The sequence below is a fragment of the Telopea speciosissima genome, chromosome 9 (genome assembly GCF_018873765.1).
Source record: "Telopea speciosissima isolate NSW1024214 ecotype Mountain lineage chromosome 9, Tspe_v1, whole genome shotgun sequence".
NCBI classification, from domain to species: Eukaryota; Viridiplantae; Streptophyta; class Magnoliopsida; order Proteales; family Proteaceae; genus Telopea; species Telopea speciosissima.
In genome coordinates this window covers 29,145,452-29,217,540 of record NC_057924.1, presented here as the reverse complement: position 1 = coordinate 29,217,540, position 72,089 = coordinate 29,145,452, and the positions used below count along the sequence as shown (strand labels likewise).

At 40.4% G+C, this 72,089-nt stretch overlaps 1 protein-coding gene across 1 annotated transcript; it reads left to right on the top strand.

Moving 5' to 3' along the window:
• Window positions 1–52,153: 52,153 nt before the first annotated feature.
• Window positions 52,154–56,633, top strand: LOC122638812. Its single transcript, XM_043831660.1, has 6 exons — window positions 52,154–52,777; window positions 52,871–53,754; window positions 53,847–54,001; window positions 54,382–54,869; window positions 54,957–55,257; window positions 56,503–56,633. Exons 1-6 carry the CDS (start codon window positions 52,154–52,156, stop codon window positions 56,631–56,633), a joined length of 2,583 nt encoding a protein of 860 aa, XP_043687595.1.
• The last annotated feature ends 15,456 nt before the right edge of the window (window positions 56,634–72,089 follow it).

The window sequence follows — 72,089 nt, the reverse complement described above, 5'->3', positions numbered from 1 at the left end:
ATACCTATTTTGGCATATGTTCATTTTCGATTTAAACCAGACCGGGTTTGTGGTTTAGGGTTATTTGGGGGCATTTCTGTACTTTTTTGGGCTTGGGATTTTCTAAAATGTGTCCTTATTTTCTTATAAGACGTGTGGATACGATGTTGAGGGTCATCACCTTCGAATCAATACCTATTTTGGCATATGTTCATTTTCAGTTATATGGGGGCATTTCTGTACTGTTTTGGGTTTGGTATTTTCTAAAAAGGGTCCTTATCACTTATTAGACATGTGGACGCAATGTTGAGGGTCGTTACATTCTAATCGATACCAATTTTGACATATGTTCATTTTCGATTTTAACCAGACCGGGTGGTTCATTTGGGATTATTTGGGGGCATTTCTGTACTTTTTTGGGTTTGGTATTTTCTAAAAAGTGTCCTTATCTCTTATTAGACGTGTGGATGCGATGTTGAGGGTCATGACATTTGAATCAATACCTATTTTGGCATTTATTCATTTTCTCTTTAAACCAGACCAGGTGGGTCGTTTGGGGTTATTTGGGAGCATTTCTGCATTTTTTTGGGCTTGGGATTTTCTAAAAAGTGTCCTTATTTCTTATTAGACGTGTGGAAGTGATGTTTAGGGTCATGACCTTCGAATCGATACCTATTTTGACATATGTTCATTTGCGGTTAAAACCAGACCGGGTGGGTCGTTTGGGGTTATTTGGGGGCCTTTATGTTCTTTATTTGGTTTGGTATTTTCTAAAACGTGTCATGATCTCTTGTTAGACGTTTGGATGCGATGTTGACGGTAGTGATCTACTAATCAATACCAATTTTCACATATGTTATGTTTCGGTTTAAACCAGACCAGGTGGGTTGTTTGGGGTTATTTGGGAGTATTTCGGTATTTTTTTGGGCTTGGGGTTTTCTAAAAAGTGTCCCTATCTCTAATTTGACGTGTGGAAGCGATGTTGAGGGTCGTGACCTTCTAATCGATACCTATTTCGACATATGTTCGTTTTCAGTTTAAACCAGACCGGGAGGGTCCTTTTGGGTTATTTGGGGGCATTTCTATACTTTTTTGGGTTTGGTATTTTCTATAAAGTGTCCATATCTCTTATTAGATGTGTGGATGCGATGTTGAGGGTCGTGACATTCGAATCGATACCTATTTTGGCATATGTTCATTTTTGGTTTTAACAAGACCGGGTGGGTCATTTTGGGTTATTTGGGGCTATTTTTGTACATTTTTGGGTTTGGTATTTTTTAAAAAGTGTCCCTATCTCTTTTTAGATGTGTGGATGCTATGTTGACAGTCGTGACCTTCGAATCGATACCTATTTCGGCATATGTTCATTTTAAGTTTAAACCAGATCGGGTGGGTCGTTTGGGGTTATTTGGGGGCATTTTTGTACTTTTTTGGGTTTGGTACTTTCTAAAAAGTGTCCTTATCTCTTATTAGACGTGTGGATGCGATGTTGAGGGTCGTGACCTTCGAATGGATACCTGTTTTGGCATATGTTCATTTTCGATTTAAACCAAACCGAGTGGGACATTTGGGATTACTTGGGGGGCATTTCTGTACTTTTTTACCTATGGTATTTTCTAAAAAGTGTCCATATCTCTTATTAGACGTGTGGATGCGATGTTGAGGGTCGTGACCTTCGAATCGATATTTATTTCGACATATGTTCATTTACGGTTTAATCCGGATCGGGTGGGTCATTTGGGGTTATTTGGAGGCATTTCTATAATTTTTTGGGTCTGGGATTCTCTAAAAAGTGTCGTTATCTCTTATTAGACGTGTAGATGCGAGGTTGGGGGTTGTGACCTGCGAATATATACATATTTTGACATATGTTCATTTCCGGTCCGAACAAGACCAGGTGGGTCTGTATGAGATATTTTGGGTCATTTCTGTACTTTTTTGGGTTTGGAATATTGTAAAAAGTGTTCTTATCTCTTATTAGACGTGTGGATGCGATGTTGAGGGTCGTGACCTTCGAATCGATACCTATTTTGGCATATGTTCATTTTCGTTTTAAACCAGACCAGGTGGGTCGTGTGGGGTTATTTGGGGGAATTTTTGTACTTTTTTGGTTTTGGAATTCTCTAAAAACTGTCATTATCTCTTATTAGACGTGTGGATACGATGTTGAGGGTCGTGACCTTCAAATCGATACGTATTTTGACATATGTTCGTTTTCGGACCGAACCAGACCGGGTGGATCTTTTAGAGTTATTTGGGGCCATTTCTGTACTTTTTTGGGTTTGGTATTTTCTAAAAAGTGTCCTTATCTCTTATTATACGTGTGGATGCGATGTTGAGGGTCGTGACCTTCGAATGGATACCTGTTTTGGCATATGTTCATTTTCGATTTAAACCAGACCGGGTGGGTCATTTGGGATTACTTGGGGGCATTTCTGTACTTTTTTGGGTTTTGTATATTCTAAAAATTATCCTTATCTCTTATTAGACGTGTGGATGCGATGTTGAGGGTCATGACCTTTGAATCGATACCTCTTTTGGCATATGTTTATTTTCGTTTTAAACCCGACCGGGTGGATCGTTTGGGGTTATTTGGGGGAATTTCTGTACTTTTTTTGTTTTGGAATTCTCTAAAAAGTGTCCTTATTTCTTATTAGACGTGTGGATACGATGTTGAGGGTCGTGACCTTCGAATCGATACGTATTTCGACATATGTTCGTTTTCGGTCCGAACCAGACCGGGTGGATCTTTTAGAGTTATTCCGGGCCATTTCTATACTTTTTTGGGTTTGGTATTTTCTAAAAAGTGTCCTTATCTCTTATTATACGTGTGGATGCGATGTTGAAGGTTGTGACCTTCAATGGATACCTGTTTTGACATATGTTCATTTTTTATTTAAACAAGACCGGGTGGGTCGTTTGGGATTACTTGGGGGCATTTCTGTACTTTTTTGGGCTTGGTATTTTCTAAAAAATGTCCATATCTCTTATTAGATGTGTGGTTGCGATGTTGAGAGTCGTGACATTCGAATCGATACCTATTTCGGCATATGTTCATTTTCGGTTTAAACCAGACCGAGTGGGTCATTTGGGGTTATTTGGGGGAATTTCTGTATTTTTGTGGGTTTCGTATATTCTAAAAAGTGTTCTTATCTCTTATTAGACGTGTGGATGCGATGTTGAGGGTCGTGGCCTTCGAATCGATACCTATTTTGGCGTATGTTGATTTTCATTTTAAACCACACCAGGTGGGTCCTTTGGGGTTATTTGGGGTAATTTCTGTACTTTTATGGTTTTGGAATTCTCTAAAAAGTGTCCTTAACTCTTATTAGACGTATGGATGCGATGTTGAGGGTTGTGACCTTCGAATCGATACGTATTTCGACATATGTTCATTTCCGGTCCGAACAAGACCAGGTGAGTCTGTCCGAGATATTTGGGGACATTTCTGTTCATTTTTGGGTTTGGAATATTGTAAAAATTGTTCTTATCTCTTATTAGACGTGTGGATGCGATGTTGAGGGTCGTGACCTTCGAATCGATACCTATTTTGGCATATGCTCATTTTCGTTTTAAACCAGACCAGGTGGGTCGTTTGGGGTTATTTGGGGGAATTCTTGTACTTTTTGGTTTTGGAATTCTCTAAAAACTGTCATTATCTCTTATTAGACGTGTGGATACGATGTTGAGGGTCGTGACCTTCGAATCGATACGTATTTCGACATATGTTCGTTTCCGGTCCGAACTAGACCCGGTGGATCTTTTAGAGTTATTTGGGGCCATTTCTGTACTTTTTTGGGTTTGGTATTTTCTAAAAAGTGTCCTTATCTCTTATTATACGTGTGGATGCGATGTTGAGGGTCGTGACCTTCGAATGGATACCTGTTTTGGCATATGTTCATTTTCGATTTAAACCAGAACGGGTGGGTCATTTGGGTACTTGGGGGCATTTCTGTACTTTTTTGGGTTTTGTATATTCTAAACATTGTCCTTATCTCTTATTAGACATGTGGATGCGATGTTAAGGGTCATGACCTTTGAATCGATACCCATTTTGGCATATGTTCATTTTCATTTTAAACCCGACCGGGTGGATCGTTTGGGGTTATTTGGGGGAATTTCTATACTTTTTTTGTTTTGGAATTCTATAAAATGTGTCCTTATTTCCTATTAGTCGTGTGGATACGATGTTGAGGGTCGTGACCTTCGAATCGATATGTATTTTGACATATGTTCATTTTCGGTCCGAACCAGACCGGGTGGATCTTTTAGAGTTATTCCGGGCCATTTCTATACTTTTTTGGGTTTGGTATTTTTTAAAAAGTGTCCTTATCTCTTATTATATGTGTGGATGCGATGTTGAGGGTCGTGACATTCAAATGGATACCTGTTTTGGCATATGTCCATTTTCGATTTAAACCAGACCGGGTGGGTCGTTTGGGATTACTTGGGGGCATTTCTGTAGTTTTTTGGGTTTGGTATTTTCTAAAAAGTGTACATATCTCTTATTAGATGTGTGGATGCGATGTTGAGGGTCGTGACATTCGAATCGATAACTGTTTCGGCATATGCTCATTTTCGGTTTAAACCAGACCGGGTGGGTTGTTTGGGGTTATTTGGGGGAATTCTTGTACTTTTTTGGTTTTGGAATTCTCTAAAATGTGTCATTATCTCTGATTACACGTGTGGATACGATGTTGAGGGTCATGACCTTCGAATCGATACGTATTTCGACATATGTTCGTTTCCGGTCCGAACCAGACCGGGTGGGTCTTTTAGAGTTATTTGGGGCCAGTTCTGTACTTTTTTGGGTTTGGTATTTTCTAAAAAGTGTCCTTATCTCTTATTAGACATGTGGATGCGATGTTTAGGGTCGTGACCTTCGAATCGATATTTATTTCGACATAAGTTCGTTTACGATTTAAACCAGATCGGGTGGGTCGTTTTGGGTTATTTGGAGGCATTTCTGTACTTTTTTGGGTTTGGAATTCTCTAAAAAGTGTCGTTATCTCTTATTAGACGTGTGGATACGAGGTTGGGGGTCGTGACCTGCGAATCGATACGTATTTTGACGTATGTTCATTTCCGATCCGAACCAGACCAGGTGGGTCCTTTGGGGTTATTTGGGGGAATTTCTGTACTTTTATGGTTTTGGAATTCTCTAGAAAGTGTCCTTATCTCTTATTAGACTTGTGGATGCGATGTTGAGGGTTGTGACCTTCAAATCGATACGTATTTCGACATATGTTCATTTTCGGTCCGAACAAGACCAGGTGGGTCTGTCGGAGATATTTGGGGGCATTTCTGTACTTTTTTGGGTTTGGAATATTATAAAAAGTGTTCTTATCTATTATGAGACGTGTGGATGCGATGTTGAGGGTCGTGACCTTTGAATCGATCCCTATTTTGGCATATGTTCATTTTTGTTTTAAAGCAGACCAGGTGGATCGTTTGGGGTTATTTGTGGGAATTCTTGTACTTTTTATGTTTTGGAATTCTCTAAAAAGTGTCCTTATCTCTTATTATACGTGTGGATATGATGTTGAGGGTCGTGATCTTCGAATCGATACATATTTCGACATATGTTCGTTTCCAGTCCGAACCAGACCGGGTGGATCTTTTTGAGTTATTTGGGGCCATTTCTGCACTTTTTTGGGTTTGGTATTTTCTAAAAAGTGTCCTTATCTCTTATTAGACGTGTGGATGTGATGTTGAGGGTCATGACCTTCGAATCGATACCTATTTTGGCATATGTTCATTTTCGATTTAAACCAGACCGGGTGGGTCATTTGGGGTTATTTGGGGGCATTTCTATACTTTTTTGGGTTTGGTATTTTCTAAAAAGTGTCCTTATCTCTTATTAGACGTGTGGATGCGATGTTGAGGGTCGTGACCTTCGAATGGATACCTATTTTGGCATATGTTCATTTTCTATTTAAACCAGACCGGGTGGGTCGTTTGGGATTATTTGGGGGCATTTCTATACTTTTTTGGGTTTGGTATTTTCTAAAAAGTGTCCTTATCTCTTATTAGACGTGTGGATGCGATGTTGAGGGTCGTGACATTCGAATCGATACCTATTTTGGCATATGTTCATTTTTTATTTAAACCAGACCGGGTGGGTCATTTGGGGTTATTTGGGGGAATTTCTGTATTTTTTTGGGTTTCGTATATTCTAAATAGTGTTCTTATCTCTTATTAGACGTGTGGATGCGATGTTGAGGGTCGTGGCCTTCGAATCGATACCTATTTTGGCGTATGTTCATTTTCATTTTAAACCAGACCAGGTGGGTCCTTTGGGGTTATTTGGGGTAATTTCTGTACTTTTATGGTTTTGGAATTCTCTAAAAAGTGTCCTTATCTCTTATTAGACGTGTGGATACGATGTTGAGGGTCGTGACCTTCGAATCGATACGTATTTCAACATATGTTCATTTTCGGTTCGAACCAGACGGGGTGGATCTTTTTGAGTTATTTAGGGCCATTTCTGTACTTTTTTGGGTTTGACATTTTCTAAAAAGTGTCCTTATCTCTTATTATACGTGTGGATTCGATGTTGAAGGACGTGACCTTCGAATGGATACCTGTTTTGGCATATGTTTATTTTTTATTTAAACCAAACCAGGTGGGTCGTTTGGGATTACTTGGGGGCATTTCTGTACTTTTTTGGGTTTGGTATATTCTAAAAAGTGTCCTTATCTCTTATTAGACGTGTGGATGCGATGTTGAGGGTCATGACCTTCGAACCGATACCTATTTTGGCATATGTTCATTTTCGTTTTAAACCCGACCGAGTGGGTCGTTTGGGGTTATTTGGGGGAATTCTTGTACTTTTTTGGTTTTCGAATTCTCTAAAAAGTGTCCTTATCTCTTATTAGACGTGTGGATACGATGTTGAGGGTCGTGACCTTCGAATCGATACGTATTTCGACATATGTTTGTTTTCGGTCCGAACCAGACCGGGTGGGTCTTTTAGAGTTATTTGGGGCCATTTCTGTACTTTTTTGGGTTTGGTATTTTCTAAAAAGTGTCCTTATCTCTTATTATACATGTGGATGCGATGTTGAGGGTCGTGACCTTCGAATGGATACCTATTTTGGCATATGTTCATTTTCAATTTAAAACAGACCGGGTGGGTCGTTTGGGATTACTTGGGGGTATTTCTGCACTTTTTGGGTTTGGTATTTTCTTAAAAGTGTCCATATCTCTTATTAGATGTGTGGATGTGATGTTGAGGGTCGTGACATTCGAGTCGATACCTATTTCGCCATATGTTCATTTTTTATTTAAACCACACCGGGTGGGTCATTTGGGGTTATTTGGGGGAATTTCTGTATTTTTGTGGGTTTCGTATATTCTAAAAAGTGTTCTTATCTCTTATTAGACGTGTGGATTCGATGTTGAGGGTCGTGGCCTTCGAATCGATACCTATTTTGGCATATGTTCATTTTCGATTAAACCAGACCAGGTGGGTCCTTTGGGGTTATTTTGGGTAATTTTTGTACTTTTATGGTTTTGGAATTCTCTGAAAAGTGTCCTTATCTCTTATTAGACGTGTGGATACGACGTTGAGGGTCGTGACCTTCGAATCGATACGTATTTCAACATATGTTCGTTGTCGGTTCGAACCAGACCGGGTGGATCTTTTTGAGTTATTTAGGGCCATTTCTGTACTTTTTTGGGTTTGGTATTTTCTAAAAAGTGTCCTTATCTCTTATTATACGTGTGGATTCGATGTTGAAGGACGTGACCTTCGAATGGATACCTGTTTTGGCATATGTTTATTTTTTATTTAAACCAAACCAGGTGGGTCGTTTGGGATTACTTGGGGGCATTTCTGTACTTTTTTGGGTTTGGTATATTCTAAAAAGTGTCCTTATCTCTTATTAGACGTGTGGATGCGATGTTGAGGGTCATGACCTTCGAATCGATACCTATTTTGGCATATGTTCATTTTCATTTTAAACCCGACCGAGTGGGTCGTTTGGGGTTATTTGGGGGAATTCTTGTACTTTTTTGGTTTTCGAATTCTCTAAAAAGTGTCCTTATCTCTTATTAGACGTGTGGATACGATGTTGAGGGTCGTGACCTTCGAATCGATACGTATTTCGACATATGTTTATTTCCGGTCCGAACCATACCGGGTGGATCGTTTAGAGTTATTTGGGGCCATTTCTGTACTTTTTTGGGTTTGGTATTTTCTAAAAAGTGTCCTTATCTCTTATTATACGTGTGGATGCGATGTTGAGGGTCGTGACCTTCGAATGGATACCTGTTTTGGCATATGTTCATTTTCGATTTAAAACAGACCGGGTGGGTCGTTTGGGATTACTTGGGGCTATTTCTGCACTTTTTTGGGCTTGGTATTTTCTAAAAAGTTTCCATATCTCTTATTAGATGTGTGGATGTGATGTTGAGGGTCGTGACATTCGAATCGATACCTATTTCGGCATATGTTCATTTTTGATTTAAACCACACCGGGTGGGTCATTTGGGGTTATTTGGGGGAATTTCTGTATTTTTGTGGGTTTCGTATATTCTAAAAAGTGTTCTTATCTCTTATTAGACGTGTGGATGCGATGTTGAGGGTCGTGGCCTTCGAATCGATACCTATTTCGGCATATGTTCATTTTCGATTTAAACCAGACCAGGTGGGTCCTTTGGGGTTATTTGGGGTAATTTCTGTACTTTTATGGTTTTGGAATTCTCTAAAAAGTGTCCTTATCTCTTATTAGACGTGTGGATACGATGTTGAGGGTCGTGACCTTCGAATCGATACGTATTTCGACATATGTTTGTTTTCGGTTCGAACCAGACCGGGTGGATCTTTTTGAGTTATTTAGGGCAATTTCTGTACTTTTTTGGGTTTGGTATTTTCTAAAAAGTGTCCTTATCTCTTATTATACGTGTGGATTCGATGTTGAAGGACGTGAACTTCGAATGGATACCTGTTTTGGCATATGTTCATTTTCGATTTAAACCAGACCGGGTGGGTCATTTGGGATTACTTGGGGGCATTTTTGTACTTTTTTGGGTTTGGTATTTTCTAAAAAGTGTCCATATCTCTTATTAGATGTGTGGATGCGATGTTGAGGGTCGTGACATTCGAATCGATACCTATTTCAGCATATGTTCATTTTCGGTTTAAACCAGATCGGGTGGGTCATTTGGGGTTATTTGGGGGAATTTCTATATTTTTTTGGGTTTCATATATTCTAAAAAGTGTTGTTATCTTTTATTAGACGTGTGGATGCGATGTTGAGGGTCGTGGCTTTCGAATAGATACCTATTTTGGCGTATGTTGATTTTCATTTTAAACCAGACCAGGTGGGTCCTTTGGGGTTATTTGGGGTAATTTCTGTACTTTTATGGTTTTGGAATTCTCTAAAAAGTGTCCTTATCTCTTATTAGACGTGTGGATGCCATATTGAGGGTCGTGATCTTCGAATGGATACCTGTTTTGGCATATGTTCATTTTCGATTTAAACCAGACCGGGTGGGTCATCTGGGATTACTTGGGGGCATTTTATATTTTTTCGGGTTTCGAATTTTCTAAAAAGTGTCCATATCTCTTATTTGATGTGGGATGCGATGTTGAGGGTCGTGACATTCGAATCAATACCTATTTCAGCATATGTTCATTTTCGGTTTAAACCAGACTGGGTGGGTCATTTGGGGTTATTTCGGGGAATTTCTGTATTTTTTTGGGTTTCGTATATTCTAAAAAGTGTTGATATCTTTTATTAGACGTGTGGATGCGATGTTGAGGGTCGTGGCCTTCGAATAGATACCTATTTTGGCGTATGTTGATTTTCATTTTAAACCAGACCAGGTGGGTCCTTTGGGGTTATTTGGGGTCATTTCTGTACTTTTATGGTTCTGGAATTCTCTAACAAGTGTCCTTATCTCTTATTAGACGTGTGGATGCTATATTGAGGGTCGTGATCTTCGAATGGATACCTGTTTTGGCATATGTTCATTTTCGATTTAAACCAGACCGGGTGGATCTTTTAGAGTCATTCCGAGCCATTTCTATACTTTTTTGTGTTTGGTATTTTCTAAAAAGTGTCCTTATCTCTTATTATACGTGTGGATGCGATGTTGAGGGTCATGATCTTCGAATGGATACCTGTTTTGGCATATGTTCATTTTTTATTTAAACTAGACCGGGTGGGTCGTTTGAGATTACTTTGGGGCTTTTCTGTACTTGTTTGGGTTTGGTAATTTCTAAAATGTGTCCTTATCTCTTATTAGACGTTTGGATGCGATGTTGAGGGTCGTGACCTTCGAATCGATATTTATTTCTACATATGTTCATTTACGGTTTAAACCAGATCGGGTGGGTCGTTTGGGGTTTATTTGGAGGCATTTCTATACTTTTTTGGGTCTGGGATTCTCTAAAAAGTGTCGTTATCTCTTCTTAGACATGTGGATGCGAGGTTGGGGGTTGTGACCTTCGAATATATAGGTATTTTGACATATGTTCATTTCCGGTCCGAACAAAACCCGGTGGGTCTGTATGAGATATTTTGGGTCATTTCTGTACTTTTTTGGGTTTGGAATATTGTAAAAGGTGTTCTAATCTCTTATTAGACGTGTGGATACGATGTTGAGGGTCGTGACCTTTGAATCGATACCTATTTTGGCATATGTTCATTTTCGTTTTAAACCAGACCAGGTGGGTCGTTTGGGGTTATTTGGGGGAATTCTTGTACTTTTTTGGTTTTGGAGTTCTCTAAAAAGTGTCCTTATCTCTTATTAGACGTGTGGATACGATGTTGAGGGTTGCGACCGTCGAATCGATACATATTTCGACATATGTTCGTTTTCGGTCTGAACCAGACCGAGTGGATCTTTTTGAGTTATTTGGGGCCATTTCTGTACTTTTTTGGGTTTAATATTTTCTAAAAAGTGTCCTTATCTCTTATTATACGTGTGGATGCGATGTTGAGGGCCGTGACCTTCGAATGGATACCTATTTTGGCATATGTTCATTTTTGATTAAAACCAGACCGGGTGGGTCGTTTGGGATTACTTGGGGGCATTTCTATACTTTTTGGGGTTTGGTATATTCTAAAAGGTGTCCTTATCTGTTATTAGGAGTGTGGAAGCGATGTTGAGGGTCATGACCTTCGAATCGATACCTATTTTGGCATATGTTCATTTTCGTTTTAAACCCGACCGGGTGGGTCGTTTGGGGTTATTTAGGGGAATTTCTGTACTTTTTTGGTTTTGGAATTCTCTAAAAAGTGTCCTTATTTCTTATTAGATGGGTGGATACAATGTTGAGGGTCGTGACCTTCGAATCGATACGTATTTCGACATATGTTCGTTTCCAGTCCGAACCAGACCGGGTGGATCTTTTAGAGTTATTCTGGGCCATTTCTATATTTTTTTGGGTTTGGTATTTTTTAAAAAGTGTCCTTATCTCTTATTATACGTGTGGATGCGATGTTGAGGGTTGTGACCTTCGAATGGATACCTATTTTGGCATATGTTCATTTTCGGTTTAAACCAGATCGGGTGGGTCATTTGGGGTTATTTGGGGGAATTTCTATATTTTTTTGGGTTTCGTATATTCTAAAAAGTGTTGTTATCTTTTATTAGACGTGTGGATGCGATGTTGAGGGTCGTGGCCTTCGAATAGATACCTATTTTGGCGTATGTTGATTTTCATTTTAAACCAGACCAGGTGGGTCCTTTGGGGTTATTTGGGGTAATTTCTGTACTTTTATGGTTTTGGATTTTTCTAAAAAGTGTCCTTGTCTCTTATTAGACGTGTGGATGCTATATTGAGGGTCGTGATCTTCGAATGGATACCTATTTTGGCATATGTTCATTTTCGATTTAAACCAGACCGGGTGGGTCATCTGGGATTACTTGGGGGCATTTTATACTTTTTTGGGTTTGGTATTTTCTAAAAAGTGTCCATATCTCTTATTTGATGTGTGGATGCGATGTTGAGGGTCGTGACATTCGAATCAATACCTATTTCAGCATATGTTCATTTTCTGTTTAAACCAGATCGGGTGGGTCATTTGGGGTTATTTGGGGGAATTTCTATATTTTTTTGGGTTTCGTATATTCTAAAAAGTGTTGATATCTTTTATTAGACGTGTGGATGCGATGTTGAGGGTCGTGGCCTTCGAATAGATACCTATTTTAGTGTATGTTTGTCACACCCCCATCCCCGAACCACGGGACATGCAAGCTGAGCCAACTAATACTCTCTAACCACCAATCAACGATGCAAAGACCCAAGACTAACTCATTCACAACGACAAATAATAGGTAAAAGGAAAGGATTAATATTAATAACATCAGAGTTAGCAGAAGCTAGGTGATAGCATATAAAATATTGTCTATTCAAATTTACCCCTTCATATCAATGGGTTCTAATCAGGATCTATGTATTATCACTGTATAATAAATACACTTATCAAGAAAGGAATAAAAGAATACACCTTTGAATCAGAAAATAGTTTATCAAAGTGTAACAAAAGATGGCCACCAGCCAAGAATCACTGTTCCCTCGTGGAACACATCTCACAGTAGCACTCCGGTCCATGATCCTCATACTCCAAAGTCCACCACTCTTCATGACCTTCATCAGGAGTCTTGAACTCCGTGCCGTCATGCTCGAATGTACCTGCATCAACTAAAAAATATGTTTCCTCGAGGAGTGAGCTCCAACTGAGCCCAATGAGTGGCTAAGCCACACAAGCATACACAATAATAATAATGAATGGGGTTGATCGCAAACCATACATGATGGACGGATACCAAGGTGTCCCATACCACCAAGGTAGACCGTACATCACATACAATTTACAATCATGCTACATGAATGAATGATGATGTATAGTTTTATTGTTATCCACCTAACACACAACTAAGTCGGGTATAGTACTATAGCAACACCTTAGGTAGCATCCCCGACATCGGTACCATAAACGGATGGTATACCGGCGATGACAAACCCGAGTCGCTGGAAGCTCTTGCAGTCTCTCCACCAAGAGATATACGCAAACCCCGACTCAAATCCCGTCCCGGCGTTCGGCCCAAAATACGGTTGGCGCCCGAACTTCCCGGGTGGGTATACCCGAATAACGGTCGGAACCCACGGATTTGACCGACACCTAACCCCCCGTCGGTAAGGGTCATAGTCTGGGTAAACATTTATCCTAGCCAGCATTCACCTATTGTATGAGTGAGGTACGCATGTGCATAGGCCGAGGCCGAGTCCATAGATACCGAAATACGGTCGGCCGGCTATCCTCTCGCCCCTCTAGCCCATACGTACGTATACAAGTACGAGATGTGAATACTAAGGCGATCGGTCGGTCACCATCCCGTTTCCACCTAATGCAATGGACAACTCTAATGCAATTTCAAGTACGGCAATCTCAAGCCCAAGACCCACCGGCACTTGGATCCCGCTCCGAAGCCCTAGATCTACATGCCATGAGTGAGTCCATATTATGGAATCCTCGGGTCCAGCACCAACCGGCACCCGAGTCCCATAACTAAATCCAACACCATTCGCACCATAGTGCAAAAATAAATAATATCGCAAGACAAGAATGTAAAGTCCTATCAACATCTAAACATTTATATCGTCCTATATCTTACTAATAATTATATATTATAGCACACATGCATGAATGACATTCGCAAGACACGACACACAAACATTCCATAAATTAAGATGTTTGCTTAACTCACTCACCTTGATTCTCGGTCAATCGTCGAGCAGAGCTCTTCAAATCGACGTTCGATGCCAAGTACACTTGTCCCACGTACTAATACGCCCCGAGCCGGTCGGTCCAACCTAAAGAGAGTGTACAACGTTGGGAGAGATTAGTGCCTTAGGGTTAGAAGAGTTGGGCCCCATAAGTTATCAAACAAGGCTAAAATAGGGGACCGGCACATACAGCAAGGCTATATCATGTGCCTGTCCATGTGCCTGTCCCTCTCGGACTTTCCCACCGGCAGATCTAGGTTCTCAGGGACTGGCACTTGCATGTGCCTGTCCATGTGCCTATCCCTCTCGGACCTCCCACCGCAGATCTTTCCGGGAGTGGCACTTGCATGTGCCTGTCCATGTGCTGTCCCTCTCGGAAGATCTAGTTTCTCGGGGCGGCACTTGCATGTGCCTGTCCGTGCGGCGCTTCTTGCTTCATGCCATTCCGAGAATGGTTTTGCAGCCCCAAAGTCTTGGGCTAAAATGGGGTATTCTTAGGGGTTTTTAGGGGTCTCTTTGGCCATGAGAACAACTCCAACCAAGGTGCCATAGCACACACCCAACATGGGTTTGTAAACCCCATGATCGATTAGGTTTTTCTCCATTAAAATACATATGGAAAGAAAACTCATGGGTTTGGGTATTGGGGTTTTAAAAGGGGCTTTAATCAATGTTATTTAACAACCCACAAACCACACCTCTATGGTCTTCCATGAGGGTTGGTGAAACCCATAAATGGAGGTGAATCCCCAACTTAGGGTTCATAAATGGAGAAAGGGTGAAAGGGGGTTCAAGGTAGGATTAGGTGTCTTTATAACTAAGCTTCAAAGATTAGCCATTAATGGCCTTTCCATTAGGGTAGATGAAGCACTCATGGCTCATAAGTCCAAACCCTAGGTCTATAAATTAGGAAGTGAGAGAGAGAGAGAGAGAGAGATGCTCACCAATGTAGGAGAGTAAGCTTGGGTTCCACCTCTCTTCCTTCTTCTTCTTCTTCTTTCGTTCCTTCTTCCTTCTTCTTCTTCTTCTTTTTTCTTCTTCTTCTTTCTTTCCTTCTCTCCTTTCCTCTCCACGATTTAGGTTTTCTATTGTGAGGTGAATAGTAGATTGACCCCTATTTACCTCACTTTAGTCTTAAGTCATGTTTGGTTGTCTTAGGTCTTTAGGTCCATTTTAAGTTATTGGGCCCATTATACTACTAGGCCCATAATATAATTAGAAGGAACATCAGGTCCTAAGCCCATTCTAGTATTTATACTCATGAGTTATTAGGATATTAACTTACTCCCAATCATCTATAAATGGGAACGGGTACACCAGGCGAGGGCCGGGCGGATCCTCAAAATAAGGAAATGCTAGGAATGCACCCTCGAAGACAAACTTTCCCCTATCTCTGTCGATGTACCTGTCCTCGACGACTTCTCTAGAGTCACGGTCAACAATCTTGTGGGATGGCTTGAGTATCATGGTCCACAGTTCACGAGCGTACTCCGCTCCCGGTTCTACATAAAAGGTTCAAACTAGACCGGTGGTCAGACCGAGTTTTAAACCGGGTTTTGGGCACGGATTTAACATCCTCCCCACCTTACAAGAATTTTGTCCTCAAAATTAAAACGTACCTGTCATGTTGAATAGATGGGGATGCGTTGCTCGAATCTCGCTCTCGCGCTCCCAAGATGCCTCCTCGTCAGAATGGTTCGAAATTAAAACGTACCTGTCATGTTGAATAGATGGGGATGCGTTGCTCGAATCTCGCTCTCGCGCTCCCAAGATGCCTCCTCGTTAGAATGGTTTCTCCATCGTACCTTAACATAAGAGACTACACGATTTCGAAGATTATGCTCATTCCTCTCAAGAATCTTCACAGGCTCCTCGACGTAAGTCAGGTCCTCGGAGAGTTCAGGTAATTCTTGGGTCAACACGTGGACCGAATCCGCAATGTACTTCCTCAACATAAGTTTGTAAAATACATCATGAACACCGACTAAAGATGGGGGCGGTGCCGACAATGCCACTGGTCCAATCCCTTGCCAGGATTTCATATGGTCCGATGTACCTAGGGCTCAGTTTCCCCTTCTTATCGAATCGTAGCACGCCTTTCGTTGGTGATACCTGAAGGAACACCTTATCACCTATAGTGAACTCAAGGTCCTTTCTCTTCAAGTCAGCATAGCTTTTCTGCCTTGACTGCGCCGCCTTGATTCGATCTCTAATCAAATCTACCTTTTCACATGTGGCTTGTATCAATTCGGGCCCCAAAATTCTTCGCTCACCAACCTCGTCCTAGTACAGTGGTGTCCTACACCTTCGCCATACGTGCTTCGTGCGAGTGCCATACCAATGGTAGCTTGGTAATCGTTGTTGTAAGTAAATTCAATAAGTGAGATATGTTCATCCCAACTACCCTTCAAATCAATGGCACAAGCCCCGAGCATGTCTTCCAAGTGTCCGTATGGTCCTCTCGACGCCCATCGATGCATGGGTGGAAGGCCGTGCTAAAGTTCAACAGTGTGCCCATAGCCTTCTCGAAACCATCCCAAAATCTGGATGTGAACCTGGGATCACGATCGGAGATGATGCTTCTCGGAACCCCATGCGGGCGAACAATATTGTCCATGTACAGCTTTGCTAGCTTTTCCATTGGGTAAGTTACCTTAATCGGAATGAAGTGTGAGGTCTTGGTGAGCCAATCCACAATCACCCATATGGCATCAACACCCCTAATCGTAAGGGTAACCCGTGACAAAGTCCATGGTGATGTGCTCCCACTTCCACTGGGATGGGAAGTGACTGTAGTAATCCGTAGGGTCGATGTCTCTCGGCCTTTACCTTCTGACAGGTGAGGCATTTCGATACAAATGTTGCCACATCAGCTTTCATGCCTATCCACCAAAAGTGTAACTTCAAATCCTTGTACATCTTGGTGCTGCCGGGATGTACTGAGTATGGAGAACAATGGGCTTCACTCATAATTTCTTCCCTCAACTTCTCATCATTGAGTACATACAACCTACCCCTGAATCGAAGGATGCCATTTTTGGATAAAGTAAAATTCGATTCCTCCTGCGTCTCTTTCTGAATGCCATCCATCACTTTTTAAAATTCTGCATCAGTAGGTTGGGCTACTTTGATCTTCTCTATTAATGAGAGTTGTATTGTCAGGGCGGCGAATAACATAGTAGCATCACCAACTAACACTTCCAACTCCATTCTTCTAGCCTCCTCTATGAGCTGCCCATTGACTGTTAAGGCTGCCAAGGAAGGGTTTGTGATTTCCTACTAAGTGCATCTGCCACCACATTGGCTTTGCTTAAATGGTATTGGATAGTGCCGGATAGAGGGGTTAAACGTGCTCGCTTCCGCTCCGGGATTGCTTAGTTATTTAGCTTAAACTAAGTTGTATTGATTTGTCCTCTAATAGTATCCACCTTACACAATGGTACAAATCAATTCCGGTTTAGTTAATATAAAGTCCAGTGTATATCAGGACCCAGTGAAAATCAAACTCTGAGCTTATACTTCTAGAAATAGAGAGACGCAACTATTTCCGTATACTTCGTCCAGTATTTGTACTCCTAAAATTTTGGGTTGAATGACACAAGGCTGTACTACTTTGCTTACCTGGCTTTTCCTATGAGGACTTTCACTTCCGATCCTCCAATACCTAACTCAGCTTTAGAATGAATTGGAATATTGATGGAATCCCTACTGTTCACTCCCAATAACGGAGGGGACATTCAGGGACCCATTACTCCACTTATATCTATTGTTGAGCAAAGTTTTGTCGAATCCTTCAGTTCCAGTTCCTTTTTGTTCTTGACTGCACTTGGCTACACTAACACCCGATATAATACTGTTCATCAACTTAAATTGCTAGATCTATCATTCTCTTCCAACTACATGATATAATCCATACCTCCTAGCATTCGTCCTAAATTATCCTTTCTAGATATCCATCGGTTCGTGGGTGTATAGACATATCGAGATTCAACTACGTGCCTATATATATATATATATTTTCACCGTCCTTCGAAATCTAGACACAAATCTAGGGTTTCCTACTGGACAAGGTCCCTGAACGTACCAGGCCCATACACCAAGCCAATCCCAGCATTCCCGGTAGATTTACCAACAAGTCCAAAAAAATGGCTCTCCTGAGAGACATGTGGGGCCATAGGCTTAACCAAGGGTACTTAGGACCAATACTCAAAATTTCTAGGTGGTTCCCAAAGAAAGCCCGGGCCAGTCACTGAGGCTACGAGAAAAATGAAAGATAATTTCCCCCTAATCATTAGCCTACGTAACAAGTCCTGCGGAGAGTCTCTCACCGATAGCTAGCTTTTTATGGTTAGGCTAATCCCAATTATCATTATATTTTACATCATTGTTCATGACTTTACCCTCATAAACCTTAGTATATATCCTTTTTTTTTTTTTTTTTTTTGTAACTCCTAGGGTTTAATGTGTAGTTTCTCATCTTTTCTTCATTTCTTCATTTCTAAACTGGTTTATGTTCTATGGAAGTCTCCTACCTTTATTTGTATTATCAAAGCATTGTTCTATCAGCAAAATTTATATATTCTCCCTTGTTGTACTGATTCTTGTTTGTGGTTAAGGCTTTTAATATTTAACCCTAATTTAGAGTAAATCGGGTCGTGTGAATACTGAGTTAGTCCATGAGGTAGAGCATCACGCTCTGATACCAAGTTGTCACACCCCCATCCCTGAACCACGGGGAATGCAACTGGAGCGTGCCAATACGCTCTCTAACCACCGAATCACTCGATGCAGACCCAAGACTAACTCATTCACAACGACAAATAATAGGTAAAAGGAAAGGATTAATATTAATAACATCAGAGTTAGCAGAAGCTAGGTGATAGCATATAAAATATTGTCTATTCAAATTTACCCCTTCATATCAATGGGTTCTAATCAGGATCTATGTATTATCACTGTATAATAAATACACTTATCAAGAAAGGAATAAAAGAATACACCTTTGAATCGAAAATAGTTTATCAAAGTGTAACAAAAGATGGCCACACCAAGAATCACTGTCCTCGTGGAACACATCTCACAGATAGCACTCCGGTCCATGATCCTCATACTCAAGTCCACCACTCTTCATGACCTTCATCGAGTCTTGAACTCCGTGCCGTCATGCTCGAATGGGGTGTGACCATGGAGCGTACCAATACGCTCTCTAACCACCGAGAATCACCGATGCGTACCCAAGACTAACTCATTCACAACGACAAATAATAGGTAAAAGGAAAGGATTAATATTAATAACATCAGAGTTAGCAGAAGCTAGGTGATAGCATATAAAATATTGTCTATTCAAATTTACCCCTTCATATCAATGGGTTCTAATCAGGATCTATGTATTATCACTGTATAATAAATACACTTATCAAGAAAGGAATAAAAGAATACACCTTTGAATCAGAAAATAGTTTATCAAAGTGTAACAAAAGATGGCCACCAGCCAAGAATCACTGTTCCCTCGTGGAACACATCTCACTGATAGCACTCCGGTCCATGATCCTCATACTCAAGTCCACCACTCTTCATGACCTTCATCGGAGTCTTGAACTCCGTGCCGTCATGCTCGAATGTACCTGCATCAACTAAAAAATATGTTTCCTCGAGGAGTGAGCTCCAACTGAGCCCAATGAGTGGCTAAGCCACACAAGCATACACAATAATAATAATGAATGGGGTTGACTGCAAACCATACATGATGGACGGATACCAAGGTGTCCCATACCACCAAGGTAGACCGTACATCACATACAATTTACAATCATGCTACATGAATGAATGATGATGTATAGTTTTATTGTTATCCACCTAACACACAACTAAGTCAGGTATAGTACTATAGCAACACCTTAGGTAGCATCCCCGACATCGGTACCATAAACGGATGGTATACCGGCGATGACAAACCCGAGTCGCTACTGAAGCTCTTGCACTCTGTCTCCACCAAGAGATATACGTAAACCCCGACTCAAATCCCGTCCTGGCGTTCGGCCCAAAATACGGTTGGCGCCCGAACTTCCCGGGTGGGTATACCCGAATAACGGTCGGAACCCACGGATTTGACCGACACCTAACCCCCTGTCGGTAAGGGTCATAGTACTGGGTAAACATTTATCCTAGCCAGCATTCACCTATTGTATGAGTGAGGTACGCATGTGCATAGGCCAGAGGCCGAGTCCATAGATACCGAAATACGGTCGGCCGGCTATCCTCTCGCCCCTCTAGCCCATACGTGCGTATACAAGTACGAGATGTGAATATCGAAGGCGTCGGTCGGTCACCATCCCGTTTCCACCTAATGCAATGGACAACTCTAATGCAATTTCAAGTACGGCAATCTCAAGCCCAGCACCCACCGGCACTTGGATCCCGCTTCCGAAGCCCTAGATCTACATGCCATGAGTGAGTCCATATTATGGAATCCTCAGGTCCAGCACCAACCGGCACCCGAGTCCCATAACTAAATCCAACACCATTCGCACCATAGTGCAGTAAAATAAATAATATCGCAAGACAAGAATGTAAAGTCCTATCAACATCTAAACATTTATATCGTCCTATATCTTACTAATAATTATATATTATAGCACACATGCATGAATGACATTCGCAAGACACGACACACAAACATTCCATAAATTAAGATGTTTGCTTAACTCACTCACCTTGATTCTCAGTCAATCGTCAGTACAGAGCTCTTCAAATCGACGTTCGATGCCAAGTACACTGTCCCACGTACTAATACGCCCCCGAGCCGGGTCAGTCAACCTAAAGAGAGTGTACAACGTTGGGAGAGATTAGTGCCTTAGGGTTAGAAGAGTTGGGCCCCATAAGTTATCAAACAAGGCTAAAATAGGGGACCGGCACATACAGCAAGGCTATATCATGTGCCTGTCCATGTGCCTGTCCCTCTCGGACTTTCCCACCGGCAGATCTAGGTTCTCAGGGACTGGCACTTGCATGTGCCTGTCCATGTGCCTGTCCCTCTCGGACCTCCCACCGGCAGATCTTTCTCAGGACTGGCACTTGCATGTGCTGTCCATGTGCCTATCCCTCTCGGACCTCCCACCGGCAGATCTTTCTCAGACTGGCACTTGCATGTGCCTCGTCCATGTGCTGTCCCTCTCGGAAGATCTAGTTTCTCTCAGGGACTGGCACTTGCATGTGCCTGTCCACGTGCCAGTCTTGCTGTTCATGCCATTCCGAGAATGGTTTTGCAGCCCCAAAGTCTTGGGCTAAAATGGGGTATTCTTAGGGGTTTTTAGGGGTCTCTTTGGCCATGAGAACAACTCCAACCAAGGTGCCATAGCACACACCCAACATGGGTTTGTAAACCCCATGATCGATTAGGTTTTTCTCCATTAAAATACATATGGAAAGAAAACTCATGGGTTTGGGTATTGGGGTTTTGAAAGGGGCTTTAATCAATGTTATTTAACAACCCACAAACCACACCTCTATGGTCTTCCATGAGGGTTGGTGAAACCCATAAATGGAGATGAATCCCCAACTTAGGGTTCATAAATGGAGAAAGGGTGAAAGGGGGTTCAAGGTAGGATTAGGTGTCTTTATAACTAAGCTTCAAAGATTAGCCATTAATGGCCTTTCCATTAGGGTAGATGAAGCACTCATGGCTCATAAGTCCAAACCCTAGGTCTATAAATTAGGAAGTGAGAGAGAGAGAGAGAGAGAATGCTCACCAATGTAGGAGAGTAAGCTTGGGTTCCACCTCTCTTCCTTCTTCTTCTTCTTCTTTCGTTCCTTCTTCCTTCTTCTTCTTCTTCTTTTTCTTCTTCTTCTTTCTTTCCTTCTCTCCTTTCCTCTCCACGATTTAGGTTTTCTATTGTGAGGTGAATAGTAGATTGACCCCTATTTACCTCACTTTAGTCTTAAGTCATGTTTGGTTGTCTTAGGTCTTTAGGTCCATTTTAAGTTATTGGGCCCATTATACTACTAGGCCCATAATATAATTAGAAGGAACATCAGGTCCTAAGCCCATTCTAGTATTTATACTCATGAGTTATTAGGATATTAACTTACTCCCAATCATCTATAAATGGGAACGGGTACACCAGGCGAGGGCCGGGCGGATCCTCAAAATAAGGAAATGCTAGGAATGCACCCTCGAAGACAAACTTTCCCCTATCTCTGTCGATGTACCTATCCTCGACGACTTCTCTAGAGTCACGGTCAACAATCTTGTGGGATGGCTTGAGTATCATGGTCCACAGTTCACGAGCGTACTCCGCTCCCGGTTCTACATAAAGGTTCAAACTAGACCGGTGGTCGGACCGAGTTTTAAACCGGGTTTTGGGCACGGATTTAACAATGTTGATTTTCATTTTAAACCGGACTGTGGGTCCTTTGGGGTTATTTGGGGTCATTTCTGTACTTTTATGGTTCTGAATTCTCTAACAAGTGTCATTATCTCTTATTAGACGTGTGGATGCTATATTGAGGGTCGTGATCTTCGAATGGATACCTGTTTTGGCATATGTTCATTTTCGATTTAAACCAGACCGAGTGGATCTTTTAGAGTTATTCCGGGCCATTTCTATACTTTTTTGTGTTTGGTATTTTCTAAAAAGTGTCCTTATCTCTTATTATACGTGTGGATGCGATGTTGAGGGTCGTGATCTTCGAATGGATACCTGTTTTGGCATATGTTCATTTTTTATTTAAACTAGACCGGGTGGGTCGTTTGAGATTACTTTGGGGCTTTTCTGTACTTTTTTGGGTTTGGTAATTTCTAAAATGTGTCCTTATCTCTTATTAGACGTTTGGATGCGATGTTGAGGGTCGTGACCTTCGAATCGATATTTATTTCTACATATGTTCATTTACGGTTTAAACCAGATTGGGTGGGTCGTTTGGGGTTTATTTGGAGGCATTTCTATACTTTTTTGGGTCTGGGATTCTCTAAAAAGTGTCGTTATCTCTTATTAGACATGTGGATGCGAGGTTGGGGGTTGTGACCTTCGACTATATAGGTATTTCGACATATGTTCATTTCCGGTCCTAACAAAACCCGGTGGGTCTGTATGAGATATTTTGGGTCATTTCTGTACTTTTTTGGGTTTGGAATATTGTAAAAGGTGTTCTAATCTCTTATTAGACGTGTGGATGCGATGTTGAGGGTCGTGACCTTTGAATCGATACCTATTTTGGCATATGTTCATTTTCGTTTTAAACCCGACCGGGTGGGTCGTTTGGGGTTATTTAGGGGAATTTCTGTACTTTTTTGGTTTTGGAATTCTCTAAAAAGTGTCCTTATTTCTTATTAGATGGGTGGATACAATGTTGAGGGTCGTGACCTTCGAATCGATACGTATTTCGACATATGTTGGTTTCCAGTCCGAACCAGACCGGGTGGATCTTTTAGAGTTATTCTGGGCCATTTCTATATTTTTTTGGGTTTGGTATTTTTTAAAAAGTGTCCTTATCTCTTATTATACGTGTGGATGCGATGTTGAGGGTTGTGACCTTCGAATGGATACCTATTTTGGCATATGTTCATTTTTGATTAAAACCAGACCGGGTGGGTCGTTTGGGATTACTTGGGGGCATTTCTATACTTTTTGGGGTTTGGTATATTCTAAAAGGTGTCCTTATCTGTTATTAGGCGTGTGGAAGCGATGTTGAGGGTCATGACCTTCGAATCGATACCTATTTTGGCATATGTTCATTTTCGTTTTAAACCCGACCGGGTGGGTCGTTTGCGGTTATTTAGGGGAATTTCTGTACTTTTTTGGTTTTGGAATTCTCTAAAAAGTGTCCTTATTTCTTATTAGATGTGTGGATACAATGTTGAGGGTCGTGACCTTCGAATCGATACGTATTTCGACATATGTTCGTTTCCGGTCCGAACCAGACCGGGTGGATCTTTTAGAGTTATTCTGGGCCATTTCTATACTTTTTTGGGTTTGGTATTTTTTAAAAAGTGTCCTTATCTCTTATTATACGTGTGGATGCGATGTTGAGGGTTGTGACCTTCGAATGGATACCTATTTTGGCATATGTTCATTTTCGATTTAAACTAGATCGGGTGGGTCGTTTTGGATTACTTGGGGGCATTACTGTACTTTTTTTGGGTTTGGTATTTTTAAAAAGTGTCCATATCTCTTATTAGATGTGTGGATGCGATGTTGAGGGTCGTGACATTCGAATCGATACCTATTTTGGCATATGTTCATTTTCGATTTAAACTAGACCGGGTGGGTCATTTGGGGTTATTTGGGGGAATTTCTGTATTTTTTTGGGTTTCGTATATTCTAAAAAGTGTTCTTATCTCTTATTAGACGTGTGGATGCGATGTTGAGGGCTGTGAGCTTCGAATTGATACGTATTTTGACATATGCTCATTTCCGGTATGAACAAGACCAGGTGGGTCTGTCGGAGATATTTGGGGGCATTTCTGTACTTTTTTGGGTTTGGAATATTGTAAAAAGTGTTCTTATCTCTTATTAGACGTGTGGATGCGATGTTGAGGGTCGTGACCTTCGAATCGATACCTATTTTGGCATATGTTCATTTTCGTTTTAAACCAGACCAGGTTGGTCGTTTGGGGTTATTTGGGGGAATTCTTGTACATTTTGGTTTTGGAATTCTCTAAAAAGTGTCTTTATCTCTTATTAGACATGTGGATACGATGTTGAGGGTCGTGACCTTCGAATTGATACTTATTTCGGCATACGTTCGTTTCCGGTCCGAACCAGACCGAGTGGATGTTTTGGAGTTATTTGGGGCCATTTCTGTACTTTTTTGGATTTGGTATTTTCTAAAAAGTGTCCATATCTCTTATTATACGTGTGGATGCGATGTTGAGGGTCGTCACCTTCGATTAGATACCTGTTTTGGCATATGTTAATTTTTTATTTAAACCAAACCGGGTGGGTCGTTTGGGATTACTTGGGGGCATTTTTGTAATTTTTTGAGTTTGGTATATTCTAAAATGTGTCCTTATCTCTTATTAGACATGTGGATGTGATGTTGAGGGTTATGACCTTCGAATCGATACCTATTTTGGCATATGTTCATTTTCGTTTTAAACCCGACCGGGTGGGTTGTTTGGGGTTATTTTGGGGAATTTCGGTAAATTTTTGGTTTTGGAATTCTCTAAAAAGTGTCCTTATCTCTTATTAGACGTGTAGATATGATGTTGAGGGTCGTGACCTTCGAATCGATACGTATTTCGACATATGTTCGTTTCGATCCAAACCAGACGGTGGATCTTTTAGAGTTATTCCGGGCCATTTCTATAAATTTTTGGGTTTGGTATTTTCTAAAAAGTGTTCTTATCTCTTATTATACGTGTGGATACGATGTTGAGGGTCGTGACCTTCGAATGGATACTGCTTTGGCATATGTTCATTTTCGATTTAAACCAGACGGGTGGGTCGTTTGGGATTACTTGGGGGCATTTCTGCACTTTTTTGGGTTTGGTATTTTCTAAAAAGTGTCCATATCTCTTATTAGATGTGTGGATGCGATGTTGAGGGTCGTGACATTCGAATCGATACCTATTTTGGCATATGTTCATTTTCGGTTTAAACCAGACCAGGTTCGTCATTTAGGGTTATTTGGGGGAATTTCTGTATTTTTTTGGGTTTCGTTTATTCTAAAAAGTGTTCTTATCTCTTACTAGACGTGTGGATGCGATGTTCAGCGTCGTGGCCTTCGAATCGATAACTATTCTGGCGTATGTTGATTTTCATTTTAAACCAGACCTGGTGGGTCCTTTGGGGTTATTTGGGGTAATTTCTGTACTATTATGGTTTTGGAATTCTCTAAAAAGTGTCCTTATCTCTTATTGGACGTATGGATACAATGTTGAGGGCTGTGACCTTTGAATCGATACGTATTTTGACATATGTTCATTTTCGTTCCGAACAAGACCAGGTGGGTCTGTCGGAGATATTTGGGGGCATTTCTGTACTTTTTTGTGTTTGAAATATTGTACAAAGTGTTCTTAGCTCTTATTAGACGTGTGGATACGATGTTGAGGGTCGTGACCTTCTAATCGATGCCTATTTTGGCATATGTTCATTTTCGTTTTAAACCGGACCAGGTGGGTCGTTTGGGGTTATTTGGGGAAATTCTTGTACTTTTTTGGTTCTGGAATTCTCTTAAAAGTGTCCTTATCTCTTATTAGAAGTGTGGATACGATGTTGAGGGTCGTGACCTTCGAATCGATACGTATTTCGACATATGTTCGTTTCCGGTCCGAACCAGACCGGGTGGATCTTTTAGAGTTATTTGGGGCCATTTCTGTACTTTTTTGGGTTTGGTATTTTCTAAAAAGTGTCCTTATCTCTTATTATATGTGTGGATGCGATGTTGAGGGTCGTGACCTTCGAATGGATACCTATTTTGGCATATGTTCATTTTTTATTTAAATCAGAGCGGGTGGGTCGTTTGGGATTACTTGGGGGCATTTTTGTACTTTTTTGGATTTGGTATATTCTAAAAGGTGTCCTTATCTCTTATTTGACGTGTGGATGCGATGTTGAGGGTCATGACCATCGAATCGATTCCTATTTTGGCATATGTTCATTTTCGTTTTAAACCCGACCGGGTGGGTCGTTTGGGTTTATTTGGGGGAATTTATGTACTTTTTTGGTTTTGGAATTCTCTAAAAAGTGTCCTTATTTATTATTAGATGTGTGGATACGATGTTGAGGGTCGTGACCTTCGAATCGATACGTATTTTGACATATGTCCGTTTCCGGTCCGAACCAGACCGGGTGGATCGTTTAGAGTTATTCCGGGCCATTTCTATACTTTTTTGGGTTTGGTATTTTCTAAAAAATGTCCTTATCTCTTATTATACGTGTGGATGCGATGCTGAGGATCGTGACCTTCGAATGGATACCTGTTTTATTTAAACAAAACCGGGTGAGTCGTTTGGGGTTATTTGGAGGCATTTCTGTACTTTTTTGGGTTTGGGATTATTTGGAGGCATTTCTGTACTTTTTTGGGTTTGGGATTATTTGGAGGCATTTCTGTACTTTTTTGGGTTAGGGATTCTCTAAAAGGTGTCCTTATCTCTTATTAGACGTGTGGATGCGAGGTTGGGGGTCGTGACCTGCGAATCGATACATAACGTATGTTCATTTTCGATCCGAACTAGACCAGGTGGGTCGTTTGGAGTTATTTTGGGGAATTTTTGTATTTTTTTGGCTTACGTATATTCTAAAAAGTGTTCTTATCTCTTATTAGACGTGTGAATGCGATGTTGAGGGTCGTGGCCTTCGAATTGATACCTATTTTAGCGTATGTTGGTTTTCATTTTAAAGCAGACCAGGTGGGTCCTTTAGGGTTATTTGGGGGAATTTCTGTATTTTTATGGTTTTAGAATTCTCTAAAAAGTGTCATTATGTCTTATTAGACGTGTGGATGCGATGTTGAGGGTTGTGACCTTCGAATCGATACGTATTTCGAGATATATTCATTTCCGGTCCTAAAAAGACCAGGTGGGTCTGTCGGAGATATTTGGAGGCATTTCTGTACTTTTTTGGGTTTGGAATATTGTAAAAAGTGTTCTTGTCTCTTATTAGACGTGTGGATGTGATGTTGAAGGTCGTGACCTTCGAATCGATACGTATTTTAACATATGTTCGTTTCCAGTACGAATCCGACCGGGTGGATCTTTTAGAGTTATTTGGGACCATTTATGTACTTTTTTTGGTTTGGTATTTTCTAAAAAGTGTCCTTATCTCTTATTATACGTGTGGATGCGATGTTGAGAGTCGTGACCTTCGAATGGATACCTGTTTTGGCATATGTTCATTTTTTATTTAAACCAAACCGGGTGGGTCGTTTGGGATTACTTGGAGGCATTTTTGTACTTTTTGGGTTTGGTATATTCTAAAAAGAGCCCTTATCTCTTATTAGACGCGTGGATACGATGTTGAGGGTCATGAGCTTCGAATCGATACCTATTTTGGCATATGTTCATTTTCGTTTTAAACCCGACCGGGTGGGTCGTTTGGGGTTATTTGGGGGAATTTTTGAACTTTTTAGGTTTTAGAATTCTCTAAAAATCTTCCTTATCTATTATTAGACGTGTGGATGCGAGGTTGTGGGTTGTGACCTTCGAATCGATACGTATTTCGACATATGTTCATTTCCGGTCCGAACAAGACCAGGTGGGTCTTTCGGAGATATTTGGGGGCATTTCTGTACTTTTTTGGGTTTGGAATATTGTAAAAAGTGTTCTTATCTCTTATTAGACGTGTGGGTGCGATGTTGAGGGTCGTGACCTTCGAATCGATACCTATTTTGGCATATGTTCATTTTCGTTTTAAACATGACCAGGTAGGTCGTTTTGGGTTATTTGGGGAAATTTTTGTACTTTTTTGGTTTTGGAATTCTTTCAAAAGTGTCCTTATCTCTTATTAGACGTGTGGATGCGATGTTGAGGGTCGTGACCATGAAATCGATACGTATTTTGACATATGTTCGTTTCCGATCCGAACCAGACCGGGTGGATCGTTTAGAGTTATTTGGGGCCATTTCTGTACTTTTTTGGGTTTGGGATTTTCTAAAAAGTATCCTTATCTCTAATTTGACGTGTGGATGCGATGTTGAGGGTCGTGACCTTCTAATCGATACCCATTTCGACATATGTTTGTTTTCGGTCCGAACCAGACCGAGGGATTGTTTAGAGTTATTTGGGGCCATTTCTAAAATGTATCCTTCTCTTATTATTCGTGTTGATGCGATGTTGAGGGTGATGACGTATGAATCAATACCAATTTTGGCTTATGTTCATTTTCTCTTTAAACCAGACCAAGTGGGTCGTTTGGGGTTATTTGGGGGCATTTCTGTACTTTTTTGGGCTTGGGATTTTCTAAAAAGTGTCCTTATTTCTTATTAGAAGTGTGGATGTGATGTTTAGGGTCATGACCTTCGAATCGATACCAATATTCACATATGTTCATATTCAATTAAAACCAGACCGGGTGGGTCGTTTGGGGTTATTTGGGGGCCGTTCTGTTCTTTCTTTGGTTTGGTATTTTCTAAAACATATCCTCATCTCTGATTAGACGTGTGGATGCAATGTTGACGGTAGTTACCTGCGATTCAATACCAATTTTGACATATGTTCTGTTTTGGTTTAAACCAGACCAGGTGGGTCGTTTGGGGTTATTTGGGGGTATTTCTAAATTTTTTTGGGTTTGGGATTTTCTAAAAAGTTTCCTTATCGCTAATTTGACGTGTGGATGCGATGTTGAGGGTCGTGACCTTCTAATCAATACCTATTTCGACATATGTTCGTTTCCGGTCCGAACCAGACCGGGGGATCGTTTAGAGTTATTTGGGGCCATTTCTGTACTTTTTTGGGTTTGGTATTTTCTAAAAAGTGTCCTTATTTCTTATTGTACGTGTGAATGCGATGTTGAGGGTTGTGACCTTCGAATGGATACCTATTTTTGCGTACATTCATTTTCGATTTAAACCAGACCGGGTGGTTCGTTTGGGATTATTTGGGGGCATTTCTATACTTTACTGGGTTTGGTATATTCTAAAAAGTGTTCTTATCTCTTATTAGACGTGTGGATGCGATGTTGAGGGTCGTGACCTTCAAATCGATACCTATTTTGGCGTATGTTCATTTTCGTTTTAAACCAGACCAGGTGGGTCGTTTGCGGTTATTTGGGGGAATTTCTGCACTTTTTTGGTTTTGGAATTCTCTAAAAATCGTCCTTATCTCTTATTAGACGTGTGGATACGATGTTGAGGGTCGTGACCTTTGTATCGATACGTATTTTGACATATGTTCATTTTTTATCCGAACCAGACTTGGTGGGTCGTTTGGAGATATTTGGGGGCATTTCTATACTTTTTTGCGTTTGGTATATTCTAAAAAGTGTTCTTATCTCTTATTAGATGTGTGGATGCGAGATTGAGGGTCATGACCTTCGAATCGATACCTACTTTGGCATATGTTCATTTTCCTTTTAAACCCGACCAGGTGGATCATTTGGGGTATTTGGGGGAATTTCTGTACTTTTTTGGTTTTGGAATTCTCTAAAAAGTGTCCTTATCTCTTATTAGACGTGTGGATACGATGTTGAGGGTCGTGACCTTCGAATCGATACATATTTCGACATCTGTTCGTTTCCGGTCCATACCAGACCGGGTGGATCTTTTAGAGTTACTTGGGGCCATTTCTGTACTTTTTTGGGTTTGGTATTTTCTAAAAAGTGTCCTTATCTCTTATTATACGTGTGGATGGGATGTTGAGGGTCGTGACCTTCGAATCGATACCTATTTTGACATATGTTCATTTTCGGTTAAAACCAGACCGGGTGGCTCGTTTGGGGTTATTTGGGGGCCATTCTGTTCTTTCTTTGGTTTGGTATTTTCTAAAAGTGTCCATATCTCTTATTAGATGTGTGGATGCAATGTTGAGGTCGTGACATTCGAATCGATACCTATTTTGGCATATGGTCATTTTAGGTTTAAACCTGTCCGGGTGGGTCGTTTTGGGTTATTTGGGGGCATTTTTATACTTTTTTGGTCTTGGAACTCTCTAAAAAGTGTCCTTATCCCTTATTAGACGTGTGGATGCGATGTTGAGGGTCTTGACCTTCGAATCGATACGTATTTCAGCGTATGTTCGTTTCTGGTCCGAACTAGATAGCGTGGATCGTTTAGAGTTATTTGGGGCCATTTCTTTACTTTTTTGGGTTTGGTATTTTCTAAAAAGTGTCCTTATCTCTTATTATACTTGTGGATGTGATGTTGAGGGTCGTGACCTTCGAATGGATACCTATGTTTACATATGTTCATTTTCGATTTAAACCAGACCGGGTGAGTCGTTCGGTGTTATTTTGGGGCATTTCTGGGCTTTTTTTGGTTTTGTAGTTTTTTAAAAAGTGTCCTTATCTCTTATTAGACGTGTTGATACAATGTTGAGGGTCGTGACCTCCGAGTCGATATTTATTTCGACATATGTTCATTTTCGATTTAAACCAGGTCGGGTGGATCGTTTGGGGTTATTTGGAGGCATTTTTGTACTTTTTTGGGTTTGGGATTCTCTAAAAAGTGTTGTTATCTCTTATTAGACGTGTGGATGCGATGTTGGGGGGTTGTGACCTGCGAATCGATACATATTTCAACATATTTTCATTTTCGGTTTGAACTAGACCAGGTGGGTCGTTTGGAGTTATTTGGGGGCATTTCTGTACTTTTTTGGGTTTGGTATATTCTAAAAAGTGTTCTTATCTCTTATTAAATGTGTGGATGCGATGTTGAGGGTCGTGACCTTCGAATCCATACCTATTTTAGCATATGTTCATTTTCGTTTTAAACAAGACCAAGTGGGTCGTTTGGGGTTATTTGGGGGAATTTCTGCACATTTTTGGTTTTTGAATTCTCTAAAAAGCGTCCTGATCTCTTATTAGACGTGTGGATGAGATGTTGAGGGTCGTGACTTTCGAATCAATACGTATTTCGACATATGTTCATTTTTGGTCCGAACCAGACCAGGTGGGTCGTTTGGAGATATTTGGGGGCATTTCTATACTTATTTGGGTTTGGTATATTATAAAAAGTGTCCTTATCTCTTATTAGATGTGTGGATGCGATATTGAGGGTCATGACCTTCGAATCGATACCTATTTTGGCATATGTTCATTTCCGTGTTAAATCCGACCGGGTGGGTCGTTTGGGGTTATTTGGGGGAATTTCGGTACTTTTTTGGTTTTGGAATTCTCTAAAAAGTGTCCTTATCTCTTATTAGACGTGTGGGTAAGATGTTGAGGGTCGTGACCTTCGAATCGATATGTATTTTGACATATGCTCGTTTCCGTTTTAAACCAGATCAGGTGGATCGTTTGGGATTATTTGGGGGCATTTATGCACTTTTTGGGTTTGGTATTTTCTAAAAAGTGTCCTTATCTCTTATTAAACGTGTGGATAAGATGTTGAGGGTCGTGACCTTCGAATCGATATTTATTTCAACATACGAATTTTGATATATGTTCATTTTCGGTCCGAACTAGACCAGGTGGGTCGTTTGGAGTTATTTGGGGGAATTTCTGTATTTTTTTTGGTTTGGTATATTCTAAAAAGTGTTCTTATCTCTTGTTAGATGTGTGGATGCGATGTTGAGGGTCGTGGCCTTCGAATCGATACCTATTTTGGCTTATGTTGATTTTCATTTTAAACCAAACCAGGTGGGTCCTTTGGGGTTATTTGGGGGAATTTCTGTACTTTTTTGGTTTTGGAATTCTCTAAAAAGTGTCTTTATCTCTTATTAGACATGTGGATACGATGTTGAGGATCATGACCGTCGAATCGATACGTATTTCGACATATGTTCATTTCCGATCTGAACCAGATCGGGTGGATCGTTTAGAGTTATTTGGGGTCATTTCTGTACTTTTTTGGGTTTGGTATTTTCTAAAAAGTGTCCTTATCTCTTATTATTCGTGTGGATGCGATGTTGAGGGTCGTGACCTTCGAATGGATACCTATTTTGGCATATGTTCCTTTTTTATTCAAACCAGACCGGGTGGTTCGTTTGGGATTATTTGGGGGCATTTTTGTACTTTTTTGGGTTTGGTATTTTCTAAAAAGTGTCCTTATCTCTTATTATATGTGTGCATGCGAGGTTGAGGGTCGTGACCTTCGAATGCATACCTATTTTTGCATACGTTCATTTTCGATTTAAACCAGACCGAGTGGTTCGTTTGGGATTATTTGGGGGCAATTTTGTACTTTTTTGGGTTTGGAATTTTCTAAAAAGTGTCATTTGCTCTTATTACACATGTGGATGCGATGTTGAGGGTCATGACGTTTGAATCAATACCTATTTTGGCATATGTTCATTTTCTCTTTATACCAAACCGGGTGGGTCGTTCAGGGTTTTTTAGGGGCACTTCTGTACTTTTTTGGGCCTGGGATTTTCTAAAAAGTGTCCTTATTTCTTATTAGACGTGTGGATGTGATGTTTAGGGTCATGACCTTCGAATCGATACCTATTTTGACATATGTTCATTTTCGGTTAAAACCAGACCGGGTGGCTCGTTAGGGGTTATTTGGGGGCCTTTCTGTTCTTTTTTTGGTTTGGTATTTTCTAAAATGTGTCCTTATCTCTTATTAGACGTGTGGATGCGATATTGACGGTAGTGACCTACGAATCAATATGAATTTTGACATATGTTCAGTTCGGTTTAAACCAGACCAGATGGGTCATTTGGGGTTATTTGGGGGTATTTCTGTATTGTTTTGAGTTTGGGATTTTCTAAAAAGTATCCTTATCTCTAATTTGACATGTGGATGCGATGTTGTGGGCCGTGACGTTCTAATCGATACCTATTTCGACCTATGTTCGTTTTCGGTCCGAACCAGACCGGGTGGATCGTTTAGAATTATTTGGGGCCATTTCTAAACTTTTTTGGGTTTGGTATTTTCTACAAAGTGTCATTATCTCTTATTATACATGTGGATGCGATGTTGAGGGTCGTGACTTACGAATGGATACCTATTTTGGCATATGTTCATTTTTTATTTAAACCAGACCGGGTGGTTCGTATGGGATTATTTGGAGCCATTTCTGTACATTTTTGGGTTTGGTATTTTCTAAAAGTGTCCATATCTATTATTAGATGTGTGGATGCAATGTCGAGGGTCGTGACATTCGAATCGATACCTATTTCGGCATATGTTCATTTTCGGCTTAAACCAGACCGGGTGGGTCGTTTGGGGTTATTTGGGGCCATTTCTGTACATTTTTGGGTTTGGTATTTTCTAAAAAGTGTTCGTATCTCTTATTAGATGTGTGGATGCGATGTTGACAGTTGTGACCTTCGAATCGATACCAATTTCGGCATATGTTCATTTTAGGTTTAAACCAGACCGGGTGGGTCGTTTTGGGTTATTTGGGGGCATTTTTGTTCTTTTTTTTGTCTTGGAACTCTCTAAAAAGTGTCTTTATCTCTTATTAGACGTGTGGATGCGATGTTGAGGGTCGTGACCTTCGAATCGATACGTATTTCAACATATGTTCGTTTCTGGTCCGAACCAGACAGGGTGGATCATTTAGAGTTATTTGGGTCGATTTCTTTACTTTTTTGGGTTTGGTATTTTCTAAAAAGTGTCCTTATCTCTTATTATACATGTGGATGCGATGTTGAGGGTCGTGACCTTCGAATGGATACCTATTTTGGCATATGTTCATTTTTTATTTAAACCAGACCAGGTGAGTCGTTAGGGGTTATTTGGAGGCATTTCTGGGCTTTTTTTGGTTTTGTACTTTTTTAAAAAGTGTCCTTAACTCTTATTAGACGTGTTGAGGGTCGTGACCTTCGAGTCGATATTTATTTCGACATATGTTCATTTTTGGTTTAAACTAGGTCGGGTGGGTCGTTTGGGGTTATTTGGAGGCATTTCTGTACTTTTTTGGGTTTGGGATTCTCTAAAAAGTGTTGTTATCTCGTATTAGACATGTGGATTCGATGTTGGGGGTTGGAACCTGCGAATCGATACGTATTTCAACATATGTTCATTTTCGGTCCGAACTAGACCAGGTGGGTCGTTTGGAGTTATTTGGGGGCATTTTTGTGCTTTTTTGGGTTTGGTGCATTCTAAAAAGTGTTCTTATCTCTTATTTGACGTGTGGATGCGATGTTGAGGGTCGTGACCTTCGTATCGATACCTATTTTGGCATATGTTCATTTTCGTTTTAAACAAGACTAGGTGGGTCGTTTGGGGTTATTTGGGGGAATTTCTGCACATTTTTGGTTTTTGAATTCTCTAAAAAGTGTCTTGATCTCTTATTAGACGTGTGGATGCGATGTTGAGGGTCGTGACCTTCGAATCGATACGTATTTCGACATATGTTCATTTTTTGTCCGAACCAGACCAGGTGGGTCATTTGGGGTTATTTGGGGGCATTTTTGTACTTTTTTGGTTTTGGTATATTCTAAAAAGTGTTCTTATCTCTTAGTAAACGTGTGGATGCGATGTTGGGGGTCGTGACCTTCGAATCGATACCTTTTTGGCATATGTTCATTTTCGTTTTAAACCAGACCAGGTGGGTCGTTTGGGGTTATTTGGAGGAATTTCTGTACTTTTTTAGTTTTGGAATTCTCTAAAAATTTTCCTGATCTGTTTTTAGACGTGTGGAAACGATGTTGAAGGTCGTGACCTTCGAATCGATACGTATTTTGACATATGTTCATTTCTGGTCCGAACCAGACCAGGTGGGTTGTTTTGAGTTATTCGGGGTCATTTCTGTACTTTTTTGGGTTTGGTATATTCAAAAAAGTGTCCTTATCTCTTATTATATGTGTGGATGCGATGTTGGGGGTTGTGACCTTTGAATGGATAAATGTTTTGGCATATGTTCATTTTCGATTTAAACGAGACCGGGTGGGTTGTTTGGGATTATTTGGGGGCATTTCTGTACTTATTGGGTTTGGTATTTTCTAAAAAGCTTCCTTATCTCTTATTAGACATGTGGATGCGATGTTAAGGGTCGTGACCTTCGAATCGAAATTTATTTCAACATACGTATTTTGATATATGTTCATTTTCGGTCTGAACTAGACCAGGTGGATCGTTTGGAGTTATTCGGGGGAATTTTTGTATTTTTTTGGGTTTGGTATATTCTAAAAAGTGTTCTTATCTCTTATTAGACGTGTGGATGCGATGTTGAGGGTCGTGGCCTTCGAATCGATACCTATTTTGGCATATGTTCATTTTCATTTTAAACCAGACCAAGTGGGTCCTTTGGGGGGATTTTTGTACTTTTTTTATTTTGGAATTCTCTAAAAAGTGTCATTATCTCTTATTGGTCGTGTGGATGCGATGTTGAGGGTCGTGACCTTCGAATCGATACGTATTTCGACATATGTTCATTTATGGTCCAAACAAGACCAGGTGGGTCTTTCGGAGATATTTTGGGGAATTTCTATACTTTTTTGGGTTTGGTATATTGTAAAAAGTGTTCTTATCTCTTATTAGACGTGTGGATGCGATGTTGAGGGTCGTCACCTTCGAATCGATACCTATTTTGGCATATGTTCATTTTCGTTTCAAACCAGACCGTGTGGGTCGTTTGGGGTTATTTGGGGAAATTTTTGTACTTTTTTGGTTTTGGAATTCTCAAAAAAGTGTCTTTATCTCTTATTAGACGTGTGGATGCGATGTTGAGGGTCATGACCGTCGAATCGATACGTATTTTGACATACGTTCGTTTTCGGTCCGAACTAGACCGGGTGGATCGTTTAGAGTTATTTGGGGCCATTTCTGTACTTTTATGGGTTTGGTATTTTCTAAAAAGTGTCCTTATCTCTTATTATACGTGTGGATGCGATGTTGAGGGTTGTGACCTTCGAATGGATACCTGTTTTTGCATATGTTCATTTTCGATTTAAACCAGACCGGGTGGGTCATTTGGGATTATTTGGGGGCATTTCTGTACTTTTTGGGTTTGGTATTTTCTAAAAAGTGTCCTTATCTCTTATTAGACGTGTGGATGTGATGTTGAGGGTTGTGACCTTCGAATCGATATTTATTTCAACATACGTATTTTGATATATGTTCATTTTCAGTCCGAACTAGACCAGGTGGGTCGTTTGGAGTTATTTGGGGGAATTTCTGTATGTTTTTGGGTTTGGTATATTCTAAAAAGTGTTCTTATCTCTTATTAGTCGTGTGGGTGCAACGTTGAGGGTCGTGGGCTTCGAATCAATACCTATTTTGGCATATGTTGATTTTCATTTTAAACCAGACCAGGTAGGTCCTTCGGGGTTATTCGGGGGAATTTCTGTACTTTTTTTATTTTGAAATTCTCTAAAAAGTATCCTTATCTCTTATTAGACGTGGGGATGCGATGTTGAGGGTCGTGACCTTCGAATCGATACGTATTTCGACATATGTTCATTTCTGGTCCAAACAAGACCATGTGGGTCTTTCGGAGATATTTTGGGGAATATCTATATTTTTTTGGGTTTGGTATATTGTAAAAAGTGTTCTTATCTCTTATTACAGGTGTGGATGCAATGTTGAGGGTCGTGACCTTCGAATCGATACCTATTTTGGCATATGTTCATTTTCTTTTTAAACCAGACCAGGTGGGTCGTTTGGGGTTATTTGGGGGAATTTTTGTACTTTTTTGGTTTTGGAATTCTCTAAAAAGTGTCTTTATCTCTTATTAGACGTGTGGATGCGATGTTGAGGGTCGTGACCTTCGAATCGATACGTATTTCGACATATGTTCGTTTCTGGTCCGAACCAGACCGGGTGGATCGTTTAGAGTTATTTGGGGCCATTTCTGTACTTTTTTGGGTTTGGTATTTTCTAAAAAGTGTCCTTATCTCTTATTATTCGTGTGGATGCGATGTTGAGGGTCGTGACCTTCGAATGGATACCTATTTTGGCATATGTTCATTTTTTATTTAAACCAGACTGGGTGGTTCGTTTGGGATTATTTGGGGGCATTGTTGTACTTTTTTGGGTTTGGTATTTTCTAAAAAGTGTCCTTATCTCTTATTATATGTGTGCATGTGATGTTGAGGGTCGTGACCTTCGAATGGATACCTATTTTTACATACGTTCATTTTCGATTTAAACCAGATCGAGTGGTTCATTTGGGATTTTTTGGGGGCAATTCTGTACTTTTTTGGGTTTGGTATTTTCTAAAAAGTGTTCTTATCTCTTATTAGTCGTGTGGGTGCAACGTTGAGGGTCGTGGGCTTCGAATCAATACCTATTTTGGCATATGTTGATTTTCATTTTAAACCAGACCAGGTAGGTCCTTCGGGGTTATTCGGGGGAATTTCTATACTTTTTTTATTTTGAAATTCTCTAAAAAGTATCCTTATCTCTTATTAGACGTGGGGATGCGATGTTGAGGGTCGTGACCTTCGAATCGATACGTATTTCGACATATGTTCATTTCTGGTCCAAATAAGACCATGTGGGTCTTTCGGAGATATTTTGGGGAATATCTATATTTTTTTGGGTTTGGTATATTGTAAAAAGTGTTCTTATCTCTTATTACACGTGTGGATGCAATGTTGAGGGTCGTGACCTTCGAATCGATACCTATTTTGGCATATGTTCATTTTCTTTTTAAACCAGACCAGGTGGGTCGTTTGGGGTTATTTGGGGGAATTTTTGTACTTTTTTGGTTTTGGAATTCTCTAAAAAGTGTCTTTATCTCTTATTAGACGTGTGGATGCGATGTTGAGGGTCGTGACCTTCGAATCGATACGTATTTCGACATATGTTCGTTTCTGGTCCGAACCAGACCGGGTGGATCGTTTAGAGTTATTTGGGGCCATTTCTGTACTTTTTTGGGTTTGGTATTTTCTAAAAAGTGTCCTTATCCATTATTATACGTGTGGATGCGATGTTGAGGGTCGTGACCTTCGAATGGATACCTATTTTGGCATATGTTCATTTTTTATTTAAACCAGACCGGGTGGGTCGTTTGGGATTATTTGGGGGCATTTCTGTACTTTTTTGGGTTTGGTATTTTCTAAAAAGTGTCCTTATCTCTTATTATATGTGTGCATGCGATGTTGAGGGTCGTGACCTTCGAATGGATACCTATTTTTACATACGTTCATTTTCGATTTAAACCAGATCGAGTGGTTCATTTGGGATTTTTTGGGGGCAATTCTGTACTTTTTTGGGTTTGGTATTTTCTAAAAAGTGTCCTTATCTCTTATTACACGTGTGGATGCGATGTTGAGGGTCATGACGTTTGAATCAATACCTATTTTGGCATATGTTCATTTTCTCTTTATACCAGATCGGGTGGGTCGTTTAGGGTTATTTGGGGGCACTTCTGTATTTTTTTGGGCCGGGAATTTTCTAAAAACTGTCCTTATTTCTTATTAGACGTGTGGATGTGATGTTTAGGGTCATGACCTTCGAATCGATACCTATTTTGACATATGTTCATTTTCGGTTAAAACCAGACCGGGTGGCTAGTTTGGGGTTATTTGGGGGCCTTTCTGTTCTTTCTTTAGTTTGGTATTTTTTAAAATGTGTCCTTATCTCTTATTAGATGTGTGGATGCGATGTTGACGGTAGTGACTTGCGAATCAATACGAATTTTGACATATGTTCAGTTTCGGTTTAAACCAGACCAGGTGGGTGATTTGGGGTTATTTGGGGGAATTTTTGTACTTTTTTGGTTTTGGAATTCTCTAAAAAGTGTCTTTATCTCTTATTAGACGTGTGGATGCGATGTTGAGGGTCATGACCATCGAATCAATACGTATTTCAACATATGTTCGTTTCTGGTCCGAACCAGACCTGGTGGATCGTTTAGAATTATTTAGGGCCATTTCTAAACTTTTTTGGGTTTGGTATTTTCTAAAAAGTGTCATTATCCCTTATTATACATGTGGATGCGATGTTGAGGGTCGTGACCTTCGAATGGATACCTATTTTGGCATATGTTCATTTTCGATTTAAACCAGACCGGGTGATTTGTTTGGGATTATTTGGAGTCATTTCTGTACATTTTTGGGTTTGGTATTTTCTAAAAGTGTCCATATCTCTTATTAGATGTGTGGATACAATGTTGAGGGTCGTGACATTCGAATCGATACCTATTTCGGCATATGTTCATTTTCGGCTTAAACCTGACTGGGTGGGTCGTTTGGGGTTATTTGGGGCCATTTCTGTACATTTTTGGGTTTGGTATTTTTTAAAAAGTGTTCGTACCTCTTATTAGACGTGGATGCGATGTTGACAGTCGTGACCTTCGAATTGATACCTATTTCTGCATATGTTCATTTTAGGTTTAAACCAAACGGGGTGGGTCATTTTGGGTTATTTGGGGGCAGTTTTGTACTTTTTTGGTTTTGGAACTCTCTAAAAAGTGTCTTTATCTCTTATTAGACGTGTGGATGCGATGTTGAGGGTCGTGACCTTCGAATCGATACGTATTTCCACATATGTTCGTTTCTGGTTCGAACCAGACAGCGTGGATCATTTAGAGTTATTTGGGGTCATTTCTTTACTTTTTTGGATTTGGTATTTTCTAAAAAGTGTCCTTATCTCTTATTATACGTGTGGATGCGATGTTGAGGGTCGTGACCTTCGAATGGATACCTAAAGCATATGTTCATTTTCGATTTAAACCAAACCCAAAAAAGTACTGAAATGCCCCCCAAATAACCCCAAACGACCCACCCGGTCAGGTTTAAACCGAAAATGAACATATGCCGAAATAGATATCGATTCGATGGCCACAATCCTCAACATCGCATCCACACGTCTAATAAGAGATAACGACACCTTTTGGAAAATTCCAAGCCAAAACAAGTACAGAAATGCCCCCAAACAACCCCAAACAACCCACCCGGTCTGGTTTAAATAAAAAATGAACATATATCGAAATAGGTATCGATTCGAAGGTCACGACCTTCAATATCGCATCCTCACGTCTAATAACGGATAAGGACACTTTTTAGAGAATCCCAAACCCAAGAAAATGTAGAAATGCCCCTAAATAACCCCTAATGATCCACCCGTCTGGTTTAAATAAAAAATGAACATATGCCGAAATAGGTATCGATTCGAAGGTCACGACCCTCAACATCGCATCCACAGGTCTAATATGAGATAAGGACACTTTTCAAAAAATACCAAACCCAAAAAAATACAGAAATGCCCCCAAATAACCCCAAACGACCCCCCCGGTCTGGTTTAGACCAAAAATGAACATATGCCGATATAGGTATCGATTCGAAGGTCACGACTCTCAACTTCAAATCCACACGTCTAATAAGAGATGAGGACACTTTTTAGAACATCCCAAGCCCAAAAAAGTACAAAAATGCCCCAATATAACCCCAAACAACCCACCCAGTCCGGTTTAAACCGAAAAATGTACATATGTCAAAATGGGTATCGATTCGAAAGTCACGACCCTCAACATCAAATCCAAATGTTTAATATGAGACAAAGACACTTTTTAGAAAATCCCAAGCCCAAAAAAGTATAGAAATGCCCCCAAATAACCCCAAACGACCCTCCCGGTCTGGTTTAAACCGAAAATGAACATATGCCAAAATAGGTATTGATTCGAAGGTCATCACCCTCAACATCGCATCCACACATCAAATAAGAGATAAAGACACTTTTTAGAAAATATATAACCCAAAAAAGTATAGAAATGCCCCCAAAAAACCCCAAACGACCCAATCAGTCTGGTTTAAACCGAAAATGGACATATGCCGAAATAGGTATCGATTCGAAGCTCATCACACTCAACATCGTATCCACACGTCTAATATGAGATAAGGACACTTTTTAAAAAATACCAAACCCTAAAAAGTACAAAAATGCCCCCAAATAACCCCAAATGACCCTCCCGGTCCGGTTTAAACAAAAAATGAACATATATCAAAATAGATATCGATTCGAAGGTCACATCCCTCAACATCGCATCCACATGTCTAATAAGAGATAAGGACACTTTTTAGAAAATCTCAAGACCAAAAAAGTACAGAAATGCCTGAAAATAACCCCAAACAATTCACCCGGTCTGGTTTAAACCAAAAATGAACATATGTCGAAATGAGTATCGATTCGAAAGTCACAACCGTCAACATCAAATCCACACGTCTAATAAGAGATAAAGACACTTTTTAGAAAATACCAAACCCAAAAAAGTACAAAAATGCCTCCAAATAACCCCAAACAGCCCACCCGATCAGGATTAAACCGAAAATGAACATAATTCAAAATAGGTATCGATTCGATGGTCACGACCCACAACATCGCATCCACACATCTAATAAGAAATAAGGAAACTTTTTAGAAAATCACAAGCCCAAAAAAGTACAGAAATGTCCCCAAATAACCCCAAACAACCCACCCGGTCTGGTTTAAACCGAAAATGAATATATGTCGAAATAGCTATCGACTCGAAGGTCACGACCTTCAACATCGCCTCCACACGTCTAATAAGAGATAAGGACACTTGTTAGAGAATCCCAAACCCAAAAAAACACAGAAATGCCCCTAAATATCCCCTAACGACCCACCCGGTCTGGTTTAAACAAAAAGTGAACATATTTCGAAATAGGTATTGATTCGTAGGTCACGATCCTCAACATCAAATCCACATGTCTAATAAGAGATGAGGACACATTTTAGAAAATCCCAAACCCAAAAAAATATAGAAATGCCCCCAAATAACCCCAAACGACAGACCCGATCTGGTTTAAATCGAAAATGAACATATGTCAAAATAGGTATCGATTCGAAGGTCACGACCCTCAACATCACATCCACACATCTAAAAAGGGATAAGGACACTTTTTAGAAAATCCCCAGCCCAAAAAAGTACAGAAATGCCCCCAAATAACCCCTAAGGACCTACCCGGTCTAGTTTAAACCAAAAATGAACATATGCCGAAATAGGTATCGATCCGAAGGTCACGACCCTCAACATCTCACGCAGACATCTAATAAGAGATAAGGACACTTTTTAGAAAATCCCAAATTAACAAAAGTACAGAAATGCCCCCAAATAACCCCAAACGACAGACCCAGTTTGGTTTAAACCAAAAATGAACATATGCCGAATTAGGTATCGATTCGAAGGTCACGACCCTCAACATTGCATCCACACGCCTACTAAGAGATAAGGACACTTTTTGGAAAATTCCAAACCCAAAATAGCACCGAAATGCCCCCAAATACCCCCAAACGACAAACCCAGTCTGGTTTAAACCGAAAATGAACATATGCCAAAATAGGTATCGATTCGAAGGTCACGACCCTCAACATCGCATCCATAGGTCTAATTTGAGATAAGGACACTTTTTAGAAAATACCAAACCCAAAAAAATACAGAAATGCCCCCAAATAACCCCAAACGACCCACCCGGTCTGGTTTAAACCGAAAACCAACATATGCCGAAATAGGTATCGATTCGAAGGTCACGACCCTCAACATCGCATCCACACATCTAATAAGCAATAAGGACACTTTTTAGAAAATCCAAATCTTAAAAAAGTACAGAAATGCCCCAATATAACCCCAAACGACCCACCCGGTCTGGTTTAAATCGAAAATGAACATATGTCGAAATGGGTATCGATTCAAAAGTCACGACCCTCAACATCAAATCCACACGTCTAATAAGAGATAACGACAGTTTTTAGAAAATCCCAAGCTCAAAAAAGTACAGAAATGCCCCCAAATAACGCCAAACGACCCACTCGATCTGGTTTAAACCGAAAATGAACATATACCAAAATAGGTATCGATTCCAAGGTCATGACCCTCAACATCGCATCCACACATCAAATAAGAGATAAGGATACTGTTCAGAAAATACCAAACCCAAAAAAGTACAGAAATGCCCCGAAATAACCCCAAACAACCCACCAAGTCTGGTTTAAATCGAAAATGGACATATGCCAAAATAGGTATCGATTCGAAGGCCATGACACTCAACATCGCATCCACACGTCTAATAAGAGATAAGGACACTTTTTAGAAAATACCAAACCCCAAAAAGTACTGAAATGCCCCCAAATAACCCCAAATGACCCACCCGATCCGGTTTAAACCAAAAATGAACATATGTCGTAATAGGTATCGATTCGAAGGTCACGTCCCTCAACATCGCATCGACACGCCTAATAAGAGATAAGGACACTTTTTAGAAAATCTGAAGACCAAAAAGTACAGAAATGCCCAAAAAATACCCCAAACGATCCACCCGGTCTGGTTTAAACAAAAAATGAACATATGTCGAAATGGGTATCGATTCGAAAGCTACGACCCTCAACATCAAATCCACACATCTAATAAGAGATAAGGACACTTTTTAGAAAATACGAAACCCAAAAAAGTATAGAAATGCCCCCAAATAACCCCAAACAACCCACCCGGTCTGGTTTAAACTGAAAATGAACATATGTCGAATTAGGTATCGATTTGAAGGTCACGACCTTCAACATCGCATCCACACATCTAATAAGAGATTAGGACACTTTTTAGAAAATCTCAAACCCAAACAAATACACAAATGCCCCTAAATAACCCCTAATGATCCGCCCTGGTATGGTTTAAATCGAAAATGAACATATGTCGAAATAGGTATCGATTCGTAGGTCACGACCCTCAACTTCAAATCCACACGTCTAATAAGAGATGAGGACACTTTTTAGGAAATCCCAAGCCCAAAAAATTATAGAAATGCCCCCAAATAACCCCAAACGACCCACCCAGTCTGGTTTAAACCAAAAATGGACATATGCCGAAATAGGTATCGATTCGAAGGTCATGACCCTCAACATCGCATCCACACGTCTAATAAGAGATAAGGACACTTTTTAGAAAATACCAAACCCAAAAAAGTACAGAAATGCCCCCAAATAACCCCAAATGACCCACCCGGTCTGGTTTAAACAAAAAATGAACATATGTCGAAATAGGTATCGATTCGAAGGTCACGACCCTCAACATCGAATCCACACGTCTAATAAGAGATAAGGACACTTTTTAGAAAATACCAAACCCAAAAAAGTATAGAAATGCCCCCAAAAAACCCCCAAACGACCCACTCAGTCTGGTTTAAACCGAAAATGGACATATGCCAAAATAGGTATCGATACGAAGGTCATGACACTTAACATCGCATCCACACGTCTAATATGAGATAAGGACACTTTTTAGAAAATACCAAACCCTAAGAATTACAGAAATGACCCCAAATAACCCCAAATGACCCACCCGGTCCGATTTAAACCAAAAATGAACATATGTCGAAATAGATATCGATTCGAAGGTCACGTCCCTCAACATCGCATCCACACGTCTAATAAGAGATAAGGACACTTTTTAGAAAATCTCAAGACCAAAAAAGTATAGAAATGCCAGAAAATAACCTCATACGATCCACCCGGTCTGGTTTAAACCAAAAATGAACCTATGTCGAAATGGGTATCGATTCGAAAGTCATGACCGTCAACATCAAATCCACACGTCTAATAAGAGAAAAAGACACTTTTTAGAAAATACCAAACCCAAAAAAGTACAGAAATGCCTCCAAATAACCCCAAACAGCCCACCCGATCAGGATTAAACCGGAAATGAACATAAGTCAAAATAGGTATCGATTCGATGGTCATGACCCACAACATCGCATCCACACATCTAATAAGAAATAAGGACACTTTTTAGAAAATCCCGAGCCCAAAAAAGTACAGAAATGCCCCCAAATAACCCCTAAGGACCTACCCGGTCTAGTTTAAATAAAAAATGAACATATGCCGAAATAGGTATCGATCCGAAGGTCATGACCCTCAACATCTCATGCAGACGTCTAATAAGAGATAAGGACACTTTTTAGAAAATCCCAAATTCAAAAAAGTACAGAAATGCCCCCAAATAACCCCAAACGACAGACCCAGTCTGGTTTAAACCAAAAATGAACATATGCCGAATTAGATATCGATTCAAAGGTCACGACCCTCAACATCACATCCACACGCCTAATAAGAGATAAGGACACTTTTTGGAAAAATCCAAACCCAAAATAGCACCGAAATGCCCCCAAATAACCCCAAACGACAAACCCAGTCTGGTTTAAACCGAAAACGAACATAGGCCGAAATAGGTATCGATTCGAAGGTCACGACCCTCAACATCGCATCCACACATCTAATATGAGATAAGGACTATTTTTAGAAAATACCAAACCCCAAAAAATACAGAAATGCTCTCAAATAACCCCAAACGACCCACCCGGTCTAGTTTAAACAGAAAATGAACATATGTCAAAATAGGTATCGATTTGAAGGTCATGAGCTTCAACATCGCATCCACACGTCTAATAAGGGATAGTGACACTTTTTAAAGAATCCCAAACCCAAAAAAATACAGAAATGCCCCTAAATAACCCATAACGATCCACCCGGCCTGGTTTAAATAAAAAATGAACATATGTCGAAACAGGTATCGATTCAAAGGTCAAGACCCTCAACATCAAATCCACCCGTCTAATAAGAGATGAGGACACTTTTTAGGAAATCCCAACACACAAAAAAGTAAAGAAATGCTCCCAAATAACCCCAAACGACACACCTAGTCTGGTTTATACCGAAAATGGACATATGCCGAAATAGGTATCGATTCGAAGGTCATGACCCTTAACATTGCATCCACACGTCTAATAAGAGATAAGGACACTTTTTAGAAAATACCATACCCAAAAAAGTACAGAAATAACCCCAAATAACCCCAAATGACCCACCCGGTCCGGTTTAAACTGAAAATGAACATAAGCCGAAATAGGTATCGATTCGAAGGTCACGACCTTCAACATCGCATCCACAGGTCTAATAAGCGATAAGGACACTTTTTAGAAAATCCAAAGCCCAAAAAAGTACAGAAATGCCCCAATATACCCCCAAACGACCCACCCGGTCTGGTTTAAACCGAAAATGAACATATGTCGAAATCGGTATCGATTCAAAAGTCACGACCCTCAACATCAAATCCACACGTCTAATAAGAGCTAAGGACACTTTTTAGAAAATCCCAAGCCCAAAAAAGTGCAGAAATGCCCCCAAATAACCCCAAACGACCCACCCGGTCTGGTTTAAACCAAAAATGAACATATACACAAATAGGTATCGATTCAAAGGCCACAACCTTCAACATCGTATCCACACATCAAATAAGAGATAAGGACACTTTTTAGAAAATACCAAACCCAAAAAAGCAGAGAAATGCCCCCAAATAACCCCAAACGACCCACCCAGTCTGGTTTAAACCAAAAATGGACATATGCCGAAATAGGTATCGATTCGAAGGTCATGACACCCAACATCGCATCCACACGTCTAATAAGAGATAAGGACACTTTTTAGAAAATACCAAACCCTAAAGAGTACAGAAATGCCCCCAAATAACCCCAAATGACCCACGCGGTCCTGTTTAAACCAAAAATGAACATATGTCGAAATAGGTATCGATTCGAAGGTCACGTCCCTCAACATCACATCCACATGTCTAAAAAGAGATAAGGACACTATTAAGAAAATCTCAAGACCAAAAAAGTACAGAAATGCCCAAAAATAACCCCAAACGATCCACCCGGTCTGGTTTAAACCAAAAATGAACATATGTCGAAATGGGTATCGATTCGAAAGTCACGACCCTCAACATCAAATCCACACGTCTAATAAGAGATAAGGACACTTTTTAGAAAATACCAAACCCAAAAAAGTATAGAAATGCCCCCAAAAAACCCCCAAACGACCCACTCAGTCTGGTTTAAACCAAAAATGGACATATGCCAAAATAGGTATCGATACGAAGGTCATGACACTTAACATCGCATCCACACGTCTAATATGAGATAAGGACACTTTTTAGAAAATACCAAACCCTAAGAAGTACAGAAATGACCCCAAATAACCCCAAATGACCCACCCGGTCCGGTTTAAACCAAAAATGAACATATGTCGAAATAGATATCGATTCGAAGGTCACGTCCCTCAACATCGCATCCACACGTCTAATAAGAGATAAGGACACTTTTTAGAAAATCTCAAGACCAAAAAAGTACAGAAATGCCCAAAAATAACCCCAAACGATCCACCCGGTCTGGTTTAAACCAAAAATGAACATATGTCGAAATGGGTATCGATTCGAAAGTCACGACAGTCAACATCAAATCCACACGTCTAATAAGAGATAAAGACACTTTTTAGAAAATACCAAACCCAAAAAAGTACAGAAATGCCCCCAAATAACCCCAAACAACCCACCCGATCAGGTTTAAACCGAAAATGAACATAAGGCGAAATAGGCATCGATTCGAAGGTCATGACCCACAACATCGCATCCACACGTCTAATAAGAAATAAGGACACTTTTTAGAAAATCCCAACCCCAAAAAAGTACAGAAATGCCCCCAAATAACCCCAAACAACCCACCCGGTCTGGTTTAAACCGAAAATGAATATATGTCAAAAATAGGTATCGACTCGAAGGTCACGACCTTCAACATCGCCTCCACACGTCTAATAAGAGATAAGGACACTTGTTAGAGAATCCCAAACCCAAAAAAATGCAGAAATGCCCCTAAATAACCCCTAACGGTCCACCCGGTCTGGTTTAAACAAAAAATGAACATATGTCGAAATAGGTATCGATTCGTAGGTCACGATCCTCAACATCAAATCCACATGTCTAATAAGAGATGAGGACACTTTTTAGAAAATCCCAAACCCCAAACGACAGACCCGGTCTGGTTTAAACCGAAAATGAACATATGCCGAATTAGGTATCGATTCGAAGGTCAAGACCCTCAACATCGCATCCACACGTCTAATAAGAGATAAGGACACTTTTTAGAAAATCCCTAGCCCAAAAAAGTACAGAAATGCCCCCAAATAACCCCTATGGACCTACCTAGTCTAACTTAAGCCAAAAATGAACTTATGCCGAAATAGGTATCGATCCGAAGGACACGACCCTCAACATCTCATGCACACGTCTAATAAGAGATAAGGACACTTTTTAGAAAATCCCAAATTCAAAAAAGTACAGAAATGCCCCCAAATAACCCCAAACGACAGACCCAGTCTGGTTTAAACCAAAAATGAACATATGCCGAATTAGGTATCGATTCGAAAGTCACGACCCTCAACATCGCATCCACACGTCTAATAAGAGATAAGCACACTTTTTGGAAAATTCCAAACCCAAATTAGTACCGAAATGCCCCCAAATAACCCCAAACGACAAACCCAGTCTGGTTTAAACCGAAAATGAACATAGGCCAAAATAGGTATCGATTCGAAGGTCACGACCCTCAACATCGCATCCACACGTCTAATATGAGATAAGGACTCTTTTTAGAAAATACCAAACCCAAAAAAATACAGAAATGCTCTCAAATAACCCCAAACAACCCACCCGGTCTAGTTTAAACAAAAAATGAACATATGTCAAAATAGGTATCGATTCGAAGGTCACGACCTTCAACATCGCATCCACACGTCTAATAAAGGATAATGACACTTTTTAAATAATCCCAAACCAAAAAAAATACAGAAATGCCCCTAAATAACCCATAACGATCCACCCGGTCTGGTTTAAATAAAAAAAGAACATATGTCGAAATAGGTATCGATTCGAAGGTCACGCCCTCAACATCAAATCCACACCTCTAATAAGAGATGAGGACACTTTTTAGAAAATCCCAAACCCAAAAAAGTACAGAAATGCCCCCAAATAACCCCAAACGACACACCAAGTCTGGTTTATAGCGAAAATGGACATATGCCGAAATAGGTATCGATTCGAAGGTCATTACCCTCAACATCGCATCCACACGTCTAATAAGAGATAAGGACACTTTTTAGAAAATACCATACCCAAAAAAATACAGAAATGCCCCCAAATAACCCCAAATGACCCATCCGATCCGGTTTAAACAAAAAATGAACATATGTCGAAATAGGTATCGATTCGAAGGTCATGACCCACAACATTGCATCCACACATCTAATAAGAGATAAGGACACTTTTTAGAAAATGCCAAACCCAAAAAAGTACAGAAATGCCCCCAAATAACCCCAAAGAACCCACCCGGTCAGGTTTAAACCGAAAATGAACATAAGTCGAAATAGGTATCGATTAGAAGGTCACGACCCACAACATCGCATCCACATGGCTAATAAGAAATAAAGAAACTTTTTAGAAAATACCCAGCCCAAGAAAGTACAAAAATGCCCCCAAATAACCCCAAATGACCCACCCGATCAGGTTTAAACCGAAAATGAACATATGCCGAAATAGATGTCGATTCGATGGTCACAATCCTCAACATCGCATCCACACGTCTAATAAGAGATAAGGACACTTTTTGAAAAATTCCAAGCCCAAAAAAGTACAGTAATGCCCCCAAATAACCCCAAACGAAAAACCCGGTCCGGTTAAAATCGAAAATGAACATATATCGAAATAGGAATCGATTCGAAGGTCACGACCCTCAACATCGCATCCACGAGTCTAATATGAGATAAGGACACTTTTTAAAAATTACCAAATCCAAAAAAATACAGAAATGCCCCCAAATAACCCCAAATGACCCACCCGGTCTAGTTTAAACCAAAAATGAACATAAGCCAAAATAGGTATCGATTCGAAGGTCACGACCCTCAACATCGCATCCACATGTCTAATAAGTGATAAGGACACTTTATAGAAAATCCAAAGCCCAAAAAGTATAGAAATACCCCAATATACCCCAACACGACCCACTCGGTCCGGTTTAAACCGAAAATGAACATATATCGAAATCGGTATCGATTAAAAATAGTCACGACCCTCAACATCAAATCCACACGTCTAATAAGAGATAAGGACACTTTTTCAAAAATCCCAAGCCCAAAAAGTGCAGAAATGTCCCAAAATATCCCCAAACGTCCCACCCGATCCGGTTTAAATTGAAAATGAACATGTACCAAAATAGCTATCGATTCAAGGCCATGACCCTCAACATCGCATCCACACACCAAATAAGAGATAAGGACACTTTTTAGAAAATTCCAAACCCAAAAAAGTACAGAAATGCCCCCAAATAACCCCAAACGACCCACCAAGTCTGGTTTAAACCGAAAATGGACATATGCCAAAATAGGTATCGATTCGAAGGTCATGACACTCAACATCGCATCCACACGTCTAATATGAAATAAGGACACATTTTAGAAAATACCAAACCCAAAAAAGTACAGAAATGCCCCCAAATAACCCCAAATGACCCTCCCGGTCCGGTTTAAACAAAAAATGAACATATATCAAAATAGCCATCGATTCGAAGGTCACATCCCTCAACATCACATCCACACGTCTAATAAGAGATAAGGACACTTTTTAGAAAATCTAAAGACCAAAAAAGTACAGAACAGCCCAAAAATAACCCCAAACGATCCACCCGGTCTGGTTTAAACCAAAAATGAACATATGTCGAAATGGGTATCGATTCGACAGTCACGACCGTCAACATCAAATCCACACGTCTAATAAGAGATAAAGACACTTTTTAGAAAATATCAAACCCAAAAAAGTACAGAAATGCCCCCAAATAACCCCAAACAACCCACCCGATCAGGTTTAAACCAAAAATGAACATAAGTCGAAATGGGTATCGATTCGAAGGTCACGACCCACAACATCGCATCCACACGTCTAATAAGAAATAAGGACACTTTTTAGAAAATCCCAAGCCCAAAAAAGTACAGAAATGCCCCCAAATAACCCCAAACAACCCACCCGGTCTAGTTTAAACTGAAAATGAATATATGTCGAAATAGGTATCGACTCGAAGGTCACGACCTTCAACATCCCCTCCACACGTCAAATAAGAGATAAGGACACTTGTTAGAGAATCCCAAACCCAAAAAAATATAGAAATGCCCCTAAATAACCCCAAACGATTCACCCGGTCTGGTTTAAACAAAAAATGAACATATGTCGAAATAGGTATCGATTCGTTGGTCACGATCCTCAACATCAAATCCACATGTCTAATAAGAGATGAGGACACTTTTTAGAAAATCCCAAACCCATAAAAGTATAGAAATGCCCGAAAATAACCCCTAACGACAGACCCTGTCTGGTTTGAACAGAAAATGAACATATGCCGAATTAGGTATCGATTCGAAGGTCATGACCCTCAACATCGCATCCACATGTCTAATCAGAGATAAGGACACTTTTTAGAAAATCCCTAGCCCAAAAAAGTACAGAAATGCCCCCAAATAATCCCAAACGACAGACCCGGTCTGGTTTAAACGGAATATGAACATATGCCGAATTAGGTATCGATTCGAAGGTCACGACCCTCAACTTCGCATCCACACGTCTAATAAGAGATAAGGACACTTTTTTATAAAATCCCTAGCCCAAAAAAGTACAGAAATGCCCCCAAATAACCCCAAATGACCCACCCGGTCCGGTTTAAACAAAAAATGTACATATGTCGAAATAGATTTCGATTCGAAGGTCACGTCCCTCAACATCGCATCCACACGTCTAATAAGTGATAAGGACACTTTTTAGAAAATCTCAAGACCAAAAAAGTACAGAAATGCCCAAAAATAATCCCAAACTATCCACCTTGTCTGGTTTAAACCAAAAATGAACATCTGTCGAAATGGGTATCGATTCAAAAGTGACGACCGTCAACATCAAATCCACACGTCTAATAAGAGATAAAGACACTGTTTAGAAAATACCAAACCCAAAAAAGTGCAAAAATGCCCCCAAATCAATTCGAAAAGGGCCAACTTCACAAAAGCAATAGGAGAGAGAAGCTCTGGCGATTTTGAGAGTGAGGGTCTAGGTGGTTGCTCTTCGTGATGGCCAGCAAGCCATTAGCTCCGGCTAATGGTCTTCCCCCTCTTCTCAGTCCGAGAGGGAGGGAAGGTGGGGGGAATGTGAGTGGTTCGGGTGAGGGTGGTGTTGGAGCGGCTGCCCTTGGTGATTTGGGGGGTGGTGAGTGGCCTGTTCTTGGTGGTTCTGTAGGTGGTGCTGATGTTTTGGGCTTGGATGATTCGGTGGTGCAAGGTGAAGGCAATGGTGGTAGGCTGCTGCATGTTGGAGGTCCTTCGGCTGTGGGGGAAAATATTCTTGTTTTGGATGATCCGTTGGAGGAGGGTGCTGGTTCTGGAGTTCTTTTACAGCAGCAGGAAGGTTCTTCAATTGGTGCATATGAGAAGACAAGGAAGAATGTTGGTGTTCCATGGTCAGCCCTCTTTTCCTCTTCTTCTCCTTCGATGTATGGAGATGGGCTGAAACTGTCTTATATTGAACCTGAAGAGATTGATGGTGCTTTGGCTGCGAAATGCCCGGATTCGATGATTAAGAAAGGTCTTGAGAAGTGGAAGAACACCCTTATGGGTCATTTTATCGGGGGCAGACCTAGCTTCACCTTTGCTCGTGATATGCTGTTAAAACAATGGAGAATTTCAGGCCATGTGGATGTTAATTTATTAGAAAGTGGTTTTTTTATTTTTCGTTTCAGTCTTGAAGATGATAAAGTTAAAGTTCTTTAAGGGGGGCCATGGTATGTGCAGAGGAGACCATTGATTTTGCGCCCTTGGAGTCCGAAGGTGTGCTTGGAAAGAGTTGATTTATTCTCAGTACCGGTTTGGGTGTCCCTTCCAAATCTTCCGTTTCATTACTGGTCTGCTGATGCGTTGAGTTCGATTGGGAGTGTGATTGGGAAGCCTATTGTCACTGATAAAATGACCCGGTCTATGGAGAGGCTATCTTATGCCCGATTATGTGTGGAAGTTTCTGCAGATAGGGATCTTCCCTCTTTTGTTCCAGTCTATGGAGATGACGGTCTTGTTTTTTATCAAAAAGTTGTTTATGATTGGAAGCCCCCTCTTTGTAAGCATTGTAGAGTTTTTGGCCATCTCTTAGATAATTGTTTGTTTGGCAAACAAGACTCAAATATGAATAAGTCACGGTCTAAGAAGGAATGGCGAGTGAAAGGTGTTGCCGGAAATAATGGAGGTGCCATGGGTGGCGGCAATGGAGACGGGCAGCAGGTTCATAATGATGAAGTAGGAGATGAACAGCCGGATAGTGGAGCTGGTGCAAATACAAAGGGATTGGATTCGGTTTCCTTAATTTCTATCAAGAATAAAGGGAATGGGAGTTTCAAATCTGCAGGGAATCATCCGAAGATCAAGGAGCTGTCTCAATCTAATCCTTTTGCCATTTTGGAAGATCTTACGGAGGAGGTGCATTATGATCCTGAAGATTTAATGCTGGATTCGGAATCATGTGCTATTTTATTAGGGAATGAATTACTTGAGGGAGCAGATTTTGAGGAGGATATTCAACCCAATCCGTTAGCAATTATTCCTAAGGAGAAAGATGGAGTCATTGGAGAGTTTTGTGGGGAGAATCCAATCTATAATGGTAACCATGTTAGTGTGGAGTGGCTAAGGCAAAATCCGTGGAAGATATTAGAGAAGCAACAGATTCTCACGAGGTGGCACCTAATCATTCAATGAGACAAACTCCAATTCAAATTCAAAGGAATGGTGCGGCCCATATGGAAGGAGATAACTTATTGGAGGATTCTATTCTATCAAATGAGAAGGAGTCAGCCCCTATGAAATCTCTCACTAATTTTGATAAACTTAGAAAGCAATCTATTGAGATTCGTGCAGCTCAAGGGCAACTGGGGAAAGGTATGTCCCAACAGAATTTAAATTCTTATTCTTTGCTGGGTCGACCCACGGGGAGGGGGTCCAAGTTCCAAGCCCAATGGGTTCTTATAAACCCGAAAGAGACAAATGTTGCCAAAGGTGTGGGACCTAGTAAAGGGGGAGATGATAGTTCTACCCTTCCTACTAAATGAAGTGCTTAGCTTGGAATGTTAGAGGCATGAATGCCTCTACTAAAAGAATGGAGATAAAGAAGGTGTGTAAAGACCATGAGGTTAAACTGGTAGGGCTTTTCGAAACCAAGGTTAAGTTGGATAATTGTGCTTCTATTTTTGATAGTTTTTTGACGGGTTGGAAGTATTTGCATAATGGAGATCTTGATAACTCTATTCGGATCTGGCTAGGTTGGGACCCGAATTTTTATGATGTGGTTTTGGTGCAAAAATCCAAACAGTTCATACATGCTAAGGTGTCAATTGTGGGTACCTCGGTGTTTTTCTTTTGTACTGTTGTTTATGCTCTTAATTCTGTGGTGGCTAGGAAGGAATTGTGGGAGGATGTTGGGGCTATTGCTAGTGCCATTATTAACCCTTGGGCTGTACTAGGGGATTTTAATGTGATTCGAAGTAACAATGAAAAAATTGGAGGGGACCCTGTTCGGATTGAAGCTATGGATGATTTTAATTCGTTTATAGATGGTGCTGGGCTTCTAGACTTGAAATGGAAAGGGGAGGCTTTGACCTGGAATAATAGACAAGTGGGAGATGCAAGAATTTGTTGCAAGCTTGATAGGGTTCTGGTCAATTTAGCTTGGATGGATGTGTTTAGATCCTTTGATGCAATCTTTTACCCTCCTGGGCTTTCTGATCATTCTCCAATGGTGGTGGCTGTGGTGGATAAAGCAGATTTTGGCCCAAAACCTTTCAGATTTTTTGAGGCTTGGATTGGTAGAGATGGCTATGATGAGGTGGTTCGGCAGGGGTGGGAGCAGCCTGTGAATTTGGCTCTTAATCCCATTCTTAAGTTTGCGGCCAGATTGAGGAATGTCAAAAAAGGGTTGAGGAGCTGGAATAAGGAGTGTGTGGGGGATGTTTTTCTTGTAGTAAAGGAGGCTGAGGCTGATTTGTTTCAGATCCAGAGGCAGCTTAGTGAGCACCCTGATGAACCGAATTTGGTGCTGATGGAGAAACAGGCTAAAAAGAAACTTTGGGAGGCTTTGGCTACTGAAGAGAAATTTTTGAAAGAAAAGTCAAGGGTGAAACACATTCAGTTGGGGGATGGTAATAATAGCTTTTTCCACAAATCTGTGATTTGTAGGCAGATAGGAAGCACATCATGGAAATTCAAGGGGAGAATGGAGATATTGTGAAGAATCCTAACCATTAAGGAAGAAGCTATTTCTTATTATAAGAAATTATTTGGGACTGATTCGGTTGTGGGGTTTCTTTCCTAGCTCTATTCCTTTGCAACATGGTTTGTCTCAAGCTCATCAGGAAAGCCTTACTAGGAGAATCTCTAATAAGGAGATTATGGAGGTTGTGTTTGCTTTTAAGAATTCTAAGGCTCCAGGACCGAGATGGTTTTGGAGCAGCCTTTACAAGCATTCATGGGAGATTGTGGGAGAAGATTTGACTCGGTGTAAAGTGGGTCTTCATGAAGTCTTACCTTCCTAGTTCGGTTAATGCTACTTTTATCCGCCTTATCCCTAAGACAGGAGATGTAACCTCATTTGCGGGATATAGGCCTATAGCCCTTTGCAATCTCTTTTACAAAATCATTACCAAAGTGTTATCCAATAGGCTGCAAGGAGTGATTGGGCAGGTGGTCGATGATCACACCGCTTTCATCAAGGGCAGGTCTATAGTAGAGAATATTTTGGTTTGCCATGATGTGGTTCGAGGGATTGAGCGAAAGGCACTAGCCCCACATGTTTTGAAGATCGATCTCCATAAAGCTTATGATTCTCTCAAGAGGAGGTTTTTGTTTGAGATTATGGAGAGAATGGGTTTCCCTTAGCAGTTCATTGGTTGGGTGAAGGTTTGTGTGGACTCCCCTTCTTTCTCCATTTTCTTGAATGGGAGTCCAGCAGATATTTTAAAGGAGGAAGGGGTATTCGGCGGGGGATCCAATATCTCCTTACCTATTCACTATTGCTATGGTAGGCTTCTCGGCTATGATGAGGAAATTGGAGGTTGAAAATAGGATCACTCTTCTCCCCAGGTGCAAGAGGTCCCATCTCTCTCACCTTATTTTTGCTTGATGATTTGATGATATTCGTGAAAGCCACCACGAGACTCTATTTCGGCTGCCTGGGGGTCCTGGGTGATTTTCATACCTACTCGGGTTGAAACTCAACAGGACTAAGTCCTCTATTATTTTAGGGGCCTAACCCACACGGCCGAGGCTGCAACTTTTGGAATTAACGAATTTTGTGGATACCAAATTACCTATTCGGTATTTAGGTGTTCCGCTTGTCTCTCGGAAATTAACTTTTGCTGATTGCACCTCTATTCGGATCGTGTTAGGAGCAGACTTGATGGATGGAAGGCTCGGCTCTTATCTTTGCAGGAGGCTTCATGTTGATCTCGATCCTTCAGGGGTGTTATATCTATTGGTCAGACTCTTTGGTTTGCCTGGTGCTCTCAAGACAAAGTGAGTCTATGTTCTCGAATTTTCTATGGGCTGGCCCATCTCTTCATCGTAAGGTACATTACATTTCTTGGGATAGAATTTGTAAGCCCAAGGCTGAAGGGGGCCTTGGAATTAGGAGGATTTCGATATGAATTCTCAGGGTATCCTTAAGCAAATCTGTGGATTGCTTCTAGGAAGAACAGCCTTTGGGTTAGATGGGTGTACACCCGATACCTTAGAAATGATTCTATTTGGACTGTTAAGACTTCCCAAAATTGCTCTTGGGTGTGGAGAAAGATTCTTAAGTATAGGGACTTGGCTGAACCCCATATCTATCATATTATTGGGAATGGCCACTCTACTAGACTATGGTTGGATTATTGGCACCCCAAAGGGGTTTTGATTAAAAGGTTTGGTGATCGGATTCGATATGATGTTGGTTCCACCAGGCTTGCCTTGGTTTCTGATCTTATTAGGAATGGCCAATGGCTTTCCCCCCCTCAGGGCTCTTTTGATCTGATTACTGTTTTTAGAGACCTCCCTAGTATTCCCATTGTTAATGGAAGGGCAGATCTTGTTGTTTGGAAAGGTACGGCTAATGGCACTTTTTCTACAAAGTCGGATTGGGAGAAAGTGAGGAGTAGATCTATAATGGTAGCTTGGCACAAGCTTGTTTGGTTTCCTGGTTTTTTGCCTAGGCATTCCTGTACTACTTGGAGATGCCTGATGTCAAGGCTCCCCACAAAAGACCAGCTTCAAAGAAGGAATATAAATATCGGGCAGAATTGTATTCTTTGTTGGGGAAATTCAGAATGCCATAGCCATTTATTCTTTGAGTGTCCTTTTTCCAAAAACATTTGGGATAGAGTTAGTTCTATGCTTTTCCTTGGTGGTAAAGGCCCGACTAGCCTCCTCGATGTGGTTAACTGGCTTGTTCAGGTAGTGTGTGTTAATGATAATTTGGATGTTATCCCTAAGATGGCTTTTTGTGCGTCAATCTATCATGTTTGGTGGGAGAGAAATCAGCGTCTCTTCAGTAATCAAGCAAGGTCTTATGATGCTATTATCCAAGCTATTAAGTTTGATGTTGTGACTAAGGGCTCTCAAAGCCCTATTTCGGTTGCCTATTCACCTAGGAATCAATTCTTGGTCGATATGTGGGGTTTACAGGTGAGATGGGCTGCTGTTATTCCCAAAGCTTGTGTCTGGCCCATACCTCCAGCAGATTTGTTTACTTTGCATTGCGATGGTTCCTTGAGGGGAGATAGAGCTGCTTACGGGGGCCTTATTCGCAATACCTTGGGGGACCCGGTTTTGGCTTATGTCGGCAAAGGTGTGGAGGCCTCGGTTCTTCATATGGAGTTACTACCCATTTACAGGGGGGTTACTCTGTGCTTACAGAGAGAGCTTCGCCATATGTCCATCAGATCTGATTCGAAGGTGGCTATCGAGATTCTTATAGGTGTTTCCAGCTGCCCTTGGAGTGTATATACCTTGAAGTTCCAGATTTTGTCTAGCCTAAACCAGTTGGCTCGTTATGAGATAAGGCATGTTTGGAGGGAGTTGAATCAGCCGGTGGATTTTATTGCTTCTATTGATCTTAGTGATGGGGAGACTATTTTATATCCTTCGGGTTTTGTTGAGGATCTTAACCGGTTGATTTATGATGATGTCTCCGGTAAGGTCCAGTTTAGACCTCCTTGATTGGGTCGGGTGTCTTTCTCATGTATTACCGAGGGGCATGTCCTCGGGGGGTGTGGGGCCCTTCCTCCCTCTTAGAGTTGTCTAAGGGTTGGAAGTAGGCTGCCTTCTTTTGTTTTCTTTCTTTTTCTTTTATACACATACATCTTACTTATCGAAAAAAAAAAAAAAAATGCCCCCAAATAACCCCAAACAACCCACCCGATCAGGTTTAAACCAAAAATGAACATAAGTCGAAATAGGTATCGATTCGAAGGTCATGACCCACAACATCGCATCCACACGTCTAATAAGAAATAAGGACACTTTTTAGAAAATCCCAAGCCCATAAAAGTACAGAAATGCCCCCAAATAACCCCAAACAACCCACCTGGTCTGGTTTAAATCGAAAATGAATATATGTCGAAATAGGTATCGACTCGAAGGTCACGACCTTCAACATCGCCTCCACACGTCTAATAAGAGATAAGGACACTTGTTAGAGAATCCCAAACCCAAAAAAATATAGAAATGCCCCTAAATAACCCCTAACGATCCACCCGGTCTGGTTGAAACAAAAAATGAACATATGTCAAAATAGGTATCGATTCTTAGGTCACGATCCTCAACATCAAATCCACATGTCTAATAAGAGATGAGGTCAATTTTTAGAAAATCCGAAAGCCAAAAAAGTACAGAAATGCCCCCAAATAACCCCAAACGACAGACTCGGTTTGGTTTAAACCAAAAATGAACATATGCCGAATTAGGTACCGATTCAAAGGTCACGACCCTCGACATCGCATCCACACGTCTAATAAGAGATAAGGACACTTTTTAGAAAATCCCTAGCCCAAAAAAGTACATAAATGCCCCCAAATAACCTCAAACAACCCACCTGGTCTGGTTGAAATCGAAAATGAATATGTGTCGAAATAGGTATCGACTCGAAGGTCACGACCTTCAACATCGCCTCCACACGTCTAATAAGAGATAAGGACACTTGTTAGAGAATCCCAAACCCAAAAAAATACAGAATTGCCTTTAAATAACCCCTAACGATTCACCCGGTCTGGTTTAAACAAAAATTGAACATATGTCCAAATAGGTATCGATTCGTAGGTCACGATCCTCAACATCAAATCCACATGTCTAATAAGAGATGAGGACACTTTTTAGAAAATCCCAAGCCCAAAAAAGTACAGAAATGCCCCCAAATAACCCCAAACGACAGACCCGGTCTGGTTTAAATCGAAAATGAACATATGCCGAATTAGGTATCGATTTGAAGGTCACGACCCTCAGCATCCCATCCACACGTCTAATAAGAGATAAGGACACTTTTTAGAAAATCCCTAGCCCAAAAAAGTACATAAATGCCCCAAAATAACCCCTAAGGACCTTCCCCGTCTGGTTTTAAACAAAAAATGAACATATGCCGAAATAGGTATCGACTCGAAGGTCACGACCCTCAACATCTCATGCACACGTCTAATAAGAGATAAGGACACATTTTAAAAAATCCCAAATTTAAAAAAGTACAGAAATGCCGCCAAATAACCCTGAACGACAGACCCAGTCTGGTTTAAACCAAAAATGAACATATGCCGAATTGGGTATCGATTCGAAGGTCCCGACCCTCAACAACGCATCCACACGTCTAATAAGAGATAATGACACTTTTTGGAAAATACCAAACCCAAAAAATACAGAAATGCTCTCAAATAACCCCAAACGACCCGCCCGATCTAGTTTAAACCGAAAATGAGCATATGTTGAAATAGGTATCGATTCGAAGGTCACGACCTTCAACATCACATGCACACATCTAATAAGGGATAATGACACTGTTTAATGAATCTCAAACCCAAAAAAATACAGAAATGTCCCTAACTAACCCATAATGATCCACCCGGTCTGGTTTAAATAAAAAATGAACATATGTCGAAATAGGTATCGATTCGAAGGTCACGACCCTCAACATCAAATCCACACGTCTAATAAGAGATGACGACACTTTTTAGAAAATCCCAAACCCAAAAAAGTACAGAAATGCCCCAAATAACCCCAAACGACACACCCAGTCTGGTTTATACCGAAAATGGACATATGCCGAAATAGGTATCGATTCGAAGGTGATGACCCTCAACATTGCATCCACACGTCTAATAAGAGATAAGGACACTTTTTAGAAAATACCAAATCCCAAAAAGTACAGAAATGCCCCCAAATAACCCCAAAGAACCCACCCGGCCAGGTTTAAATCGAAAAAGAGCATAAGTCGAAATAGGTATCGGTTCGAAGGTCACAACCCACAACAACCCATCCACACGTCTAGTAAGAAATAAGAACACTTTTTAGAAAATCCCCAGCCCAAAAAAGTACAGAAATGCCCCCAAATAACCCCAAATGACCCACCAGGTCAGGTTTAAACCGAAAATGAACATATGTCGAAATAGATGTCGATTCGATGGTCACAATCCTCAACATCGCATCCACACGTCTAATAAGAGATAAGGACACTTTTTGGAAAATTCCAAACCCAAAAAAGTACAGAAATGCCCCCAAATAACCCCAAATAATAAACCCGATTTGGTTAAAACCAAAAATGAACATACGCCAAAATAGGTATCGATTCGCAAGTTACGACCCTCAGCATCGCATCCACAGGTCAAATATGAGATAAGGACACTTTTTAGAAAATACCAAACCCAAAAAAATACAGAAATGCCCCCAAATAACCCCAAACGACCCACCCGGTTTGGTTTAAACCGAAAATGAACATATGTCGAAATGGGTATCGATTCAAAAGTCACGACTCTCAACATCAAATCCACACATCTAATAAGAGATAAGGACACTTTTTAGAAAATCCCAAACCCAAAATAGTATAGAAATGCCCCCAAATAACCCCAAAGAACCCACCCGGTCAGGTTTAAACCGAAAATGAACATAAGTCGAAATAGGTATCGATTAGAAGGTCACGACCCACAACATCGCATCCACATGGCTAATAAGAAATAAAGAAACTTTTTAGAAAATACCCAGCCCAAGAAAGTACAAAAATGCCCCCAAATAACCCCAAATGACCCACCCGATCGGGTTTAAACCGAAAATGAACATATGCCGAAATAGATGTCAATTCGATGGTCACAATCCTCAACATTGCATCCACACGTCTAATAAGAGATAAGGACACTTTTTGGAAAATTCCAAGCCCAAAAAAGTACAGTAATGCCCCCAAATAACCCCAAACGAAAAACCCGGTCCGGTTAAAATCGAAAATGAACATATATCGAAATAGGAATCGATTCGAAGGTCACGACCCTCAACATCGCATCCACAGGTCTAATATGAGATAAGGACACTTTTTAAAAATTACCAAATCCAAAAAAATACAGAAATGCCCCCAAATAACCCCAAACGACCCACCCGGTCTAGTTTAAACCGAAAATGAACATAAGCCAAAATAGGTATCGATTCGAAGGTCACGACCCTCAACATCGCATCCACATGTCTAATAAGTGATAAGGACACTTTATAGAAAATCCAAAGCCCAAAAAAGTATAGAAATACCCCAATATACCCCCAAACGACCCACTCGGTCTGGTTTAAACCGAAAATGAACATATATCGAAATCGGTATCGATTAAAAACAGTCACGACCCTCAACATCAAATCCACACGTCTAATAAGAGATAAGGACACTTTTTCAAAAATCCCAAGCCCAAAAAAGTGCAGAAATGTCCCAAAATATCCCCAAACGTCCCACCCGATCTGGTTTAAATTGAAAATGAACATGTACCAAAATAGCTATCGATTCGAAGGCCATGACCCTCAACATCGCATCCACACACCAAATAAGAGATAAGGACACTTTTTAGAAAATTCCAAACCCAAAAAAGTACAGAAATGCCCCCAAATAACCCCAAACGACCCACTCAGTCTGGTTTAAACCGAAAATGGACAAATGCCGAAATAGGTATCGATTCGAAGGTCATGACACTCAACATCGCATCCACACGTCTAATATGAAATAAGGAGACATTTTAGAAAATACCAAACCCAAAAAAGTACAGAAATGCCCCCAAATAACCCCAAATGACCCTCCCGGTCCGGTTTAAACAAAAAATGAACATATATCGAAATAGCCATCGATTCGAAGGTCACATCCCTCAACATCACATCCACACGTCTAATAAGAGATAAGGACACTTTTTAGAAAATCTAAAGACCAAAAAAGTACAGAACAGCCCAAAAATAACCCCAAACGATCCACCCGGTCTGGTTTAAACCAAAAATGAACATATGTCGAAATGGGTATCGATTCGACAGTCACGACCGTCAACATCAAATCCACACGTCTAATAAGAGATAAAGACACTTTTTAGAAAATACCAAACCCAAAAAAGTACAGAAATGCCCCCAAATAACCCCAAACAACCCACCCGATCAGGTTTAAACCGAAAATGAACATAAGTCGAAATAGGTATCGATTCGAAGGTCACGACCCACAACATCGCATCCACACGTCTAATAAGAAATAAGGACACTTTTTAGAAAATCCCAAGCCCAAAAAAGTACAGAAATGCCCCCAAATAACCCCAAACAACCCACCCGGTCTAGTTTAAACTGAAAATGAATATATGTCGCAATAGGTATCGACTCGAAGGTCACGACCTTCAACATCCCCTCCACACGTCAAATAAGAGATAAGGACACTTGTTAGAGAATCCCAAACCCAAAAAAATATAGAAATGCCCCTAAATAACCCCAAACGATTCACCCGGTCTGGTTTAAACAAAAAATGAACATATATCGAAATAGGTATCGATTCGTTGGTCACGATCCTCAACTTCACATCCACACGTCTAATAAGAGATAAGGACACTTTTTTATAAAATCCCTAGCCCAAAAAAGTACATAAATGCCCCCAAATAACCCCAAATGACCCACCCGGTCCGGTTTAAACCAAAAATGTACATATGTCGAAATAGATTTCGATTCGAAGGTCACGTCCCTCAACATCGCATCCACACGTCTAATAAGTGATAAGGACACTTTTTAGAAAATCTCAAGACCAAAAAAGTACAGAAATGCCCAAAAATAATCCCAAACTATCCACCTTGTCTGGTTTAAACCAAAAATGAACATCTGTCGAAATGGGTATCGATTCAAAAGTGACCACCGTCAACATCAAATCCACACGTCTAGTAAGAGATAAAGACACTGTTTAGAAAATACCAAACCCAAAAAAGTACAGAAATGCCCCCAAATAACCCCAAACAACCCACCCGATCAGGTTTAAACCAAAAATGAACATAAGTCGAAATAGGTATCGATTCGAAGGTCATGACCCACAACATCGCATCCACACGTCTAATAAGAAATAAGGACACTTTTTAGAAAATCCCAACCCCAAAAAAGTACAGAAATGCCCCCAAATAACCCCAAACAACCCACCTGGTCTGGTTTAAATCGAAAATGAATATATGTCGAAATAGGTATCGACTCGAAGGTCACGACCTTCAACATCGCCTCCACACATCTAATAAGAGATAAGGACACTTGTTAGAGAATCCCAAACCCAAAAAAATATAGAAATGCCCCTAAATAACCCCTAACGATCCACCCGGTCTGGTTTAAACAAAAAATGAACATATGTCGAAATAGGTATCGATTCGTAGGTCACGATCCTCAACATCAAATCCACATGTCTAATAAGAGATGAGGACACTTTTTAGAAAATCCGAAAGCCAAAAAAGTACACAAATGCCCCCAAATAACCCCGAACGACAGACTCGGTTTGGTTTAAACCAAAAATGAACATATGCCAAATTAGGTACCGATTCAAAGGTCACGACCCTCGACATCGCATCCACACGTCTAATAAGAGATAAGGACACTTTTTAGAAAATCCCTAGCCCAAAAAAGTACATAAATGCCCCCAAATAACCTCAAACAACCCACCTGGTCTGGTTTAAATCGAAAATGAATATGTGTCGAAATAGGTATCGACTCGAAGGTCACGACCTTCAACATCGCCTCCACACGTCTAATAAGAGATAAGGACACTTGTTAGAGAATCCCAAACCCAAAAAAATACAGAATTGCCTTTAAATAACCCCTAACGATCCACCCGGTCTGGTTTAAACAAAAATTGAACATATGTCGAAATAGGTATCGATTCGTAGGTCACGATCCTCAACATCAAATCCACATGTCTAATAAGAGATGAGGACACTTTTTAGAAAATCCCTAGCCCAAAAAAGTACATAAATGCCCCCAAATAACCCCAAATGACAAACCCGGTCTGGTTTAAATCGAAAATGAACATATGCCGAATTAGGTATCGATTCGAAGGTCACGACCCTCAGCATCCCATCCACACGTCTAATAAGAGATAAGGACACTTTTTAGAAAATCCCTAGCCCAAAAAAGTACATAAATGCCCCCAAATAACCCCTAAGGACCTTCCCGGTCTGGTTTAAGCAAAAAATGAACATATGCCGAAATAGGTATCGATCCGAAGGTCACGACCCTCAACATCTCATGCACACGTCTAATAAGAGATAAGGACACATTTTAAAAAATCCCAAATTTAAAAAAGTACAGAAATGCCGCCAAATAACCCTGAACGACAGACCCAGTCTGGTTTAAACCAAAAATGAACATATGCCGAATTGGGTATCGATTCGAAGGTCCCGACCCTCAACATCGCATCCACACGTCTAATAAGAGATAAGGACACTTTTTGGAAAATACCAAACCCAAAAAAATACAGAAATGCTCTCAAATAACCCCAAACGACCCGCCCGATCTAGTTTAAACCGAAAATGAGCATATGTTGAAATAGGTATCGATTCGAAGGTCACGAGCTTCAACATCACATGCACACATCTAATAAGGGATAATGACACTGTTTAATGAATCTCAAACCCAAAAAAATACAGAAATGTCCCTAACTAACCCATAATGATCCACCCGGTCTGGTTTAAATAAAAAATGAACATATGTCGAAATAGGTATCGATTCGAAGGTCACGACCCTCAACATCAAATCCACACGTCTAAAAAGAGATGACGACACTTTTTAGAAAATCCCAAACCCAAAAAAGTATAGAAATGCCCCAAATAACCCCAAACGACACACCCAGTCTGGTTTAAACCGAAAATGAACATATGTCGAAATGGGTATCGATTCGAAAGTCACGACCCTCAACATCAAATCCACACATCTAATAAGAGATAAGGACACTTTTTTAGAAAATACCAAACCCAAAAAGTACAGAAATGCCCCCAAATAACCCCAAAGAACCCACCCGGCCAGGTTTAAATCGAAAAAGAGAATAACTCCAAAAAGGTATCGATTCGAAGGTCATGACACTCAACATCGTTTCCACACTTCTAATATGTGATAAGGACATTTTCTAGAAAATACCAAACCCTAAAAAGTACAGAAATGCCCCCAAATAACCCCAAATGACCCACCCGGTCCGGTTTAAACCAAAAAGGAACATATGTCGAAATAAAAATCGATTCGAAGGTCACGTCCATCAACATCGTATCCACACGTCTAATAAGTGATAAGGACACTTTTTAGAAAATCTCAAGACCAAAACAGTACAGAAATGCCCAAACATAACCCCAAACTATCCACCTGTCTGGTTTAAACCAAAATGAACATCTGTCAAATGGTATCGATTCGAAGGTCACCACCGTCAACACAAATCTACACGTCTAATAAGAGATAAATACACTTTTAGAAAATACCAAACCCAAAAAAGTGCGAAATGCCCCCAAATAACCCCAAACAACCCACCCGATCAGGTTTAAACCGAAAATGAACATAAGCCGAAATAGGTATCGATTCGAAGGTCACGACCCACAACATTGTATCCACACGTCTAATAAAAAATAACGACACTTTTTAGAAAATCCCCAGCCCAAAAAAGTATAGAAATGCCCCCAAATAACCCCACACGACCCACCCGGTCACGTTTAAACCGAAAATGAACATATGCAAAAATAGGTATCGATTCGAAGGTCACGACCCTCAACATCGCATCCCAGGTCTAATATGAGATAAGGACACTTTTTAGAAAATACCAAACCCCAAAAAATACATAAATGCACCCGATAACCCCAAATGACCCACTCGGCTGTTTAAATCGAAAAGAACATATGCCGATATAGGTATCGATTCAAGGTCAGACCTCAACATCGCATCCACACGTCTATAAGAGAGATAAGGTCACTTTTTAGAAAATACAAAGCCGAAAAAGTACAGAAATGCCCCCAATTAACCCCAAACGACCCACCCGGACTGGTTTAAACCGAAAATGAACATATGTCGAAATGGGTATCGATTCGAAGATCACGACCCTCAACATCAAATCCACACGTCTAATAAGAAATAAGGACACTTTTTAGAAAATCCCAAGCCCAAAAAAGTACAGAAATGCCATAAATAACAGCAAACGGCCCACCCGATCTGGTTTAAATCGAAAATGAACATGTGCAGAAATAGGTATCGATTCGAAGGTCATGACCCTCAACATCGCATCCACACATCAAATAAGAGATAAGGACACTTTTTAGAAAATACCAAACCCAAAAAAGTACAGGAACCCCAAATAACTCCAAATGACCCACCCGGTCCGGTTTAAACCAAAAATGAACATATGTCGAAATAGGTATCGATTCAAGGTCACGACCCCTCAACATCGTATCCACACGTCTAATAAGGGATAATGACACTTTTAGAAAATCTCAAGTCCAAAAAAGTGCGAAATGCCCAAAAATAACCCCAAATGATCGACTCGGTCTGGTTTAAACCGAAAATGAACATATGTCGAAATGGGTATCGATTCGAAAGTCACGACCCTCAACATCAAATCCACACATCTAATAAGAGATAAGGACACTTTTTAGAAAATACCAAATCCCCAAAAGTACAGAAATGCCCCCAAATAACCCCAAAGAACCCACCCGGCCAGGTTTAAATCGAAAAAGAGCATAAGTCGAAATAGGTATCGGTTCGAAGGTCACAACCCACAACAACCCATCCACACGTCTAGTAAGAAATAAGAACACTTTTTAGAAAATCCCCAGCCCAAAAAAGTACAGAAATGCCCCCAAATAACCCCAAATGACCCACCAGGTCAGGTTTAAACCGAAAATGAACATATGTCGAAATAGATGTCGATTCGATGGTCACAATCCTCAACATCGCATCCACACGTCTAATAAGAGATAAGGACACTTTTTGGAAAATTCCAAACCCAAAAAAGTACAGAAATGCCCCCAAATAACCCCAAATAATAAACCCGGTTTGGTTAAAACCAAAAATGAACATACGCCAAAATAGGTATCGATTCGCAGGTTACGACCCTCAGCATCGCATCCACAGGTCAAATATGAGATAAGGACACTTTTTAGAAAATACCAAACCCAAAAAAATACAGAAATGCCCCCAAATAACCCCAAACGACCCACCCGGTTTGGTTTAAACCGAAAATGAACATATGTCGAAATGGGTATCGATTCAAAAGTCACGACTCTCAACATCAAATCCACACATCTAATAAGAGATAAGGACACTTTTTAGAAAATCCCAAGCCCAAAAAAGTGCAGAAATGCCCCCAAATAACCCCAAACGACCCACCCGGTCTGGTTTAAACTAAAAATGAACATATACCAAAATAGGTATCGATTCAATGACCATGACCCTCAACATCGCATCCGCACATCAAATAAGAGATAAGAACACTTTTTAGAAAATACCAAACCCAAAAAAATACAAAAATGCCCCCAAATAACCCCAAACTACCCACCCAGTCTGGTTTAAACTTAAAATGGACACATGCCGAAATAGGTCGATTCGAAGGTCATGACACTCAAAATCGCATCCACACGTCTAATAAGAGATAATGACACTTTTTAGAAAATACCAAACTCTAAAGAGTACAGAAATGCCCCGAAATAACCCCAAATGACCCACCCGGTCCTGTTTAAACAAAAAATGAACATATGTAGAAATAGGTATCGATTCGAAGGTCACGTCCCTCAACATTGCATCCACACGTCTAATAAGAGATAAGGACACTTTTAAGAAAATCTCAAGACCAAAAAAGTACAAACATTCCCAAAGATAACCCCAAACAATCCACCCGGTTTGGTTTCAACAAAAAATGAACATATGTTGAAATGGGTATCGATTCGATAGTCAACACCCTCATAATCAAATCCACACGTCTAATAAGAGATAAGGACACTTTTTAGAAAATACCAAACCCAAAATAGTATAGAAATGCCCCCAAAAAACCCCAAACGACCCACTCAGTCTGGTTTAAATCGAAAATGGACATATGCCGAAATAGGTATTGATTCGAAGGTCATGACACTCAACATCGCATCCACAATTCTAATATGTGATAAGGACACTTTTTAGAAAATATCAAACCCTAAAAAGTACAAAAATGCCACCAAATAACCCCAAATGACCCACCCGGTCCGGTTTAAACCAAAAATGAACATATATCGAAATAGATATCGATTCGAAGGTCATGTCCATCAACATCGCATCCACACATCTAATATGTGATAAGGACACTTTTTAGAAAATACCAAACCCAAAAAAATACAGAAATGCCCCCAAATAACCCCAAACGACCCACCCGGTCAGGTTTAAACCGAAAATGAACATAAGTCGAAATAGGTATTGATTCGAAGGTCACGACCCACAACATCGTACCCACACGTCTAATAAGAAATTAGGACACTTTTTAGAAAATCCCAAGCCCAAAAAAGTACAAAAATGCCCCAAATAACCCCAAACAACCCACCCGGTTTGGTTTAAACTGAAAATGAACATATACCAAAATAGGTATCGATTCAATGACCACGACCCTCAACATCGTATCCACACATCAAATAAGAGATAATGACACTTTTTAGAAAATACCTAACCCAAAAAAATACAGAAATGCCCCCAAATAACCCCAGACAACCCACCCGGTCTGGTTTAAACTGAAAATGAACATATACCAAAATAGGTATCGATTCAATGACCACGACCCTCAACATCGTATCCACACATCAAATAAGAGATAATGACAGTTTTTAGAAAATACCAAACCCCAAAAAGTATAGAAATGCCCCCAAAAAACCCCAAACCACCCACTCAGTCTAGTTTAAACCGAAAATGGACATATGCCAAAATAGGTATCGATTCGAAGGTCATGACACTCAACATCGCATCCACACTTCTAATATGTGATAAGGACACTTTCTAGAAAATACCAAACCCTAAAAAGTACAGAAATGCCCCCAAATAACCCCAAATGACCCACCCGGTCCGGTTTAAACCAAAAATGAACATATGTCGAAATAAAAATCGATTCGAAGGTCACGTCCATCAACATCGTATCCACACGTCTAATAAGTGATAAGGACACTTTTTAGAAAATCTCAAGACCAAAAAAGTACAGAAATGCCCAAAAATAACCCCAAACTATCCAGCCTGTCTGGTTTAAACCAGAAATGAACATCTGTCGAAATGGTATCGATTCGAAGGTCACCACCGTCAACACAAATCTACACGTCTAATAAGAGATAAATACACTTTTTAGAAAATACCAAACCCAAAAAAGTGCAGAAATGCCCCCAAATAACCCCAAACAACCCACCCGATCAGGTTTAAACCGAAAATGAACATAAGCCGAAATAGGTATCGATTCGAAGGTCACGACCCACAACATTGTATCCACACGTCTAATAAGAAATAACGACACTTTTTAGAAAATCCCCAGCCCAAAAAAGTATAGAAATGCCCCCAAATAACCCCACACGACCCACCCGGTCACGTTTAAACCGAAAATGAACATATGCAAAAATAGGTATCGATTCGAAGGTCACGACCCTCAACATCGCATCCCCAGGTCTAATATGAGATAAGGACACTTTTTAGAAAATACCAAACCCCAAAAAAATACATAAATGCACCCAGATAACCCCAAATGACCCACTCGGCCTGTTTAAATCGAAAAAGAACATATGCCGATATAGGTATCGATTCGAAGGTCAGGACCCTCAACATCGCATCCACACGTCTATAAACAGATAAGGTCACTTTTTAGAAAATACAAAGCCGAAAAAAGTACAGAAATGCCCCAATTAAACCCCAAACGACCCACCCGGACTGGTTTAAACCGAAAATGTACATATGTCGAAATGGGTATCGATTCGAAAGTCACGACCCTCAACATCAAATCCACACGTCTAATAAGAGATAAGGACACTTTTTAGAAAATCCCAAGCCCAAAAAAGTACAGAAATGCCCCCAAATAACCCCAAACGACCCACCCGATCTGGTTTAAATCGAAAATGAACATATGCCAAAATAGGGATCGATTCGAAGGTCATGACCCTCAACATCGCATCCACACATCAAATAAGAGATAAGGACACTTTTTAGAAAATACAAAACCCATAAAAGTATAGGAACCCCCAAATAACTCCAAATGACCCACCCGGTCCGGTTTAAACCAAAAATGAACATATGTCGAAATAGGTATCGATTCGAAGGTCACGTCCCTCAACATCGTATCCACACGTCTAATAAGGGATAATGACACTTTTTAGAAAATCTCAAGTCCAAAAAAGTGCAGAAATGCCCAAAAATAACCCCAAATGATCGACTCGGTCTGGTTTAAACCGAAAATGAACATATGTCGAAATGGGTATCGATTCGAAAGTCACGACCCTCAACATCAAATCCACACATCTAATAAGAGATAAGGACACTTTTTAGAAAATACCAAACCCAAAAAAAGACAAAAATGCCCCCAAATAACCCCAAACAACCCACCTGGTCTGGTTTAAACCAAAAATGAACATATGTCGAAATAGGTATCGATTACAAGGTCACGACCTTCAACAACGTATCCACCCGTCTAATAAGAGATAAGGACACTTTTTAGAGAATCTCAAACCCAAAAAAATACAGAAATGCCCTAAATAACCCCTAATGATCCACCCGGTCTGGTTGAATTCGAAAATGAACATATGTCAAAATAGGTATCGATTCGAAGGTCACGACCCTCAACTTCAAATCCAAACGCCTAATAAGAGATGAGGACACTTTTTAGAAAATCCCAAACCCCAAAAAGTACAGAAATGCCCCCAAATAACCCCAAACAACACACCCGATCTGGTTAAAACCGAAAATGAACATATGTCGAATTAGGTATCGATTCGAAGGTCACGACCCTCAACATCACATCCACATGTCTAATAAGAGATAAGGACATTTTTAGAAAATCCCTAGCCCAAAAAAGTACAAAAATGCCCCCAAATAACCCCTACGGACCTACCCGGTCTGGTTTAAATCGAAAATGAACATATGCTGAAATAGATATCGATTCAAAGGTCATGACCATCAACATCGCATCCAAAAATCAAATAAGAGATAAGGACACTTTTTGGAAAATTCCAAACCTAGAAAAGCACAGAAATGCCCCCAAATAATCCCAAACGATAAACCTGGTCTGGTTTAAACCGAAAATAAACATATGCCGAAATAGATATCGATTCAAAGGTCACGACCCTCAACATCGGATCCACACGTCTAACATGAGATAAGGACGCTTTTTAGAAAATATCAAACGCAAAAAAATATAGAAATGCCCCCAAATAGCCCCAAACGACCCACCCGGTTTGGTTTAAACCGAAAATGAACATATGCCAAAATACATATCGATTCGAAGGTAACGACCCTGAACATCACATCCACAAGTCTA

Excerpts from the sequence above, each read along its gene's own strand:
- LOC122638812 (XM_043831660.1), top strand. The coding sequence starts at position 52,154 with ATGGCCAGCAAGCCATTAGCTCCGGCTAATGGTCTTCCCCCTCTTCTC. Across the intron at positions 52,778-52,870 it reads GAATTTCAGGCCATGTGGAT|AGGAGACCATTGATTTTGCG; the intron begins GTTAATTTATTA and ends TGGTATGTGCAG. Across the intron at positions 54,870-54,956 it reads CTCCAATGGTGGTGGCTGTG|GGGTGGGAGCAGCCTGTGAA; the intron begins GTGGATAAAGCA and ends GTGGTTCGGCAG.